The sequence below is a fragment of the Glandiceps talaboti genome, chromosome 17 (genome assembly GCF_964340395.1).
Source record: "Glandiceps talaboti chromosome 17, keGlaTala1.1, whole genome shotgun sequence".
NCBI lineage: Eukaryota > Metazoa > Hemichordata > Enteropneusta > Spengelidae > Glandiceps > Glandiceps talaboti.
In genome coordinates this window covers 3,616,682-3,688,770 of record NC_135565.1, presented here as the reverse complement: position 1 = coordinate 3,688,770, position 72,089 = coordinate 3,616,682, and the positions used below count along the sequence as shown (strand labels likewise).

The 72,089-nt window shown below is 35.8% G+C and overlaps 2 protein-coding genes across 3 annotated transcripts; one reads left to right on the top strand and one right to left on the bottom strand.

The window, feature by feature from the left end:
• Positions 1 to 1,154: 1,154 nt before the first annotated feature.
• On the bottom strand, positions 1,155 to 2,987 carry LOC144448672 (vitellogenin-like). The gene is made up of 3 exons (XM_078138951.1): positions 2,708 to 2,987; positions 1,487 to 1,554; positions 1,155 to 1,454 (listed from the first exon to the last, which is right to left on the bottom strand). The coding sequence occupies exons 1-2, from the start codon at positions 2,935 to 2,937 to the stop codon at positions 1,545 to 1,547; spliced, it is 240 nt and encodes a 79-aa protein (XP_077995077.1). The 5' UTR covers positions 2,938 to 2,987; the 3' UTR covers positions 1,155 to 1,454; positions 1,487 to 1,544.
• A 36,226-nt stretch (positions 2,988 to 39,213) lies between these two features.
• Positions 39,214 to 71,107, top strand: LOC144447971 (cleavage and polyadenylation specificity factor subunit 6-like). Of its 2 annotated transcripts, none has more exons than XM_078138095.1 (14): positions 39,214 to 39,286; positions 42,506 to 42,601; positions 46,181 to 46,282; positions 51,630 to 51,799; positions 53,250 to 53,329; positions 56,836 to 57,099; positions 58,639 to 58,907; positions 59,209 to 59,329; positions 59,681 to 59,946; positions 60,659 to 60,738; positions 61,487 to 61,593; positions 62,440 to 62,593; positions 63,414 to 63,643; positions 70,240 to 71,107. In XM_078138095.1, the coding sequence occupies exons 1-13, from the start codon at positions 39,224 to 39,226 to the stop codon at positions 63,622 to 63,624; spliced, it is 1,983 nt and encodes a 660-aa protein (XP_077994221.1). In that variant the 5' UTR covers positions 39,214 to 39,223; the 3' UTR covers positions 63,625 to 63,643; positions 70,240 to 71,107. The 2 variants fall into 2 exon arrangements, with proteins under 2 accessions (XP_077994221.1, XP_077994220.1); XM_078138094.1 differs by having other exon boundaries at positions 53,250 to 53,344.
• Positions 71,108 to 72,089: the final 982 nt, after the last annotated feature.

The following is a 72,089-nucleotide window of genomic DNA, read 5'->3' as shown; positions in this document are numbered from 1 at the left end:
TTGCATAAATCCAAAATGGCCGCCGAAAACTCTATTTATTGTATATTTATTATATATTTAACTAAATTTCAATTTCCAACAGTCTTTAAGTTGTAAATCAGATGTAATGCCACAGTTGAGAACTCCAATCAATCAATGAATCAATCCCAACGATGTAAACTATCGTCCAACTGAAATAACTTAACGTGTTTTCTCTCCTTCCCTTTTCGAAATCATAAAAACATGTTAAACCAGTGCGTAGCAAATATTAAATTTACATCTACACCAACTCTGGAAATTCCATTTGCTTTGATGAGTTGTGTTAAATTATGGTGTTTGAATGGGCATAAGTTTCCATATCTGTTGGAATATTGTCAGAAATGTTTATCTAAATGTTTCAAACTACACATCATAATACGCTTATGATAATGTACCACACCTGTTACTTGAAGAAGGGGTTATTTCTTGTAGACTTAGGGTCGTGATTTTGTTTTGTTTGTTTGTTTGTTTTGTGTGTTTTTTCGGGGGGGGGGGTGTTTATGATATCGTTCAGAAATAAAGATGGCTATCAGTCGTTGATATATTGGAAGAAAACGACAAGCCAATGCTTTAAAATATTCTGGGATATCGTTGTTGACTTTAGTCTAATCTGTTCTACCTAAAATCAACATTTTCTTGCAAACAAAACAAAACAATCGTCCGTTCTTCCGTTCATCCACCATCCCACCAGTTTAGGCTTTGTCTTTTCATTTTCAATCAGTTCGTGGGACCTTGAAATCTGATTATGGCTTTGGACTCAATAGAGGATGTTTTAGATATAACACCACAGTTACAATGTAAGACATCTGGCTTAAAACAAGTTTGTCGGGTTCAACAAAAACTCTTTAGTAAGTAATGTTTGTCACACCTGACGATGCAATGTTAGTGAGATGTTGTCGAGCAAGACGACAGTTTTGTGATAGTGAACTGACTTTCATTGTGTTTGTACTAAACGTCATTCTTCCATTAAAAAAAAACATGACTCTCAGTGATGCTTAAACTCTTTATTTCCCATGTGAAGTATTTCCAAGTGTGCAGATTGACAAGCCCAAAATAATCCAAGAATTTCAAAAACTCAAATTCTCGTTATTAGAGAAATTATAAGGATTTCAGCTTTCCCACTAGAGGTCCTCTACCGAGGCAAACTTTGGGTCAGAAGACCAACAGTCACTGTGACATACTTTCCAAATTTCCCATCCTTGGCGTTTCACTGCAAACGACAACAGAATTCCCGGATGGTTCAAGTACTTCTGCTTTATCAATTTCGATGGTGCAAATCAACAATTCTTTCTACAACAGTGCGATTGGTATCCATGACGACCATTTTAAACAGTCATTTACCTTAACCTAACCTAACCTCGCTTGAAGCTGGCTACAGAATAAATAAGTTTGGCGCATAGGCCGATGAGATGAATGTAGCGATATGAGATGTGTGTTTGTGTGTGTGTGTGTGTGTGTGTGTGTGTGTGTGTTGTCCAATTCCGATGTATAGTCAGTTTATGGTAAGATTGTATTCTTCTGCCATCTTAACATGCACTGTAAAAGAAGGACAAGAATGACGTCAGCACATACGAAGATATAATATTCAATCTAATGAACTGTATTCCTAACATGGAAAAAATGTCGTCTGAATCCCTTTCTAGCCTCCTAACACACACCGGAGCAAATATATTAATGATACATGCATATATTATAAAACAAAGCTATGTTACTTTACAGCTTTTAATACAGAAACTAGGTAAAAAAAAAGAACTTAGTATTGATTGAGAGAACCCTGTCTTCGACTGGCTATTATGAGGGTAATAGTTTAACGGTGAAACATTTCGATAGAGCTAAACCACTCTTCTTCAGTCAAACCAAATCAAATGCATTGTTTGATACCATTGGTGACCCAGTGAAGAGGTGGGTATCAGTCCTCTCGATATATTTGGGTTAGAAATGTACGATTTCGTGACAATATGTTATGCATATAAAATCGTTAAAATCTTATAAAAATTAAACTGTCAGGATAGTTTGCTTACTTGCGATCTAAATCCAACATGCTGAGGACTTTGACAATTATTAAATCGTGGTCGTGACACTAAAGGACATCACGTGGCTAGATGTATATTTTCACTAAAACGAACGTTTCTTGTATGTATTTGGTAAGGAATGACTTCAGATCATGCGGTGTTAATTTCAACACATGCTTGATTGACGTGTCATCAGTTGTCCCATCAACCCCATGTCTACCCTCCTGGTTTCAAAGAGAAATGCGCTACTTACTAATTTTAAATTGCTCACAGTAACACCAAATTTCAGGCATGCTAGCTGAAACAGTGTACATGCGTGTCACGAATGTTTTTTATCCTGTTCACACTATGCATCATTGGTGGGCAACAGCAACACTTCAGATAAGCTGATTTGTTACAGGTGAAACAAAACATAGAAAATTGCAGTGGACTACATATACAATTTTCCAAGACTTCATTTGTAGCCAGGTTTTTCAATTACTTGCATTTTATTTCGATCTGTAAAGTGTAGGCGTGTCTGATATGTTATCAAATACTACCAATGATGTATGAACCTAGATAAAAAATACGTTTGTGAACACACACTGTTTTGGCAAACTCATCATCTGAAATTACTATGCTATTGCAAATGCCAAGGAATAATTTTACATTATAGCTATCACATTTAATTACTGTACCTTCCGGGCACTTTCCAGCTGTCTCCAAACTCTACTAAATCATCAGTCAACTTCCCATCAGGCATGCTAAGATCATTACTGATGTCACCATCTGCGTCGCCAAGAAGTCCACATAGCTTGCCATGTTGTGAGTCATGGAGCTGAGATTCAATGCTTTTCAAGCCATCCCACGTGATCTCGAATTGATTAGCAACTTTGAGAACAACAGTTTTGCCCCCAGGTTTTTCCATCCAAACATCTGAGCTTAGGTAGTGTGGAAAGGTCTCCACATGGTTACCATTCACCTAAAAGCCATCATACAGTTGAATGTTAGAGATTTTGCCGAATTATTGAATTTTACTGAGATTTCTCTGGTAACCGGTATATTAAAGCAATGCTTATGAACATAACACACACCTTGCAGTATACTTAAAATATTGGTTTGGTAAAATACAACTGCATCTGACAAATAAAAGTTATAAATTTAATCAGGTTTATTGACATATTGCCTACCCTATATGGATAGTTTGTTACGCTGGGTTCAAAAAGGGAATCATTTTATAAACACCATTTGCCGTGGTAACAAAATCAACATATTGTTCATATGTTTTGCAAAATTAGATGGAAAATATTCTTTACTTTTGGCATATATACGTTAGACATATCCTTTGAAACACAAGTTGTCTAAAATAGGAAAGTTGTTTCCATGGAAACATAAAGTACGCTCACAAATGCCGTGTTTTAATAAAAAAATATGTCTCCAAGCCTGACATGCACCAACAAAGTGAAGGGTTTTGGTATGAAAATACACCCTGAATGAGAACTTTGAATGAGAGGGGGTCAATATGTTTTGGATTGTGATCATGATGCAAAGAAAACTCATTTCTACAAGGACCTTGTCTGCATTGTGGGTATGTGTTCTTGTCCCCGTTTCTAACCTATATGCTTTAATATTTCTTCATCTAGAGTGAGTGTGGTTGAAACATAAAAATACAAGTACTAACTACCACACTACTTGCACAACATGTCATGTAAATACTCCGCTTTTTCATCATCAATGCTTCACTTACTTTTCACGTGGGACAAAAACTGAATGTTCCGTAACGGTAACCTTCATTGATAGTTTATAAGCGTTAATTTAAAGTGTTCTACTCTTCAGATTAAGATAATAATATTCATGATAATGATATGCTTTGTATTTCTGACACTACATGTTATCGACACTACAACTTACAGGTCACCACATTTCATTAGAGGTTAACTCTATATATAGGGAACATAGATTCCAGTTTCTATTATACATAGTAGGTATGATCTGAGCACATGCACGTAATGTTCTCTAACATACCTAAATCACTTTACTATATCTGCCATATACCAATGTTTCGGACACAACCATTTTAGGTGATATGCGAAAGTGAAATTTTAGGACTACTTGATGCCCTAGGTCTAATATATTTAATAGCTTCAAAAGTCGTTATGTGTTTCATTACCTTAAGTTACTGTATTAATTTTTCATAAAAGTTAGCCTTAATCACTTGCTAAACCTTATCTGTGACATCACAATATCTTATGGTTATTACGAATAAATTAACGACTATCGCAGACTATAACAATACATCAATGAATTTATTGTGAAATAGCCGACATTAAATTTTTTTTAGCAACATCCTCACAACAATGAATGATTATTGGATTATATCCACTGCTGATATTAAATTCCATAATACATGGGGTAATATGTCATAGTGAAAAAGGCCAGGGTTTCAATCCCAGGTTCCCGTACGGGTGTTATTTTATCAATTAAAGGCTAGCTCTTCAATCCCACGTTCTCGAATTAGTGTTAGTTTATCTATGGATTACACATGATAATTCATTTGTTCTTGGCCAACTTTCTCTATAGCTTTGCACCTAATGTTTATTTACACCTACTGTTAAATCCTTCTCAAAGTGAGCCTTTAAAGGTATGGTGCAAGTCACACTTTTGGTGTAGGGTCATAGTAGTACAATGTACATACGAATTTGTAATTTATTCATTTATAGATGAGGAAGAGAGCTATACACAATCTCAGACTAGCAATCTAGTTGGGTTAGCTGAGCATTCAGTCAATCTAGTACATCACGAACAGTTATAAGTTTTGACAAACAAGTTGGAGTTTCTCCTCGATCTTCTCTCCATAATTCACTTAAAATAACAGCGGAGTTATTCTGACCAATAGGTCACTTGTTTTAGACAAATAAAACATACCTTAGCAACCTCCCCCCTGTGTAAATCGATAACCGTCTCATACGATGTATCCATTCCTAAACGGACAGTGACAGCTGCAACACGAGCAACATCTTCTCCCTTTTTGTTGACACCGCCCTCGGTGATTGATTCAACTCTGAATGATGGGCGTCGTCTTCCGCATCCGTCGGTGAATAGGACAAACCTACAGACACCTTGGTAGTTGTAGTGAAGTCCGTCAAATGTTGTTATGTGAGGATCACCCGTTTCAATGGCAACAACAGTAGGAATCCCCCCTAATACAAAAGATATGTAAGTCAGTTCGATTCACACACATAAGCAATATCTAAACCCTATATACACACATATATACGATATATACATGTACATGCATACTTCTATAATATACACAGACACAGACACAGACACAGACACAGACACAGACACAAACACAGACACACACAGACACACACAGACACACACACACACATATATATATATATATATATATATATATATATATATATAACTATTAAAAATAGGACAGTATCAAGTAAGATACACAGGAGCTGTTACACAGTGTTTCATGCTTACGCAATCATCGGACGACTAACGGTATATATATATATATATATATATATATATATATATATATATATATATATATATATATATATATATATATATATATATATATATATATATATATATATATATATATATATACCGTGTCTTCTTCCCAATTACATACAGCAGTGCATTACTGGATATACCAAAAGATACTCATTAACAACATGCGTACTCTACATAAATCACAAACGTGCAAGCCATTACCATAATACCTTTTATGATTAAAGGTGATAATTTGACAAGTTGAGTGTCTTGTCTTACTTGATAGATATCAGTACTTTTACTGCTTTACACAACAAGATTGTGGTCAAGGAGATAGGTTTGTTTACATTAATTCAACATTTTGAAATCCTCTCAATTATAAGTATCATGTTATATGTTCAGTTGTAACAATGTTGTTATTTATCACTTAAAACAATCTCAACTTACCAAGTGATCGGTTACATAACAAATGTATATTCTACATACAGTCTTCCGGTGAAAGGTCTTGTTCTACCTATGTCTTTCTCATACTTGAAATCTTTGTAAAACGTCGAGTTTTGCTTAAATTACTGTATAGCCAATTTTTTTAAAACAAGTTATTTATACTCACCAAATCCACCATCTGTCAACGAATAATATAAATTAGACAATTAGAAAATACATTTATATATATATATCATATCATATCAACTTAATATATAAAAAAAAACAATTACATCAATTTAATATTAACTATGATATGATAAACACTGCATTTACACATGCAACTTATTTGTTAAATGTTCAAATGGAAGTATGAAATCTGGGGTTAAAGGAGAAGTAATAACACCAATATCATGTAATATGAAGATACAAAAAATACCAAAATAATGTCAGCCCTCGAATACTCAGTAAATGTGTTTATTAGTTTTGTAAGCTATATCCGATACTAGTTATACATTGTTATCGCTTATGTTTGATTGGTCTACTAATTTAGTAATTAGTTTACTATACGTGTATTTAGTTTTTGACATTCCTAATACCAGATGTAGGAATTTGTATTCATCCAATCACGTCTCTATCTGAGAAAGGGAAAATTATATCACATGCAAATTCCCAATTAATTGTTCTTCAAAACAGAAACAAAAGAAAATATTCTAAAGCAATCCCATTGTCCCTTGCTCGTCTAACGCAATGGCGGACGTGTGAGAGGAACGTCTGTACTTCTTGGCTTAATAAAAGCCTGCTTATAATAATTAACGTTTTCCATGTCGGCAGAAAACTTGTCTAAAACTCAAACGAAAATCAAACGAAAATTTCAAGACGCGTTCCGTAGGGTAATGACAAGTTTTGATTAGGTTTTGGTAAAATCCCGTGAATATTAATGAGCAATTTACGTAATTAATGATTTTCAGTAATTAGGCTATATCTCAAGATTGGCCACAAAAAATAAAAAAATAGTTTCTCGTCAGGAAATGTCGTCTTAAGTGGTGCGACTTTATCACCATTTTCTAAAACACGACTGGTTCAAATCAAACGAAATTTATTGCATGTGTTCTGTAGGGTAGTGACAAGAACTGAATAGCTTTCGGTAAACATCCCAAGAATATTTACGAGAAATTTACATAATTAGGCTATATACTCACCAAATCCATCCCCTGTCAACGAATAATATAAATTAGACAATTAGAAAATACATGTATATATATATCATATCATACCAACTTAATATATAAAAAAAAACAATTTCATCAATTTAATATTAACTATGATATGATAAACACTGTATTTACACATGCAACTTATTTGTTAAATGTTCAAATGGAAGTATGAAATCTGGGGTAAAAGGAGAAGTAATAACACCAATATCATGTAATATGAAGATACAAAAAATACCAAAATAATGTCAGCCCTCGAATACTCAGTAAATGTGTTCATTAGTTTTGTAAGCTATATCCGATACTAGTTATACATTGTTATCGCTTATGTTTGATTGGTCTACTAATTTAGTAATTAGTTTACGTGTATTTAGTTTTTGACATTCCTAATACCAGATGTAGGAATTTGTATTCATCCAATCACGTCTCTATCTGAGAAAGGGAAAATTATATCACATGCAAATTCCCAATTAATTGTTCTTCAAAACAGAAACAAAAGAAAATATTCTAAAGCAATCCCATTGTCCCTTGCTCGTCTAACGCAATGGCGGACGTGTGAGAGGAACGCCTGTACTTCTTGGCTTAATAAAAGCCTGCTTATAATAATTAACGTTTTCCATGTCGGCAGAAAACTTGTCTAAAACTAGCCAGCATTCAATAGAAAAAAAACTATTAAACTAAGAGAAAATGTCATTCGTACAGAAAGAAAATTTAAAATAGCTGAAGTTTTAGAATTAATCCTTCAAATTCAATAAGTCCACAACATACATACATACATACATACATACATACATACATACATACATACATACATACATACATACATACATACAAAGTAACTAATCTCATTTCTTTGTTTGGGTGTGTAAGCCTTGAGTACATACAATGTATGTTTTAAAGGTCACTAATATATTGACATTCCAGGCTCTCTTTCGTGGTTCATATTGACGTTTCTTTTTTCTTCCGTAAGAAAGAGATATAATTATTGATTTTCGGTAATTAGGCTATATCTCAAGAATGCATGCTTCAAATTCATTATAACTTGGTACACACATTTGCGATACCAAAGCGCAATGTAGCTTTTAGTTTTAATAAGATTTTGGCATGTTTTCGGTACATTGTACACACGATCGTCATGGACATTAATGGATCTGTGTCATCGTTTTCTCCATAACGGCTTGCTCAATTCAAACGAAAATTTCAAGACGCGTTCCGTAGGGTAATGGCAAGTTTTGATTAGGTTTTGGTAAAATCCCGTGAATATTAATGAGCAATTTACGTAATTAATGATTTTCAGTAATTAGGCTATATCTCAAGATTGGCCACAAAAAATAAAAAAATAATTTCTCGTCAGGAAATGTCGTCTTAAGTGGTGCGACTTTATCACCATTTTCTAAAACACGACTGGCTCAAATCAAACGAAATTTATTGCATGTGTTCTGTAGGGTAGTGACAAGAACTGATTAGCTTTCGTAAACATCCCAAGAATATTTACGAGAAATTTACATAATTAGGCTATATCTCAAGAATGCACACTTCAAATTCAATATAATTTGACACATGCATTTGCGATACAAAAGCGCACTTGTCCTAAAAATATTATTGATTTAGCTTTTAGTTTTAATAAATTTTTGGCATAATTTTGTAGGCCACTAAAAAGGAAAAAATAGTTTCTCGTCAGGAAATGTTGTCTAAAGTGGTACGACAATGCACTTATTTTTTTACATTCTCAACAAATGTCACAGTACATGTTGTTGTTGGCCAGGAGATCACTAACAGCAATGAGCAAATAGCAATCAATGAGAAAAAATAACTTATTACATATGTTCTGTTGTATTCCAACAATTGTCTGTAGGAACAACAATCTCAAAACTTTGCCCTTACGGAAGACATTCAATTTACATCTGGTTAACAATGAATCCGGCACACTTATTGAAAACCTCTCAAGCAGCGGTCAGGTGTGAAACCTTTTTTGTAAACAACTTTTTTTCAGAAACATCTAGGCTGGCCGTTCGATGCAAGCATCTTTTTAATGCATAGTTACTGTACTTACTTTTTCCCCGCTTGACCTTCTCAATACCGTCAGATACCTAGTAGGACATGCAGAATAGTGAAGTAAGGGGAGAAGAGGGAAATACAGTCACTTTATTTGGTATGGTGAATTTGAAACAATGGAGATGTTTCGATTTGTCTGCAATGAACTTCATTCTTGGAACCACAAATCTAATTATATACATGTTTTTCATAAAATTTAGTTCTGCCACCAGGTTAGGAAGTATTTCAATATTTGCCATCAAGTTAGGGGTGATTATATTTTCTGCCATTAATTTAGGGGGTGTTTACTTATTCCAACATCAAGTTATTATATGGTGTTTACATACTCGGCCATCAAGTTAAGGGGGGGGGACAACAAAGTGAAACAATATCTTCATCTTAATAACATAACGATGTTATCATTTATATCATTCGATGGTTGTCAAAAACTGAGGTGGATCAGATCATGAACATTGGTGGATCACGCCTCACCGCTATCATTTGTTTCTCAATGACTAATATCCTTTGACAGAATTTTAATTATATATGATGGTGCTCCAGTCAACCCAATTGTATAAATAGGGACCACATTGGAATTGTATGCTCCAAGGAGTCATTACCTTTCCATGCCCTTGATAACAACTGTTTAGTGCTTTAAGCACAGAAAGGGAAAGATCAATGTGAAATTACAATGACACGTCTGAAGTTGAAATAACAAACTGACAAACAAATATGAAAAGCAGGAAACAATGAATGGTAAGGTGTGAGAAAATGTGTATGAGTTACAGAGATGAGATGTACAAATAGAACTACGCTGTAATGTCGAGAGGTCGGTTTTGAAATATAAAACTATTGGTTGGATTCTCACTTGAAAAAGATGAATACTATTTACATAATAGCATACCTAACTTAAAGGTAATTCCAAATACTCACATTCACTATTATATTGTTATTTTGCTAGACGACATGCTGGTGAAACGTATTCTGGTTTTAAAACTCAAAAACCGTCTGCAAACACCTTAAAAACGATAGTTTTTCAGTCTGGTTTTGTCGGATTTACTTTGAGAGTGTTCGGTTATTTCCGGTACCATCTAGATCGCGCAATGTGTGACGTCATAGAGAGAATGCTTTAGGATTCAGGCTATGACGAGTGTTGTCAATAGGTGACTAAAAGTCAAGAATGTTGAGAGAAAAAAATGAAATTTTAGTCAACTTAATTGAGAATACTGATTTAATGGTCGCTGGGGACGATTTGTGGAAACGAGTGGGGCTGACAATTATGACAAATATTGCATTATTATACCTTCTTTTTAGGCTCATCAGAGAGTAATATAACTGATTGATTTTGATTTTTGTCTTCATCTAGTTTGTGCAATAATATTTACAAGCGTACCATCAAATAGTTTAAGGTAACATTGATACATTTGTGATAGGCCTAAAAGAAAATCAGAGTCAAATAGATTGGATTATCTGTGGCCGAGTGGTTAAACCACTTGCCTCTTACTACTGCAGTCTGGGTTCGAACCCCATTCAGGGTTCGATTAAATTTACCATGAATTTACCAAGTAAGAAGAGTGTCATTCAGTTTGACTCTACCGAACAATGCAGGTTTCCTCGGGTACTCTGGTTTCCTCCTGCATTAACACTGTACCCATTAGTCTTGCTGCTAGACGTTCGGGCTTTCTTTCGATACTATAAGCGAACGAAGTTCGCAGTGAGGGCTTGACCGAACAGTCTAGCAAATGTCATTTTCAGACATGACATTCCATTGAGATTAGAGGGTTGGGCCATGTATGCATATATATACTTTAATATATTCAATCTCTGCATGCAGGTGTTGACAAACACATTTATGTCATTACTATGTCTTATCAGTTTATGGTAATTGTGTTTGATGAGTGTGTAGACGTTGTCATTCACACATTTTAGTTAACGCATTGGTGGTTATTTTTACAAGCCCCTCCTTGAGATGAATATGCATGAAAAATTAGCTATTGGTGACAATTTGACAAGTTGGGTGTCTTGTCTTACTTGATAGATATCAGTACTTTTACTGCTTAACACAATAAGATTGTGGTCAAGGAGATAGCTTTGTTTACATTAATTCAACATTTTGAAATCCTCTCAATTATAAGTATCATGTTATATGTTCAGCTGTAACAATGTTGTTATTTATCACGTACAACAATCTCAACTTCCAAGTGATCGTTTACATAACAAATGTATATTCTGCATACAGTCTTCCGGTGAAAGGTCTTGTTCTACCTATGTCTTTCTCATACTTGAAATCTTTGTACGTTTTGCTTAAATATAGCCAGTTTTTTTAAAACAAGTTATTTATACTCACCAAATCCACCCGCTGTCAACGAATAATATAAATTAGACAATTAGAAAATACATTTATATATATCATATCATATCAACTTGATATATAAAGAGAACAATTACATCAATTTGATATTAACTACGATATGATAAACACTGCATTTACACATGCAACTTATTTGTTAAATGTTCAAATGGAAGTATGAAATCTGGGGTTAAAGGAGAAGTAATAACACCAATATCATGTAATATTAAGATACAAAAAATACCAAAATAATGTCAGCCCTCGAATACTCAGTAAATGTGTTCATTAGTTTTGTAAGCTATATCCGATACTAGTTATACATTGTTATCGCTTATTTTTGATTGGTCTACTAATTTAGTAATTAGTTTACTATAAGTGTATTTAGTTTTTGACATTCCTAATACCAGATGTAGGAATTTGTGTTTATCCAATCACGTCTCTATCTGAGAAAGGGAAAATTATATCACATGCAAATTCCCAATTAATTGTTCTTCAAAACAGAAACAAAAGAAAAGATCCTAAAGCAATCCCATTGTCCCTTGCTCGTCTAACGCAATGGCAGACGTGTGAGAGGAACTTCTGTACTTCTTGGCTTAATAATAGCATGCTTAAATATAGCCAGTTTTTTTTTAAAACAAGTTATTTATACTCACAAAATCCATCCCCTGTCAACGAATAATATAAATTAGACAATTAGAAAATACATTTATATATATCATATCATATCATATCAACTTGATATATAAAGAGAACAATTACATCAATTTGATATTAACTACGATATGATAAACACTGCATTTACACATGCAACTTATTTGTTAAATGTTCAAATGGAAAGTATGAAATCTGGGGTTAAAGGAGAAGTAATAACACCAATATCATGCAATATGAAGATACAAAAAATACCAAAATAATGTCAGCCCTCGAATACTCAGTAAATGTGTTCATTAGTTTTGTAAGCTATATCCGATACTAGTTATACATTGTTATCGCTTATGTTTGATTGGTCTACTAATTTAGTAATTAGTTTACTATAAGTGTATTTAGTTTTTGACATTCCTAATACCAGATGTAGGAATTTGTGTTTATCCAATCACGTCTCTATCTGAGAAAGGGAAAAATATATCACATGCAAATTCCCAATTAATTGTTCTTCAAAACAGAAAGAAAAGAAAAGATCCTAAAGCAATCCCATTGTCCCTTGCTCGTCTAACGCAATGGCAGACGTGTGAGAGGAACTTCTGTACTTCTTGGCTTAATATTAGCATGCTTATAATAATTAACGTTTTCCATGTCGACAGAAAACTTGTCTAAAACTAGCCAGCATTCAATAGAAAAAAACTAGTAAACTAAGAGAAAATGTCATTCGTACAGAAAGAAAATTGAAAATAGCTGAAGTTTTAGAATTAATCCTTCAAATTCAATAAGTCCACAACATACATACATACATACATACATACATACATACATACATACATACATACATACATACATACAAAGTAACTAATCTCATTTCTTTGTTTGGGTGTGTAAGCCTTGAGTACATACAATGTATGTTTTAAAGGTCACTAATATATTGACATTCCAGGCTCTCTTTAGTGGTTCATATTGACGTTTCTTTTTACTTCCGTAAGGAAGAGATATAATTAATGATGTTCGGTAATTAGGCTATATCTCAAGAATGCATGCTTCAAATTCATTATAACTTGGTACACACATTTGCGATACCAAAGCGCACCTGTCATGAAAATATTACTAATGTAGCTTTTAGTTTTAATAAGATTTTGGCATATTTTCGGTACATTGTACACACGATCGTCATGGACATTAATGGATCTGTGTCATCGTTTTCTCCATAACGCCTTGCTCAATTCAAACGAAAATTTCAAGACGAGTTCCGTAGGGTAATGGCAAGTTTTGATTAGGTTTTGGTAAAATCCAGTGAATATTAATGAGCAATTTACGTAATTAATGATTTTCAGTAATTAGGCTATATCTCAAGATTGGCCACAAAAAATAAAAAAATAGTTTCTCGTCAGGAAATGTCATCTTAAGTGGTGCGACTTTATCACCATTTTCTAAAACACGACTGGCTCAATCAAACGAAATTTATTGCATTTGTTCTGTAGGGTAGTGACAAGAACTGATTAGCTTTCGGTAAACATCCCAAGAATATTAACGAGAAATTTACATAATTAGGCTATATCTCAAGAATGCACACTTCGAATTCAATATAATTTGACTCATGCATTTGCTATACAAAAGCGCACTTGTCCTGAAAATATTATTGATGTAGCTTTCAGTTTGAATACATTTTTGGCATATTTTGTAGGCCACTAAAAAGGAAAAATAGTTTCTCGTCAGGAAATGTTGTCTAAAGTGGTACGACGATGCACTTATTTTTTTTACATTCTCAACAAATGTCACAGTACATGTTGTGGTTGGCCAGGAGATCACTAACAGCAATGAGCAAATAGCAATCAATGAGAAAAAATAACTTATTACATATGTTCTCTTGTATTCCAACAATTGTCTGTAGGAACAACAATCTCAAAACTTTGCCATTACGGAAGACATTCAATTTACATCTGGTTAACAATGAATCTGGCACAGTTATTGAAAACCTCTCAAGCAGCGGTCAGGTGTGAAACCTTTTATTAAACAATTTTTTTTCAGAAACATCTAGGCTGGCCGTTCGATGCAAGCATCATTTAATGCATAGTTACTGTACTTACTTTTTTCCCGCTTGATCTTCTCAATACCGTCAAATACCTAGTAGGACATGCAGAATAGTGAAGTAAGGGGAGAAGAGGGAAATACAGTCACTTTATTTGGTATGGTGAATTTGAAACAATGGAGATGTTTCTATTTGTCTGCAATGAACTTCATTCTGGGAACCACAAATCTAATTATATACATGTTTTTCATAAAATTTAGTTCTGCCACCAGGTTAGTATTTTGATATTTGCCATCAAGTTAGGGGTGATTATATTTTCTGCCATTAATTTAGGGGGTGTTTACTTATTCCAACATCAAGTTATTATATGGAGTGTTTACATACTCGGCCATCAAGTTAAGGGGGGGTGACAACAAAGTGAAACAATATCTTCATCTTAATAACATAACGATGTTAGGGACCGGTCAGTTTCTTCGGCCTGGGGGGGGGCGGTGGATTGGTAGGGGGGTCACCCTGTTTTTGAAATTGCCAGTAGGGGGGAGTCATGCTGTTTTGAAAATTGTGGATAGGGGGGGTCATTGTGTTTTAAATTGTGATGGAAGAAAAAAATCCTTTCTACAATGGCACATAGCCTTGTCTGAAATGTGGTACATGTCCATATTTGTTCTTGTCCCTGTTTCTTACATGAATTCTTTAATATTACTTATTAGTTCAAACATAACTATACATATACATATACATGTATTACCTAGCTACCACACTAGTTACAGAACATGTCATGTAAATGCTTGGCTGTTTCACAATCAATGCTTCACTTATATTGCAGTTTGGGGCAAAAGTGAACTTGTGACTTGAAGGTTTCGTAATGGCAATTTTCATAGATAGTTTATAAATGAAGTTAATCTAAATTGTTCTACTCGTCATGTTATTGACACTACAAATCACCACATCTCATCAGATTCCATTTACTATTATACACTAGGTATGACCACCTAAAGTTCTCTAAGATACCGGTGACTTTATTATACATATATTAATGCCCCTATACTAATGTTACATGTCTATTTTATGTGATATAGGAAACTCATTTAAAACGTACATTTAGGTTAGCTTTTCGAAGCTTGGAAATATTACCTCAAAGGTTATGAATAACCTAAACATTGCCTTAGTATCTCAAGCAAAAAACTCCATATCTGCCAGGAGGAAAACCCCAAGGACTTCCTCACCCCCAGTGGTCACTCATGCATTCAACCAACAATCAGATGCACCAACAACATTTTTACTGTCATAATGGTATTAAACTTTTCTTAAATATTTTCACCCTATTCTAATTTGAGATGATATTGTCTTTTCAAGATGTGAAATGTTTGCCAAGATAGTTTAAAATTGCCTTAATCTCCAAATCTCCCCTACCAATGATACTACCATTAGATGTGCTGACCTACATGTATATAATGATGCCATTTAACTTTTTAAGAACATATTTCAACCCTTAGTGTAAGTTATAAAGAATAGTTTCTGATACTTGTTGTCTTGTAAAGCATGGATTAAGTTATTGCTTGAAGGGTCTAAATAGCGTAAATATTGGCTATAAGAGTAAAAATCCTTCAGGGCTTCTAGAGGGAGACCCCCTCAGACCCCCCGCATGAGGTGGACATATCCCAGTCTCAAGCTCTTCCCCTCTTACTGTCAAGATGCTATCAAAGTATATTTCAAAAGTATTTCATCCCTATGTAGTTGTTTTTTACACGTTTGTGTTGTCTTGTAAGGCTTGGAAATTATTGTCTGAAAGGGTCTGAATAGTCTCAAAATTGACTTTTCAGGGAAAAACCTCCAGGGCTTCTAGGGGGAGACCCCCTAGGACCCCCCCCCCTCATTGAGGTGTACACATCCCAGTCTCAAGATCTCTCCCCTACCTCTTACTGTCAAGATCCTATCAAACTATATTTCAAACATATTTCAACCTTATGTAGTTGCTTTTTACATGTTGGTGCTGTCTTGTAAAGCTTAGAAATGATTTTCTAAAAATGTCTGAATAGTCTCAAAATTGACTTTTCAGAGTTAAAAGCCTCCTGGGCTTCTAGGGGGAGACCCCCTAGGACCCCCATGACAGCTGTACATATTCCCTTCTCAAGCTTTCCCCCTACCTTTCACTGTCAAGATGCTATTAAACTCCTTTTCAAATATATTTACCCTGTGTAGTCAATAATTATAATTATGATAGTGCTAACCGGGGATCTTATAAAGTAGATGCAAGACAGTCAAGCAGTCCACACTGAGTCACGATCAAAAAATACCTGTCACTCATGCGAATATCATATATGGGGGGTCATCATGTTTTAGAATTAAGTGATGGGGGGTCAGCCTGTTTTGGGTTTTACAGATGGGGGGGTCAGTGACTTTTTGTAGGCCCGATTTAAGAATCCACCGCCCCCCCCCCCCCCCAGGCTGGAGAAACTGACCGATCCCTTATCATTTATATCATTTGATGGTTGTCAAATACTGAGGTGGATCAGATCATGAACATTGGAGGATCACGCCTCACCACTATCATTTGTTTCTCAATGACTAATATCCGTTGACAGAATTTTAATTATGATGGTGCTCCAGTCAACCCAATTGTATAAAAAGGGACCACATTGGAATTGTATGCTCCAAGGAGTCAGGCTGCTAGTTACGTCATTACCTTTCCATGCCCTTGATAACAACTGTTTAGTGCTTTAAGCACAGTAAGGGAAAGATCAATGTGAAATTACAATAACACGTCTGAAGTTGAAATAACAAACTGACAAACACATATGAAAAGCAGGAAACAATGAGTGGTAAGGTGTGAGAAAATGTGTATGAGTTACAGAGATGAGATGTACAAATAGAACTACACTGTAATGTAGAGAGGTCGGTTTTGAAATATCAAAATATTGGTTGGATTCTCACTTGAGAAAGATGAATACTATTTACATAATAGCATTCCTAACTTAAAGGTAATTCCAAATACTCACATTCACTATTATATTGTTATTTTGCTAGACGACATGCTGGTGAAACGTATTCTGGTTTTAAAACTCAAAACCCGTCTGCAAACACCTTAAAAGCGATAGTTTTTCAGTCTGGTTTTGTCGGATTTACTTTGAGAGTTTTCGGTTATTTCCGGTACCATCTAGATCACGCAATGTGTGACGTCATAGAGAGAATGCTTTAGGATTCAGGCTATGACGAGTGTTGTCAATAGGTGACTAAAAGTCAAGAATGTTGAGAAAAAAATGAAATTTTAGTCAACTTAATTAAGAATACTGATTTAATGGTCGCTGGGGACGCTTTGTGGAAACGAGTGGGGCTGACAATTATGACAAATATTGCATTATTATGCCTTCTTTTTAGGCTCATCAGAGAGTAATATAACTGATTGGTTTTGATTTTTGTCTTCGTCTAGTTTGTGCAATAATATTTACAAGCGTACCATCAAATAGTTTAAGGTAACATTGATACACTTGATGGAGGCCTATTGTAAACGAACATTATGTATGCATTTAGAATGAGGAAGAAAATCAGTAGCTGATTCAAACGATGAAAAGAGTTGAACTAATATTTCAACCAACAATTTAATTTTTTATGTAGCATGGGCCACGTTAGATTTGATAACATTTACAAGAAAATCAGAGTCAAATAGATTGGATTATCTGTGGCCGAGTGGTTAAACCACTTGCCTCTTACTACTGCAGTCAGGGTTCGAACCCCATTGATTAAATTTACCGAACAACGCAGGTTTCCTCGTGTACTCCGGTTTCATCCTGCATTAACACTGAACCCATTTGTCTTGCTGCTGCTAGACGTTCGGGCTTTCTTTCGATACTATAAGCGATCGAACAGTCTAGCAAATGTCATTTTCAGACATGACATTCCATTGAGATTAGGGGGTTGGGCCATGTATGCATATATATTCAATCTCTGCATGCAGGTGTTGATGAGTGTGTAGACGTTGTCATTCACACATTTTAGTTAACGCATTAGTGGTTATTGTTACAAGCCCCTGCTTGAGATGAATATGCATGAAAAATTAGCTATTGTCCTCTGTTTGTGTTTGTCGCTAATACAGTTCTCTGATTGGCAGTTATTTATATCCTGATGACATTTGCTAGACCTTGGATGTTCCATCCTTGATAGCGATGTTCAGTCGTGTGTCGTATTCTATCGGAAGAAAATCTGAGGTCTAGCAGATAGACTATGAACCCATGAGAGATGGCCCTCACTGGACTTCTTGGGAGACAAGTGTTTATATACTAAAAGAACTATCCAGTATAATTAAAGATTATTATTATTATTAATATTATTATTATTATTATTATTATTATTATTATTATTATTATTATTATTATTATTATAGATCAATAATCGTTTCATGGTTGGTAAGCAGAAAGATTAATAAACTTTGTAACTTTAAATATAATGGTACTGATTGTTTTACAACAATAAAATCAACAATTTCATCACAAGAAGAAAAAATATTGTAATGTCGGCGCAAAGAGAAAACATGTTTTCAATTTTTTTACAGCAAATCATTGAACATCACACTTGAAGCGAACCCCTGAACTGAACATACATCAAAGAGGCGAAATAGGAGAGTTAAGGGAAATGGATGGATGGATGGATGGATGGACGGATGAATGGATGGATGGATGGTTAGGTAGATGGATGGGTAGATGGATGGATAGATGGTTGGGTGTATGAATGGTTAAAGGAGGCAAGGATTTGTCATCAAAAGAATGGTCTGAATCTTGCATTGATAAGATGGAGATAACTGCATGTAATACATTATATCATGAACGTATTTTCAGATTAGTATGGCACATTCTCAGTATGATTTTCTGAAAGCTTTTGGGGTTTTCGGGTAATGTAATAAGCAGTGAAATGATTTATTTTCGCTGCTAAGACTGTGCTATAGCATTCGTTATCACTTGTGAATCAAAATAAAGAGAAAATTGGCGTCTACCTGTCGAATATTTACCATGAATTTAAAGTGTAATGTGTAGGCGTATGTTTCAGAACATCCAGGTTATCTGGTATTCGCAGAGATTAAACCCTAGACTTAGAAACAAATATACAACCCTAGCGTCTAGGCGTGTAATGCTTAAAGTATTGATGCCCATGCACGGTTTTATTATTTTTTACTTTTTATTTTTCGTTTTTTTTTTAATTTTCATTTAGTAAATAACTGTTGCCGTAGCTAATCAAAATACCATATCTCTATTTTAGAACGCTGTGGGATTTCATTTAGCTTACAATCATTCTCAATAGAGTTAACCGCAACTGTATCCTTTTCACAGAATGGGAAAAATGCTACTAATTATGAATGAAATTTCAAACATATTTGATGTTTAGTTGAGTATGGCATTATTAAATAGTTAGATTTATTTTTAGTTTAACACATTTTGATTTATTCCATGAGTCAAACATTCCATAACTTAATATGATATTAAAATTACAAAGAAGACGAAGTCTGCAACCAATGGAAAAGACATCGGAACAAGAAGTTTTCTCATTTCGATTTAAATGTTTAATTATAAACAATAAATTTTCGCATTTTGCTCGGTTTTTTGTTACTTTAAAATTAATATGTCTCTCCGAGAGGTAGCTGTTTCATACCTCAATACTAATTTCGACGGCAAGTATGATTACTCAATGAAGTACAGACAGGAAGTCTAAAATCATTGTCTGTTCCCTCGAGATGATGAGATCAATATCAGAAGTTGACTTTCTTAACAGTTTTGTGTACTTAAAAATCTAGACACAATTAGTTTATTTGTATGTTTAGCTTATTGTCACGCACGTTGTGATACCAGCTTGTAAAAAAGAGAGATAGATAGAGAGACAGACAGACAGACAGACAGACAGACAGACAGACAGACAGATATATAGATTGACATACGGACGTACAGATGGATACATATAGGTAGATAGGAACTGTAATGCTTACCCCTCTCTTCTCAGCTTTGAGCGTAGAAATGAATGCCACACCAACCAGCAACAAACAAATTGCAACTCCTTTCATCTTGTTTACCTGAAATCATGGACGTCAATTTAAATAGTTAAAGTATAATGTTGATGAAAACTCTATCTGTTGACAATTTCTACCAAAAATTGTTAAAGTATCTTGTCAAAGAAGAGACAATGCTAGGAAAAAGTAAACGAACTTACGTGTATCAAATGACAGAAATCAGATATTGAATCGTGCAGAGATATTCACACAGTCCCTTCGTTGATGCAACTACTCCAGGACAAGCTTCATATGGTGTTAAATAATGACAAATATGCAAATGTGCGTGGTGCTAATGTCCACGTGGGAGAAGTTACTTTATTCATCCGACACCCCACTTTGTAATTAGGAATAGTCGGTTTAGAGACTATTAGTTTTCAACTTGTCCACAATAACTTTGCTTCAATAATGAGAAAGTAATGTACTATTTATACGTCAACTTTACAATGTAAATAAAGTATAGTTAGAGAACTAATATCAAATATTAATTTGAAATATGTTGAAGGGAGGGGTGTTAAATATTCAACAACATTTACTGTGCGATATCACGACAAAAAGCGGCGCCAGGTGGCACCTCTCTGTTTTCATAATTCCCCTGTGTTCTATGATACCGGGTACATTTTCGACACAATATGATAATGTTGATGACGCAATGATTCGTATTAATATATTTCTTTCACACGTTTGAAGAGTTTTCAAATTTGAACAATAATTAAAAGTTTATCGTAATTTCGGAAATTGTATGAAGTATAATACTATGTCGTGTAGCGGCCTTGATCATTATTTGAAAATATTTATTTGTGTTGTTTAAACGAGAAAACTCAGGTCAAATGAAAAAGAACGGCTATTTTCTCGACATCTTAATTCTGGGAATACTGCGACGAACTGAAGGACAGCTTTGATAAGGTTATAATATACTGTCCACCTCTGTTATAAACTTTTCAAACTTCTTCTGTTACTTTGTTCAAGTAAACTCAAACACATTCTCAGTTCTAATTAAGGAAATATACAACATATAGTCAATCACTTTTGTAATAACCAGTTTTTTACTCACTAAAACAGTTCATCTATTTTTTTTTGTTTATCAATAATTTTATTTCCACTGAATGATAACAATATCTCGTTTGATCTTAGTCAAATTAAAAAACATATATCTTTTTCTCGTTTACATTATTGACATGAACATATTAAAATGATTACAATTTTTTTATTAAAGACTTTGACAAGCAATGCAATGGTACATTACTTTGTTAATTATATCAAACATTTACCATATTTGCTGGTCTATTTTTAAATCAAACTAGTCGTTGTGATAATGCTTCCTAAATCAGCTCAAACATGTTCAACAAAAATAGTCATTCTCTTTTAAATTTAAGCTAAATTTCCTAAAAGTGAATTATTCCACACATTCGACTAATCACGTGTCACATGAGTGTTATGCATTGTACTTTGACATCTTTGATGAGTCGTTGACGTCATATTTTTTGTAATGCCTTATTATTAGTTTGTTCAAAATGGTCTAAATTGTCGATGTACACATTTTTAAGACTTTATATAAAGTAAGACAGAAGGAACTGACTGCATGATTTGATGAAGTTTGATGAATGTTTTATATATGAGTCAAACCATTAAAAGATTCGCAATAAAATATTACAAAAATACGAAATCACAAAGTCACTAACATTTTTGAAAAGGTGATATCTTTTACAAAAATGTTTCCTGTTCATATTTGCAACCTCAATGCAGTCATGGATTGCATTAGAAACGTGGTGCTGGATAGGCGTGTTTCTTTCCAAATCTGTTTTGGACCGGTATTTCTTTCATACAGTGTGTCATAGGAATTAGATTAGCATAGGGATGTTTCCTCTCAAGATATCCATTGGCCAAGAAATTCTGGGGGGGGGGGGAGAGGGGTGAGACTGACATTTACAGTTACATATCAGAATATTAAGATACGATATATATTTGTTCAAAATAATATTTCACACTTTTAACAATCGGCATTTTTTAAAGTATAGTTGCCATTGGAGAATAAAGAACGATTACATGTTTGCAAGCACCTGTTATCCAATAGTACACATCTGTTCACTATTTAACTTCCTAAACTGATAGGTTTTACCACAGGGAGCAGCGAGCATGTAACTGATTGATCGATCGATCGATCGATCGGTTGATGTATTGATTGATTGATTTATTATTTGGTTGAATGATTGATTGATCAATTTTTGTGGTGCAATATAACTTACTTTATGTGTGATATTGATCAATTGACTCATTGAGTTTTAAAACTATTTCTTTTTCTTTCCCTGGTTACTTTGCTCTCAGCTGTTGATCTCAGACCACTAAAAGTCTGAGGCTGTATGTAATTCTCTCCTTGCTTTATTGACTAAATAAAGACGCCTTGTCCATTCTTCTAATCTTATCTTAATTAAAACACCCCTTATCTTAAAACTGGCAGGAGATCACTTACATTAACAGTTTGCTTTATCTCTCATCTGCTGGGAGATTATCACACTGGACAAACACTCGATCATGCATAAACTAGTAAGGAAGACCTTACTAGTTTATGCATGATCGAGTGTTTGTCCAGTGTGATAATCTCCCAGCAGATGAGAGATAAAGCAAACTGTTAATGTAAGTGATCTCCTGCCAGTTTTAAGATAAGGGGTGTTTTAATTAAGATAAGATTAGAAGAATGGACAAGGCGTCTTTATTTAGTCAATATAGCAAGGAGAGAATTACATACAGCCTCAGACTTTTAGTGGTCTGAGATCAACAGCTGAGAGCAAAGTAACCAGGGAAAGAAAAAGAAATAGTTTTAAAACTCAATGAGTCAATTGATCAATATCACACATAAAGTAAGTTATATTGCACCACAAAAATTGATCAATCAATCATTCAACCAAATAATCAATCAATCAATCAATCAATACATCAACCGATCGATCGATCGATCGATCAATCAGTTACATGCTCGCTGCTCCCTGTGGTTTTACTGGACGATTCTCGTTTTCCTATGTGGAATTTATCAAAAGTTTTTATAAGCATTTGCTTGTAAATTGTGTCGGTCTGACACTTTTCAATGTGTTTTCGTATGTATGTATGTATGAATGTATGTATGTATGTATGTATGTATGTATGTATGTATTTATGCATGTATGCATGCATGCATACATGCATGCATGTATGTATATGTGTATAAAAGTATGTATGTATGTATGTATGTATGTATGTATGTATGTATGTATGTGTGTGTGTGTGTGTGTGTGTGTGTGCGAGCATCAGTATGTGCGCTCGTGTATGTGACAATTTCCTTTCTTTTGGTGAGTTTTGGAGTATGAAATAGGACTTGAATTTATTCTCTCAACTTTGTACAGGGATGACGTGTTTTTTTTTTCATACAGTGTGACATAGGAATTAGATTAGTATAGAGATGTTTCCATTTAAGATAACATCAGTATGTTATTATGAACCATTGATATTTATATTGGAGTTACACATGTTTTCATTTCACAGTTCCCTGTGCATAATTTTCACTCATTATACACATTTAATATTAGGATTGAGAATGTCTGCTTCGAAATTTACCTGCCGACCCGTCTTCCAATTTTACTTTTCTTTCAAAATGTTCTCACAAATAATTCAATACATGCGAGCACGTAAGCATGCACACATGCACGCACGCACGCACGGGAATATGTACGCACATAAATGCGTACATGTACATACTATGTATGGATGGATGGATGGATGGATGGATGCATGAGCGCGAAAATAATGAGTAGAAAGGTCTCGATAAATAAATTCAAACCACACTTTTTGAATTAATATTCTTTTAACAAAAGATATCAAGGAAAGATATAAGTAGGTCTTCACTTCTTTGTGTTATGACAAGGAACGAAATATTTACCGAAAGTTCTTATAAACAGTAAAATTCGCGAAAGAGATCTAAAAATCACTTGCACCAAAAAAAACACCTGAAAGACAGAATAAGCGTAGTTACATATTAGGGAATGATGTAAATAATCTATTAATTCCATGGCGTTCCAGCAATCCGAGATGAAAAATGAATTCCTCCTCCTTCAACCTCAATCTAACTTCATCACTAGAAACCATACAAATTCATGAAATAGACATATCTGATACACTGAAAACGACGATTGAATAAAACATGTGTGTGTGTGTGTGTTTGTAACAATTTCCTTTCTTTTAGTAGATCATTGAGTTAGAAATGGTACTCAATTCATTCTCTCATCTTTGTACAGGAATGACGTGTTTTTTTTCATACAGTGTGACATAGGAATTAGATTAGCATAGGGATGTTTCCTTTTAAGATAACATCAGTATGTTATTATGAACCATTGATATTTATATTGGAGTTACACATGTTTTCATTTCACAGTTTCATATGAATAATTTTCACTCATTATACACATTTAATATTAGGATTAAGAATGTCTTGCAATTATACTTTCCTTTCAAAATGTTCTCACGAATAATTCAATGCTTGCGAGCATGCAAGCATGCACGCATGCACGGCCGGACGGACGGACGGACGGACGGACGTAGATACGTACACGTGCAAACTATGTATGAAGCAATGCATATGGAACTATAAATCAGTCCGTATAAATAGCTGTTAAATCCGATGTTTCGAATAAATATTCTTTTTCAAAGGAAAATCGGCGAGATACAAAAATGTTAGGTTAAAACCTGAACATTTCTGAATAAAATGAACAAAACCGCGCGTGATATATAAACGGTTATACGTGGGAAAAGTTCTAATATTCGCACGCACCAAATAGAACCCAATAGAATACGCCTTAAATTTAAAAAACACCTTTATTAGATTGGGAATGATGAGAATAATCTACTAATTCCAAGGGGTTCCAGCGTTCCAAGACGGAAAATGATTTCTTCTTCCTTTAACCTCAATGCTTTCTCATCACCAGTAACCTTACAAATTCCTGAAATGGACATATCTGATACACTGTGATCGTTGGTAATAAAATGCATAGATACTGGATAGTTACGATTCTTTTGTCTGGTCAGGCGGAGATGTTCCACGAAACGATCACCAAGACGACGTACAGTTGAACCTATATATAAAAAACCACGTTTTTGACATGTAATACAATACACTACATTAGTACTAATACAAGTAAATCTACTTGTAACAGGCAAACTGTTCTTAGGGCCAAAAACATGATTAGTATTAATAATGAAACGACATGTACCACATCGAGTACGATCGCATGGAAATGAACCAGCACTAACTTCCAATTCACGTTGTTCTGTACGTACCACCATATCTCTAAGACTGGTATCACGACGCCAAGCTGTTAATGGTACTTCAGGAAACAATGAATTGGTAACCCTATTAGAACGAAGATATTCATTCTCTCAACTTTGTACAGGGATGACGTGTTTTTTCATACAGTGTGACATAGGAATTAGATTAGCATAGGGATGGTTCCTCTCAAGATAACATCAGTATGTTATTATGAACCATTGACATTTATATTGCAGGTACACATGTTTTCATTTCACAGTTTCCTGTGCATAATTTTCACTTTATACACATTTAATATTAGGATTAAGAATGTCTTGCAATAATTTTACTTTCCTTTCAAAACGTTCTCACAAATAATTCAATTCATGCGAGCATGCAAACATGCACGCATGGACGGAAGGACGGACGGGCGGACGGACGGATGGAAGGACGGACGTAGATACGTACTCATGCAAACTATGTATGTATGTATGTATGTATGTATGTATGTATGTATGTATGTATTTATGTACGTACGTACGTACGTACGTACATATGTATGTACGTACGTAGTATGTACATATATGTGTGTATGTACGTATGTATCTATCTATGTATGTATGTATGTATGTATGTATGTATGTATGTATGTATGTATGTATGATGTATGTGTGTGTGATGTATGTGTGTGTGTGTGTGTGTGTGTGTGTGTGTGTGTGTGTGACAATTTCCTTTCTTTTAGTAAATTTTTGAGTAAGAAATAGGGCTCGAATTCATTCTCTCAACTTTGTACAGGGATGACGTGGTTTTTTTCATACAGTGTGATATGGGAATTAGATTAGCATAGGGATGTTTCCTTTTACGATAACATCAGTATGTTATTATGAACCATTGATATTTATATTGCACTTATACATGTTTTCTTTTGACAGTTTCCTATGCATAATTTTCAATCATTGTACACATTTAATATTAGGATTAAGAATGTCTTACAATTTTACTTTCCTTTCAAAATGTTCTCACAAATAATTCAATGCAAGCGAGCATGCAAGCATGCACGCACGCACGCATTTACACACACACATCGACTTACGTACGTAGATATGTACAAGTGCATACTGTGTATGTATGTATGTATGTATGTATGTATGTATGTATGTATATATGTATGTATGTATGTATGTAAGTATGTATGTATGTATGTACAGTGTGCCTGTTACAAGTAGATTTACTTGTATTAGTACTAATGTAGTGTAGTGCATTACATGTCAAAAATGTGGGGTTTTTTATATATAGGTTCAACTGTACGTTGTCTTGGTGATCGTTTCGTGAAACATCTCTGCCTGACCAGACAAATGAATCGTAACTATCCCGCATCAATGCATTTTATTACCAACGATCACAGTGTATTAGATATCTCCATTTCAGGAATGTGTAAGGTTTCTGGTGATGAGAAAGAATTGAGGTTAAAGGAAGAAGAAATCATTTTTCGTCTTGGAACGCTGGAACCCCTTGGAATTAATAGATTATTCTCGTCATTCCCAATCTAATAAAGGTATTTTTTAAATTTCAGGCATATTCTATTGGGTTCTATTTGGTATGTGCGAATATTAGAACTTTTCCCACGTATAATCGTTTATATATTACGCGCGGTTTTGTTCCATTATATTCAGTAATGTTCAGGTTTTAACCTAACATTTCTGTATCTCGCCGATTTTTCCTTTGAAAAAGAATATTTATTCGAAACGTCGGATTTAACAGCTATTCATATGGACTGATTTATAAGTTCCATATGCATTTTATGTATGTATGTATGTATGTATGTATGTATGCATGTATGGATGTATGTATGTATGTATGTATGTATGTAGGAGCGTGAAAATAATGAGTAGAAAGGTTTGGAGAAATAAATTCAAACCAGACTTTTGATGAATTAATATTCTTTAACAAAAGATATCAAGGAATGATTTAAGTAGGTCTTCACCTGACATCACATCTTTGTGTTATGACCAGAAAGGAAATGTTCACCGAAAGTTCTAATAAACAGTAAAATTGGTAAAAGAGATCTAAAAATCACTTGCAACAAAAAGAACCCCCAGAAAGACAGAATAAGCGTAGTTACATATTAGGGAATGATGTAAATAATCTGTTAATTCCATGGGGTTCCAGCGTTCCGAGATGGAAAATGAATTCCTCCTCCTTCAACCTCAATCTAACGTCATCACCAGAAACCTTACAAATAAATGGAATAGACATATCTGATACACTGTGATAATGTAATAATATAACTTCATTGCCATTTGCATAAAAAATGTATTGGGAATTGGCTTTCCAAGTGCACTCATAAAAAGAGGTGGATAAAATTGAAAACTAAAGATTGGAAAGAAAACGACAATTGAATAAAACGCATCAAAGGAAATGCAAGTGAAAAGTAAAAGCAAAAGATAAAATTGATGTAACACATCAAACGATACAAAACATACATGATGCTAAAAAGATACAATGCTGAGACAAACCTAACACTAAAACAAAATTTAATGGTAAACGATCCTAGGACTGGTTTAAAATGTGAATCGCAGATGGATAAAAGCTCTTCCTAAAACGTTCAGATTTCGCTTTGATACTCCTGTACCACCTACCCGAGGGTACCAACTCAGAAAATGTATGTGCCAGATGACTTGAAATCTTAATGGTGAATGTACCTATGCGAATGGATCTGCAATGATTGATTTTTTGTAAGGACGGTAATTCTGTACCGATGATTCTCTGACAACTCTCTCAAGTGCATTCAACACATCGTTTATGATGTTGTTAAACCAGATGGTGATATCATACATTATAATACTCTCTATGACAGTGCGATAAAAATTCACTAAAATACAACGACTCATTCCAAATTTCTTTAAACTTCTGAGAAAATAAAGACGCCGATGTGCTTTATTTATAAAGTGTTCAGTATTTGTGTGCCAAGACAGGCTACGTGAAAGCTGATTGTTAGGAATAAGATGTTTGTATATGTATGTATGTATGTATGTATGTATGTATGTATGTATGTATGTATGTATGTATGTATGTATGTATGTGTGTGTGTGTATGTGTGTGTGTGTGTGTGACAATTTCCTTTCTTTTAGTAGATCGTTGAGTTAGAAATGGGACTCGTATTCATTCTCTCAACTTTGTACAGGGATGACGTGTTTTTTTCATAGAGTTTGACATAGGAATGAGATTAGCATAGGGATGGTTCCTCTTAGGATAACATCAGTATGTTATTATGAACCATTGACATTTATATTGCAGGTACACATATTTTCATTTCACAGTTTCCTATGCATAATTTTCACTCATTATACACATTTAATATTAGGATTAAGAATGTCTTGCAATTTTACTTTCCTTTCAAAATGTTCTCACAAATAATTCAATGCATGCGAGCATGCAAGCATGCACGCACGCACGCACGCATGGACGTACGTATTTAGACACATACACATTCATACTTTGTATGTATGTATGTATATATGTATGTATGTATGTATGTATGTATGTATGTATGTACGTACGTATGTATTTATGTATGTTTTTATGTATTTTTCTATGTATATATGTATGTATGTATGTATGTATGTATGTATGTATGTATGTATGTATGTATGTAGAAAGAAATGCATAAGGAACTAATAAACCAGTCCGTATATATAGCTGTTAAATCCGACGTTTCGAATAAATATTCTTTTTCAAAGGAAAAATTGGCGAGACAGAGAAATGCCAGGTGAAAACCCGAACATTTCTAAATATAATGGAACAAAACCGCGCGTGATATAAATAAACGGTTATACGTGGGATAAGTTCTTAAATTCGCGCGCACCTAATAGAACCCAATAGAATACGCCTGAAATTTAAAAAAATACCCAATAATCATGATAATTAGATTGGGAAAGACAAGAATAATCTATTAATTCCAAGGGGTTCCAGCGTTCCAAGACGGAAAATGATTTCTTCTGCCTTCAACCTCAAAGCTTTCTCATCACCAGAAACCTTACAAATTCCTGAAATGGACATATCTGATACATTATGATCGTTTGTAATAAAATGCATAGATACGGGATAGTTACGATTCGTTTGTCTGGTCAAACGGTGATGTTCCACGAAACGATCACCAAGACGACGTACAGTTGAACATATATATAGAAAACCACATTTTTGACATGTAATGCAATACACTACATTGGTACTAATACAAGTAAATCTGCTTGTAACAGGCACACTGTTCTTAGGGCCAAAAACATGATTAGTATTAATAATGAAACGACATGTACCACATCGAGTACGATCGCACGGAAAAGAACCAGCATTAACTTCCAATTCACGTTGTTCTGTACGTACCACCATATCTCTAAGACTTGTATCACGACGCCAAGCTGTTAATGGTACTGCAGGAAACAATGAATTGGTAACCCTATTAGAACGCAAGATATTAAAATGCTTGTATATACTGTTTTTAACTCTAGTTGAAAAGGGATGGTATGTAAGAGCTAGTATGGGACGATCGTAATTGTTACTCCTCTGATCATGTGATTTGATACAAGCTTCCCTAGACAAAGATGATACTTTATGTAAAGCCGCGTTGGTAACAGACATAGGATAACCGCGTTGATGGAAGTACGTGCAAAATTCAGCAGACCTTTTTCTGAAATCCAAATCACTACTACAAATACGACGTAAACGAAGTAATTGTGAATAGGGAATGGAATCTTTACACTTATTAGGATGTGATGAACCATACTGCAAATATGAATGTGAATCAGTAGGTTTAGTATAAATAGATGTAGCTATATCATCACCAGCAATCCTAAGGGAGATGTCAAGGAAATTGATAGTTAGTTCTGAAATATCATAAGTATACTGAATAGCAGGATTAAAATTACATATGTAGTTAATAAACTGCATAAGGTCCTCATATGTATGTATGTATGTATGTATGTATGTATGTATGTATGTATGTAGGTACGTATATATGTGTATGTATGTATGTATGTATGTATGTATGTATGTGTGTGTGTGTGTATGTATGTATATATGTATGTATGTATGTATGTATGTATGTATGTATGTGTGTATGTATGTATATATGTATGTATGTATGTATGTACGTACGTACATACGTACGTACGTATATGTAAATTTGTATGTATGTATGTATGTATGTATGTATATGTATGTATGTATGTATGTATGTATGTATGTATGTGTGTATGTATTTATGTATGTATGTATGTATGTATGTATGTATGTATGTATGTATTTGTGTGTGTATGTATGTATGTATGTATGTATGTATGTATGTATGTATGTATGTATGTATGTATGTGTGTGTGTATGTGTGTGTGTGTATGTATGTATGTATGTATGTATGTATGTATGTATGTATGTATGTATGTATGTATGTATGTATGTATGTGTGTGTGTGTGACATTTTTCTTTGTTTTAGTAGATCTTTGAGTAAGAAATAGGACTCGAATTCATTCTCTCATCTTTGTACAGGAATGACGTGTTTTTTTCATACAGTGTGACATAGGAATTAGATTAGCATAGAGATGTTTCCTTTTAAAATAACATCAGTATGTTATTATGAACCATTGATATTTATATTGTCTCTTTTGTATTCATATAACGCAAAGGAAGAAAAAAATACTTATTTGTATTTGTTTATGTTTTGTTTTTGTTTTGTTTGTATTTTGTTTTGTTTTGTTTGAGATTTGTAATAAAATGTAGCCATTTCTACACAGTCAAGCATCTACAAGACACGGTGACTGTTGACTCGCTCTCAGTCCAATGGGTTAGCTGAATTGTCATTATTTTACATTAATACTAGTTTGGCGGAAGTATTACTACAGCTATGATATCATAATTTGTCATTACAATCCACGTGTATGGGGTATATAATACTTCCATCTGATTAAAATCCCATGTAGATGTCGGCTAATAGTTCATTGCTATTTTACCTTCGTTATTTTGCCTGAATTGACCTTCGTGGTACATGTTTACGTTTTTATCCTGATCGCATCCTCTACATCTGAACTGCCGTCCATGCCCACGCCGTTCTGCTATTAAGTGAGCCACACAGTCAATCAGGTTGCGTCTTACTTGGCATGGGCATATGCATTGAATATCAACAAACAACATGGCGTTACTTGTGCACACAGGCAACTGACAATGTACGAAGTATTTCAACTGTAACAAAAATTCAGTGATTGTATTACCATATATTTACGGTAATTAAAGAATTCTTGTTTAGATGTAACTCTATGCATTTTGTCTTATCTACATGTTAGTTACATTGGAATGCGTTTCCCGGTTAGGGACCGGTCAGTTTCTCCAGCCTGGCGGGGGGGGGGGGGCGGTGGACTCTTAAATCGGGCCGACAAAAAGTCACTGACCCCCCTCCTATCTGTAAAACACAAAACAGGCTGACCCCCCCCCCCCCCATCACTTAATTCTAAAACATGATGACCCCCCCCCCCCATATATGATATTCGCATGAGTGACAGGTATTTTTTGATCGTGACTCAGTGTGGACTGCTTGACTGTCTTGCATCTACTTTATAAGATCCCGGGTTAGCACTATCATAATTATAATTATTGACTACACAGGGTAAATATATTTGAAAAGGAGTTTAATAGCATCTTGACAGTGAAAGGTAGGGGGAAAGCTTGAGAAGGGAATATGTACAGCTGTCATGGGGGGTCCTAGGAGCCATAGAAGCCCAGGAGGTTTTTAACTCTGAAAAGTCAATTTTGAGACTATTCAGACATTTTTAGAAAATCATTTCCAAGCTTTACAAGACAGCACCAACATGTAAAAAGCAACTACACAAGGTTGAAATATTTTTGAAATATAGTTTGATAGGATCTTGACAGTAAGAGGTAGGGGGAGACCTTGAGACTGGGATGTGTACACCTCGTGGGGGGTCCTAGGGGGTCTCCCCCTAGAAGCCCTGGAGTTTTTTCCCCTGAAAAGTCAATTTTGAGACTATTCAGCCCCTTTCAGAAAATAATTTCCAAGCCTTACAAGACAACACCAACATGTAAAAAACAACTACATAGGGTTGAAATACTTTTGAAATATACTTGACAGTAAGAGGGGAAGAGCTTGAGACTGGGATATGTCCACCTCATGCGGGGGGTCTGAGGGGGTCTCCCTCTAGAAGCCCTGAAGGATTTTTACTCTTATAGCCAATATTTACGCTATTTAGACTCTTCAAGCAATAACTTAATCCATGCTTTACAAGACAGCAAGTATCAGAAACTATTCTTTATAACTTACACTAGGGGTTGAAATATGTTCTTAAAAAGTTAAATGGCATCATTATATACATGTAGTAAAGGTCAGCACATCTAATGGTAGTATCATTGGTAGGGGAGATTTGGAGATTAAGGCAATTTTAGACTATCTTGGCAAACATTTCACATCTTGAAAAGCCCCAATATCATCTCAAATTAGAATAGGGTGAAAATATTTAAGAAAAGTTTAATACCATTATGACAGTAAAAAGGTTGTTGGTGCTTCTGATTGTTGGTTGAATGTATGAGTGACCTCTGGGGGTGAGGGAGTCCTTGGGGGTTTCCCCCTGGCAGATATGGAGTTTTTTGCTTGAGATACTAAGGCAATGTTTAGGTTATTCATAACCTTTGAGTAATATTTCCAAGCTTCGAAAAGCTAACCTAAATGTACGTTTTAAATGAGTTTCCTATATCACATAAAATAGACATGTAACATTAGTATAGGGGCATTAATATATGTATAATAAAGTCACCGGTATCTTAGAGAACTTTAGGTGGTCATACCTAGCGTATAATAGAAACTGGAATCTGATGAGATGTGGTGATTTGTAGTGTCAATAACATGACGAGTAGAACAATTTAGATTAACTTCATTTATAAACTATCTATGAAAATTGCCATTACGAAACCTTCAAGTCACAAGTTCACTTTTGCCCCAAACTGCAATATAAGTGAAGCATTGATTGTGAAACAGCCAAGCATTTACATGACATGTTCTGTAACTAGTGTGGTAGCTAGGTAATACATGTATATGTATATGTATAGTTATGTTTGAACTAATAAGTAATATTAAAGAATTCATGTAAGAAACAGGGACAAGAACAAATATTGACATGTACCACATTTCAGACAAGGCCAGATGCCATTGTAGAAAGGATTTTTTTCTTCCATCACAATTTAAAACACAATGACCCCCCCCCCCCCATCCACAATTTTCAAAACAGCATGACCCCCCCTACTGCCAATTTCAAAAACAGGGTGACCCCCCCTACCAATCCACCGGACCCCCCCCCCCGGCCGAAGAAACTGGCCGGTCCCTTAGTGTTCATGTTTATCTCAGTGAACGTGTATGCGTTAACTGTAGTACGCTTCCCCTCGAATGTAAAGTATAGTAGTCATCAAATATTGTGCGATTCATAGAAATATTTGCCACAGTTGTGTTATATGAACTCAGAAAAAGGGGAATTTAAGAAATAATTTCTAAAAATCGTCCTTATCATGAAAATTTTGGTCGCTTCGCATTGCATTGCGTTGCGTACACTATTTACTGTCTTCAGTAAGACGCAACCTGATTGGCTATGTGGCTCACTTAGCAGAACAGAACATGAAGACCTTTCTGTGGTAGTGTACCTGTCAGTGTGCGCGTGGGCGTGTGTGTGTATTGTGTGTGTGTGTGTGTGTGTGTTGTGTGTGTGTGTTTTGCTGTGTCTGTCTGTACTGTGCTGTGTCTATATGTATGTATGTATGTCCATCTATGTCTCTGTATGTCTGTCTATCTGATCTGTCTGTCTTGTCTGTCTGTCTGTCTGTCTGTCTGTCTGTCAGTCTTCCTGTCTGTCTGTCTGTCTGTGTTTCTGTCTGTCTGTCTGTCTGTCTGTCCGTTTGTTTGTTTGTTTGTTTGTTTGTTTGTTTGTTTGTTTGTTTGTTTGTTTGTATATGTTTGTGTTATCATTTTCTCATCCACCATAGGTTCTAATGATGAGTAGTTATCGTTGTCTTTGAAAACTCGAAATATGCCACAGTAACATACGTCGACTGTCGTGATAACAGAGTAGAATGTCCATTGCCAGATGAATGGGCAGCACTCAGTCAACCATAAATCAGGTCCCAAAACGTTTTTACTCAACTACTGTCATGGTGTTATTAAATCTTTTTTATTAAACATTTCGTTAACATTTTTTCGGCACTGTCTTGCTGGTTGTTAATTACCTATCATGTGAATATGGGGGGGGGGGGGATTGCCATCATGCTTTAGAAACAAGTGATAGGGGGACCAGCCTGTTTTGTATTTTGGTCTTTTGTGTTTGTGGGGGGGGGGGTCATTCTGGAAAACACCTACTGAGATGGGAAAGGGGTCTTTTTGAAAAACAACAAGATCATCGGCATTATGGTAAGTATTGATAAGTATCGACATTATGGTAAGTGTTGATAAGTATCGGCATTATGGTAAGACCGTATACATACATATATAATATATATTATATGAGAGGGTGTTTGGAAAATGTGGTCTTTACGGGAAGTGGGGCCATCGGAACTGGGGTGGTTGGGGTGTTGAGAAATAAAATGAAAAATATTCAACTTGGCATAGTCTGTAAAGGAAGTTCCGTGACCGGGCGCCCTCACTTATCGGTTTGAGAGGAGACCGGTGAGGGCATATGTTACATGTGCAGTCAACACTAGGCAGAAATAGGGGTGTGTGAAGTTGGCTCCCATTTCCTGTTGCCTTATTCATTTCCTCATTCGCAATTTGGCTGTTGTGCCCATATTTCTCTACTGTAAAGTTGTTAGCTCACAAGACGTCGACAAATTCTGCAACAGCTCACACCAAACACGAGGGAGTGAAACCCTGGCACTTGATTCAGTTGTAAGGGGTGTTAACTTCGCAAAGCTAATACTTTTGTCCATTTCTCTCGATCTTTTATTTACCATTCGACGCCAGCTTATATTTATATTTTTACAAAGTGGCCTACTCGGATTTTATTTTGTTTTTTTCTTGCGCAAGTATTAATATTCAAATTAAGGCTACATGAACACTAGCTGTAACATAATTTTATTGAGCAGACAACTAACATATTCACGGATTTTGTTTTAAACACAAATAATTAGACATTGTATATGTTACTTAGGAGTTGATTGTATCCAAAAGTTGTACAGCAATAGTTTAAATCTGTGGTCACATGGTGGGGAGGGGGGGGGGGCTGATTTTTGCGTGCAGCCATAAAAATTAATATATTAAGAGTACAGCCTTACAAATTTGTTTACCTACAATTGTTTCAATACTGTTCAGGGTGTTCTATAGTGACCACATATTGCCTGGCCATGAGGGCTATAGCACCCGTTTATTACACCCGAGGAACTGTGAGTTACCAGAATCACATGCTATTTCCCTCGGCCTTTGGCCTCGGGAAATAGCATGTGATTCTGGTAACTCACAGTCACGAGGGGGTAATGAACGGGTGCTATAGCCGGAATATAGGCCAGGCAATATGTGTTTTATAATATACCTCATGCTGTGAACTCACGGTGGCAGATGACATCGTCATAAATTAAGCTGCCATTTTGACCTGCTGTGAACGCGCGGTGGTCACTTGACCATGTAAAAGTTGATGGAACTATTTCCCAAGGGAAATAGTCATTCTATTTTCCTATCACGTGACTGATTCTAGCGAATCATGGCACAGCATTATCACTAGGTATATTATAATACAAGTAAGTCATTGTATCTAACAATATACTGGGTATATTCCATTTAACGAACATAATATAATTGTCATACGCAATTTATTAATATTCAATTTAATAATACCAAGTCGACTGAGTTCCAAGAGGATTAAAACTCCACTGAATATTCACGAGTTGTCAAAATTAATTTTTATCGTAATAATGAAATGGTGATTTATCGCTATTTAGTCTTTACTCAAATGGCAAGAACCCATAAAGTGCAACTTCATCACAGAGGTCAATGGCCAATGACGTAATATAAAGTCCTATGTGGAAGACAAGGTGAATGAAGAATGACAAACACGAGTATATAAAAATCAATATGAAAATAGAGGGCGCCCTTGCCAGTTTGGAAAATGACAATAATGAAGAGCACCAGCATGCAGTATATAAATCAATATAGTGAAAAATAGAGGGCGCCCTTGCCAGTTTGGAAAATGACAATGAATCCAGTGTAAAAATGAATATGAAAAATAGAGGACGCCCTTGCAAATTTATGAAAATGAGAAAAGTAAAGGCTGAGATATGATATGGAAAGCATGTAACACAATAGACTCTCTCACAGTCATTGGAGCTTCGCATAAAAACATTCTCGTAAACCACAGCTATTATTTCTTTAGGCTTCGCCTAACACGTCAACAAAAGGTGAGCCCTATGTATTCGATGAGGCCACACAGTACAGGGATATTGGGATACAAGTATACAAGTACAATTATGCAGTAGATATCGGTACATACAAAACAACCTAAGTTTTAGCTTTTTATGCGAAGCTCCAAGGACTGTGAGAGAGTCTAGTAACACAAATAAGAATAGGCGTACTTAATTCTGTTTCTTATGAACCGACCAACCCTATTATATTTCTCCAATCTGGTGAAGTAATATATGTTAATTAATTGATTCCCTCTACGGTAAAATTAAAAGAAAATCACAGCGTCGCTGCTCGTACAATGGCGACCACATGGTTATGTACCTGACCAAAATATTACCGTTTAAGTAGCTGAAGTTTGGGAACTTGTTCAAAGTTTCCCTCTGACTTTAATTGTCACATTCTCGCAAACCAGAGCTATTATTTCTTTATAAGAAGGGTACCGTAAAACGGTCGTGGTTTGCGATGATGAATTGTCATTTCTAAGTCATTCAGGCTGTTAAAGTATGATAATGAAATGAAAGTATAACCAACATCCCTAGGACTTCGCTAAAATACGGACCGGCGTCGCAGTCACACGTCAACTAATAGTTATCCCTATTATGGTCGATGAGGGCGCACAGTACAAGGGTATTCGAGTACGGGTGGCATTGGTACATACAAAATAATTCGTTTAGCTTTAATTTTAGTAAAGCGAAGCTCCGAGACTGTGAGAGAGTCTAGGGTATGTTCATCTAGTCTTTGGGAGTTCTGGCCTTCAACAAAGGCGATTGGATCCAAGGTATTTATTAATGCAGTGCCTTCAAATGATTAATGTCCACGTGGTGGTAATAATAGAAATTAACCAATAATTCTGAAGCTATCAATGTGGTGGCAGTGGTGTGATCAAGTCCTTTATGCTCTCATGCTCTGTGGAAAATTGTCAAAATTCGCACTCTTCTTGATCAAAGTTGTACTGAAAAACTAGTTCATGCTTTTATTACACCACGTTTAGATTATTGCAACAGTTTACTATATGGTCTCCCATTTCAACAAATTCATAAGCTCCAAATTATTCAGACTTCTGCAGCAAGACTTGTCGTTAGAAGGAAAAAAGTTGAGCATATTACCCCAGTTCTACATTCATTACACTGACTACCTATTCAGAAGCGCATTGAATTCAAAGTACTCTGTATTGTTTTTAAAGTTCTTAATGGGTGTGGGCCTTCATATCTAGGCGATTTATTAATGATTAGATCCACCCGTCATTCCCTTCGGTCGCAATCCGGTGGCGTGGTGAGTTTGCATCAACCGATAGGGAACACTGCATACTATGGTGATCGGGCCTTTCTATATTTGCGGCCCACGCCTTTGGAATGCCCTGCCACCATGTCTTCGTTCTTCACACACTTTGAACAGTTTTAAATCTGCCTTGAAATGTCATCTTTTTAGATCCCATTATTATTAACTTTTAACTTTTTTTACATTTCAGTCTTTTAATTGTCATTCCGTGTCTTTGTATTTTTATCCTGTTTCATATCATGTTTATACTTGTGTATATGTACATTTTTAAATAATTTTATACTTTTGTTCAGCGCATTGAGATTGTTTTAATGCAATGCGCTCTAAGCTTATAAGAAATAAATATTATTATTTATGTCAGGTAGCATTTTAGTCTGTAAGGTACGCCGTGACGGTGCGCCCTCAAACATCGGCCAACCCCTAGTGTGGAGGAGGCCGGTGAGGGCGAAACGCCACGACGTATCTTACAGTCTAGTAGCATTTTAATTCATGTTTTAAAAATACTTGAATGGTGGGAGGAGTCATGTTTCAAGAGAAATGAGATAGAAGTAGGGCCACTGTTTAGCTAGGCTGAATCGGGGAGGGCCTCATTTTCCGCAACATGTCGCGCATGGATTATTACTCAAAGTTATCAAATGTATATTATAATAGTTTTTGACACCCATACTCCATAGAACTTTATACTATAGTAGTGGTAGTGGTATGAGCTACACCCCATAATTTTACTCTCGAGCTCTTCACATTCAGTATTTAAAAAAAAATAAAAAAATAAAAAATAAAAATAAACACACCCTCCAGATGAAAATTGTTCGTATCCATTTTTTTAATCAAAAGTGAGCCTTGTATATCATTGATATTTCATTTTTTCAAGATTTGTACCATACCACACTCGGGTAGTGTAGTGTCGTGTCGATGACATTCATTGTTCGCGCGAATGACGCAAAGCATCACGGGAGGTTACTTTGAGTTTAGGGGCGAGAGTAAATCAATGATGGCGGACGGCGTGGATATTGACCTGTACGCCGATGACTTAGAACAAGAATTTAATCAGGTAAAACGAATATTTTGATATATTTTCTAGTATGCTATGCATTCTTTGTGTTCTGTAGTATAGTATACAGTTATGTTATAGCTTGTAAATTAGGTGAAAATACTGATTATATTCTCGAAATTCATTGCGATGTCTGCACCATTTATGCACACGTACACATGCTGTGCAGCTAGCTCGCTAGCTAGTGACGCGTGGGTCCGGCCTGGCTTTGTTTAATCATAAATGAATGACCCGACAAACGCATTACTTACACTGCAGATTTTCTAGCAATTGTATAGATTCTAACGATACAATTTTCCCCGAGTTTGTAGAAGTGAAGAAAATACACTGTTTAGACCTGGATATGCCAATATTCGTTCCTGAAGTCCTTGTCGTGTGTTGCAGGGCCAGGGCGCCATCTTGTAGATCATGCGTGCACTGTTTATCAACAGAACACCAAAATATAGACTTGATCATGTTTTCGGTGATGATTCCGTGGTATTTCGAAGGAACACACTATCGGGCCTAAAATTGTACGATTTGTTCTTGCTAAGAGTAGACACCGACGACGCGATGTTCTGCCGAGTTTCATGAGTTTCCGGAGAGTATATCGATATTACAATGTGACTTTAGTGCTGTGTTTAAATGTGTGCATATTGTTCTCACATGCTTTCCAATGTGATAATGGCATAAACTAGTATGTGAACATTTCATAATCTTATTTATGAAATAAAATGATCTAGTAATTTATTTGATAACCAACTGCAGTACAAATGTACATGTATACTGCATATTAGCTCTGGATGTAGTCCTGCTTGCATACATGTATGTATGTAGCTGCTATAATTGTGACGGAATTGGGGTACCTCTAAACACTAAACACAAGGCTCCGTAATTAATGTTGGTGTTAGGAAATGTCAGAATTTTTGCCAGGTAAGACATAATTTAGCAGAAAAATCAGCCTACTTTGCAAGTCAGATCTGAATCACTTCGGTCTATTTGCATTTGCATTACAGGAATTGTATTTGATTTTGGTTAAACATTGGAAGGAAAATAGGCACAAAAAAGACAAAATCACAGCAAACGCTACAATTAATTATTGCAGCTACAAATGTAGCGAAGAGCCAGCCATGAAACTTACCAGAAATGCTGGTGACTAAAGAATTAACGCACACTGTAGTTAAATATCAGTAATAAATTGACTATTTTACCTTGCCATGGCTACAAAAGTCCCAGTTCGGAATATTGTGCCATTTGTAAAGTGGGACATTTGAAATTACAGCCGGAACTGGAAAAGTTCTGATTTCGGCACTTTTTATCTTACTAGCGACTGTTATCTTCAAAGAGATGTAAAAACGAGTGTAATTCGATCGATTACTAAAATTTGATCGTTGGGTACATAATTCAATTAATTGTTCTGTAGTTAGTGCAGGTGCATTTTGCTCTCGCACTCAAGAAAGGATTAGTACATTGCTCTTTGCAGGACAGTGTTGAGGGTCACGTCAGTAATCTAGACCCATGCACCATCTGCAAGCAGGACTACCATGTACAATAATTGAAGCTTTGTTTTTGTTTACAATGCTTTTTTTTGTATTTTTCTCTTACGGTGTTTGCAAACCAAACAAAGCTACAATTCTGTCAAGGAGCACGGCCAATCTAAAATCTCTTTGCTATTACTTCCTGAGTTTTCTCATAAAAAATACTAGTAGTCAATTCTGTAGCTTCAATACCAAAATTCACTACGTAAATACTCAAATTGGTTCTTTTTTATGTTCAAAATGGCAACAAATACTCCGAACCACTACACAGGAGTCCTACTTAGCAGTCTATTACAATATCATGCTAGAGCATGGAGCATGCGCAGTAATAGACAACCTGTCCGAAGAATTTAAAAAATTAGCTGAAACGTCAAGAATATAGTATGATTTCCATTAATCCAATCGAGAACAACTCAAGTATAGTCAGTGACGTAGGATATGCTTGACTTTCATTCAAAAAATAAAACGGTTTAAAAATATGTTCAGGATACTGAACACATTTTAGAGAGCTTACACATGGGGATCTGTATTGGTTGTAGCGTATTACCTGAGAGTTAAAGTACTGCAGTGTCCTACCCAGAGTGTTTTCACTTATCGGGCCCGATATCCTTTAATTTTTGTCGATACGTGATCAGTTGTCCCGATACGCAATCAGATTGCTTAGAGTTCGATAAATTGCATGTTGACATTGTTCATCTGTCACTCTGTCAGCTGACGCCATTGTTGTTTTCAATGTATACTCGCAACGTTTGTATTGATCCTTCACACATAAGCATAAGCGGCAAGTAAAACTAAAGAGTGTCTAATTAATTCAAACGACTATTCAACCCTCTACCACTACCAGACAGATTTCATTGAAGGTTGCCGTCAGTATTGTTTTCGATAGGAATAAAATGTGTAAACTTGCTAATGGTAGTGTGATTCACACTACGGTACAAGCTCTCGGTAAATCAAAGGCAACACCGGCCTATCCGTAATGTCAGTTCGGCCGTAGAAGCATGTCGGAACTGCCAGATTTTCACAACTATAAAATCAAACGAAGCCATGCCATTTTGCTATGAAGTATAAAGTTTGACAAACACATGAAGTTGGCATTCAGTGTTTAGTTAATTTTCTATGACTTAGTAACACCGACTATATATATGTATGTCTCAACCCAAGAGTGATTTGTGTAGTTGGTTTACTCCCATGTGCATTCTTCAATGTCATTAAAAGAGTTGAACAGACTAATGTACCTTTCGACATTTAGATTGAAATAAATTCAGCTTTCTGAAGAATAATAATCAAAAACACTGGTTTAAAAAACTTTTGAGTTTCTTATTGGTGCTAATATTTTGTTGTAAATAATAAATTGGCCTTCAACTTTCCTTTGGCCACATATTGTTTGATATTATGATGTACTTTGATTTTAAGTTACCCAGGAAATTGGAATATAACTATTTTGTCATGTAAATTTATGCTAATGAGTTGATATCCTATGGGGAGAACATTGTACTGCATCTAGTTTCCATACATCTACATGTAGTACATGTAAGTCTTACTTTCCTTCTCCGTCCTGCAAAGAGACAGAGAAATACATGCACCGTCTGCAAGCAGGACTAAGTTATAGTACATATTAAATGGACACCAATACAAGTAGTAAGTGGTAGGTACCTATATGTATGTAATAACAATATGTTTTGTATCTTGACTTTCTTTACAGGAAGGAGATTATAATGCCGGAAGTTCAGCCAATGTTGATCTCTATGATGATGTCATCACAGCACCAGCCAACAATGGACAAAACGCAGACGATGTCGTAAGTTATTTGTAAACAGACACCATAATAGATATTATATTATAGCATTACCAATTCCAGTGAATTTTGTGACATCATCGCTGTACATTACAGGGATCACCCTGGCTCCAGAGCTGCATGAGCCAATGTCCCATTTGGAGAAAATGAGTGAGACAATTTGAAAACTGTGTGGGACGGAAGTAAAAATATGGCAACTGTATGTGCGTCATGTGTATATTATACTGGTATACACTGTAACACACACACACACACACACATATATATATAATTGTGATCATAAGCCTATGGATTTCATATCAACTTTCATACTAGAATTTGCTACTGTACAAATAAACACAGTACATACACATCAACATATTAACTTCATGAAACATTTATTTCATAGGAAAATACCACGTCAACGGTCTATAACTCCTATACTTGTCTTGCATTGTACATCATTGTCCTTAAACTGTAGATTTCTGCGAAGGTAGCAGATCATTTCTCCCTTGTCCTTATCGTGACGCAAAAACGACCCATACATAGCCAGCCAATTATTTTGAAATTTCCGGTTTGTCTTGCGACCTACACCAGGACATACCCATTCTTCGTCCTCACTAGCGAATGTAGTCGAATCCAGATTAGTTCCCAGCGAAGGAGTAACTTTTGTACAATAGTCCAAGATAGAGCATTTGCGTTTCTTGGTCCCACTCGTACCAATCTGATATTTGATAGGCTGGTTTTCCTGTATTTACCTTTATTCCATCGTTATTGCGTCTTTTTCGTGAGTTTTTTTCCCCCGGGCGAATGCCAGTTTTTTTTCCCCCGGGGAAAAAAACTCACGAAAAAGACGCAATAACGATGGAATAAAGGTAAATACAGGAAAACCAGCCTATCTAATATCAGATTTTAATCAGATTGCACTCGTACTGGCACCCGACGTCTTTGAAAGCTCCATTACGTACACATGTACGTGTGACTAATCAGTAATGAACATTTACTGTATCAACTCCGTTGATTTGTCGATGAGCGCCTGCCTTCATGTCGGCAACCAATCATAGACACTGTTTGAAAGGGGCATGATGCAGATAAACCTTGCCGCCTGAGGGCAGCAAAAGACATGCGTAGTATGCGCCTTGTACGTTTGTAGTAAACAAAAGCTTAGATATGATGTCGCGTATCTATCACAGTGATGCGCTATTAGTATCGACGGTGCGATTTTGTGTCCCAATTGAGTTTTCTGGACGCGATATTTTTGTTTTTACAGCGCAAATAGCGCGTGATCGCGGCCCAGAGTGATCCCTGACATTATGACTGATAATGTACTGCGTTATTGGGCATCCTGGCCCCGGAACGAGCATAACAATACAAGCTTATTTGTTCTGTTTCTTCATACGACTGTGTATTTTTTCGAAATGTATGTTGTTACTTATGATTGTCATTTCCACTGTTTAAAAATACAACGCATTCATGAAACAAATTTGTGTTCACAACAGTTCATTGAAGTGTATATGTGTGTGTACGTGTACGTACATGTGTCGCTATGATTAGTATTTAGCTTCCGGGCCGAACATGGCAGACGATGTTCAGCACTGTGTATATTATACGTTGTTTTGCGTTTCTCGGTCTACAAATTCACTGGAATTGGCAAAACTATAAAATAAAAACAATAGTGTACGCCCTCCCAGTCCATAATGGACTCAAGCAAACTTTATACTCCATAATTTGCTCGGCTGTCGCCTCGCCCATTATGTAGTTCAAAGTTTGCTTTCATCCATTATGGGCTGGGAGGGCGTACATTATTGTTTAAATAATATAATGTTGGTTTGTGTATAACACTTTCCCACTCTGTGTTCAAAGTGTTGTACAATTATTACCCCTTACTCGGATCTATAGCGGCACAACGTCCCTTTATACATGTACTTCCTCAACTCCCTGGGGAGCATGAAGTCCATTGCAGCCTTTGTAAGTGCATAGGATTAAAGCATTCACATTGCAACCTCTACATACATGATACAGTAAAAGTGCTAATTATCTAAATGCAGGTTATTCAGATTGTTTGGTCACCTCAATGTGCTTTGTGTACCAGGGCTTGAAATTAACAGCGGCCCAGGGCAGCCAAATCTTCAGGCTAGACCAGAAGATTTTGGAAAGACCTGTCCAACTGGGCCGGTGTACATTTTGCTGCAATGTTAGCTCAGAATATTTCTATCATTTTCAAAATTATACTTAAAATTGGTACAAGGCATATTGCACTCCTCAAAAAACAAACAATGTTTTGAACAGTTTTTAGCTTTAAGTCCGTTGTATCATCAGGGAAATGACCGACTCTGTAATGGTAATGGGTCTTTCATGACCCATGACATGCATGACCTTGGAAGACATTCTTTGTTCATTGCTCATGTGCAATAAATCAAATTATCACAGCTTCATGCAGCATAGGCTCACGATGTTTGTTACAACTTACAAGCTTCAATTGTGTCAGGTTTTAGGCATGGATGTTATAAAAATTGTACAAAATGACTCAAAAAGAGCAGTGATAGCTGATCATTTAAATAGTTTCAGCATTGGAATGTTTGAATGTAAGGTTGTTAACAGGTCTATATTATCTATCTACATTGTATAGTTGACAGGTCTATATTATCTATCAACATTGTATAGTTGACAGGTCTATATTGTCTATCTAAATTGTATAGTTGACAGGTCTATATTATCTATCTACATTGTATAGTTGACAGGTCTATATTATCTATCTACGTTGTATAGTTGACAGGTCTATATTATCTATCTACATTGTATACTAGTAGTTGACAGGTCTGTATTATCTATCTACGTTGTATAGTTGACAGGTCTATATTATCTATCTACATTGTATACTAGTAGTTGACAGGTCTATATTATCTATCTACATTGTATACTAGTAGTTGACAGGTCTGTGTTATCTATCTACGTTGTATAGTTGACAGGTCTATATTATCTATCTACATTGTATAGTTGACAGGTCTATATTATCTATCTACATTGTATAGTTGACAGGTCTATATTATCTATCTACATTGTATAGTTGACAGGTCTGTATTATCTATCTACATTGTATAGTTGATAGGTCTATATTATCTATCTACATTGTATAGTTGTTAGGTCTATATTATCTATCTACATTGTATAGTTGACAGGTCTGTATTATCTATCTACATTGTATAGTTGATAGGTCTATATTATCTATCTACATTGTATAGTTGATAGGTCTATATTATCTATCTACGTTATATAAGGTCTAGTAAAACAGTCCACTTGGTAAATAATGAGGATGAACATCTTGTCTAAAATAGAGAGTTGGTTATTATCTACAGTGTCTTTGCTAAGGGCGGTAAGTAGGTAAAATCTACCAGGGTTTGCAAACAGAATTACCATGGACTCAATGGGGAAAACACTGCCATTTTAACCCATTTCTCCCTTTCTATTACCAGGGTTTCCCAACCTTAGCAAAAACCCTGATCTACATGTATCCAAGTTCAGTCCAGAAAACACAGGGAAAACAGTCCATATTTAAACTATTGTGGAGCAGACATAATTAATGTAAACTGTTTTCTATTTCAGTTTTCAAGTTCTATGTCAGAGCCAGTGAAAACATCGGTTTCAGCTGTCCCACAAGGAAGTACTGGTAAAAGGGTGTCACTATATGTTGGCAATCTGACCTGGGTAAGTCAAGTAAATTATAGATTGAAGATCTGTCGTCAGTTCATTCTTTTTTGTTTAAAAGAAAACTCCAGTCAGACTTATTTCTGCCTTCAGTACTCTTGTATCGATTAAGGTGTATTGTATTCATTTGTACATTTCATCGTAGTACATGTACTGTTACTTTTCTTTACTTGTTATTATTGTGCTCTTTCCATTTTTGTGTTTCTTTAGATTAGTTATTTCATTTGAAAGTGACAAATAAGCCCAATGAGCTGGGTTATGTATAACTTTCTGCTCTTTTTATTGTCAATTTGTAAATGTGTATTCACATGTCACTCTAATAAACAACTTTCACATGTATTAATTACTGCTATCAACTTAACGGAAAAGTCCAGTCAGACTTCTATCTGCCTTTAGCACACATGTATTGATTACTGCTATCAACTAAAAGGAAATGTCCAGTCAGACTTATTTCTACCTTTAGTACACATGTATTAATTACTGCTATCAACTTAATGGAAAAGTCCAGTCAGACTTATTTCTGTCTTTAGTACACTTGTATTGATTACTGCTATCAACTTAAAGGAAAAGTCCAGTCAGACTCTTTTCTGTTTTTGGTACACTTGTATTGATTACTGCTATCAACTTAAAGGTGATTCAAAATGCTCACATTCACTATCGCTAATTTGCTAGACGACATGTTTGTGAAATGCATTCTGGTTTTAAAACTTTTCAAAAGCGTCTGCAAACACCTTAAAATGACCCTTTTTCAGTCACTTCCCTTCGGATTTACTTCGAGAGTTTTCGGGTATTTCCGGTCCCACCTAGACCACGGGATTTTATGACGTCATAAAGAGACATGGATAGCACGTAGCCTATGGCGAGCGTAGTCACTCGGTGAACAAAACTCAACAGCATTGTGAAAAAATACATTGCTAGTGGTTGTAACAGACATCAGTAAACAAAAACTACACTCTACATGTCTTATTAACCAACATTTACCGATATTTACTCACACTTTCTGACTAATTGGCAGTGTCTGTGGGTATAAATGCTAAAATATGATCTCCCCATATTATGGCAAAATAAATCAAAAACGGCTAGACTAGATATATATAAACACTTGTAATGTCGCGTGTTTCACATTCATTGACTTTTATTTATCTGATTTTTTATTATTTGCCGACAAGAAGCATTACGATACCGTGATGACGTTTGACGGCATCCCCGGGCCAAGGACGGCATATTTTAGCCCAATCGTACTCGCGTCGCCTTTTGAACAGTGCATTTAACAACAAAGTAAGCATATTTCATCTCGAATAAATATACTAGCTATTAGAATACCAATGGGAAACTTCAAGAAGGCGTATCGGGACATGTGCCACACTATAATTGTTGGTCCCATAATACACTAATTGATTCGATTTGCTCCGAGCATATGGAAGTACGCTCCGAGTCATTGCATCATGTACATGTAAATGGAACTGTGACCGACCTAATTTTGTTGTCCATATATAAAATGAGACTGACCTGCAAATTTTTCACAGTTTTCGTTGTGGTCTTGTATTGTCACATGTTTGGCTTGTGAACACAAGTTTACATCTATTATTGTCTAGGGCGTAATACTCTAGTCCGAGTTTGAAACCCATATAAAACCTAAGAAACTCGCATTCGGATCGGACAGAACAGAAGTAGGTCTCATCGACTTGTTGGGGACTCGAATTATTGCTTGTTTTTATCACGGTATACAGGTGATTATTATATATCGGTAGAGGGGTAGTGTTGTCAAGTTTTGTGCAGTCACCGCGGCCGCGGCAGTAAGCTCATACTAGGCCGCCGATCAAAGCTGAAGCAGTGTATGTACAATGTACGTATGGAATCGGGAGAGCACAGCGCACATTCGTGTCGGGTTAAATTTATCCACGTGTTGATGTAATCCATATTTATCAATCACATATATTGTAAAATTCTTCAAGTCGTACAGAAATAACGTCTCTAACTTCAAAACAAACCCTGAGAAACGGGACCGGACGTGGCTAGCCAAGTATCTAGTTGCAGGCTTTCTTTCATAACCATGTGCTGGGGTCACGACTGTGATTGCCGACGTCAATATTGTCCAATCGTATTTGATATCATGAACACATCGCGATATTTGATTTGTTGGTTTCCTAAACTGTACACTTCGAATACCATGATTCGTTACAGAATTCTTCTAATGAATAGGCATGTTGCATTGTTGCATTAAATTAAGTGATATCGCAACAAGGGAAACCATACAAGTTTTCTTCCAGACAAGTTGCTAAAGTCATGTAAATGACAACACTAAACTCACGAAATTTCCTCAATTCTTTACAATTTTATTGCTGATGATATGGCAATCTAATAGCTAGTATATTTATTCAAGATAAATATGTTTACTTTGTTGCTAAATGCGCCGTTCAAAAGGCGACATCAGTGAGTATAGTCGAGTATAGTGGGCTATAATATGCTGTCGACGCCATGCCTGTCGAAGATATTGTAATGCTTCTCCTCGGCAAATAATAAAAAAAATCAGATAAATAAATTGAAACACGCGAGCGACATTACAAGTGTTTACGTATATCTACACTGTAGTCTAGCCGTTTTGATTTATTTTGCCATAATATGGGGAGATCATATTTTAGCATTTATACCCACAGACACTGCCAATTAGTGAGAAAGTGTGAGTAAATATCGGTAAATGTTGGTTAATAAGACATGTAGAGTGTAGTTTTTGTTTACTGATGTCTGTTACAACCATTAGCAATGTATTTTTTCACAATGCTGTTGAGTTTTGTTCACCTAGTGACTATGCTCGCCATAGGCTACGTGCTATCCATGTCTCTTTATGACGTCATAAAATCCCGTGGTCTAGGTGGGACCGGAAATACCCGAAAACTCTCGAAGTAAATCCGAAGGGAAGTGACTGAAAAAGGGTCATTTTAAGGTGTTTGCAGACGCTTTTGAAAAGTTTTAAAACCAGAATGCATTTCACAAACATGTCGTCTAGCAAATTAGCGATAGTGAATGTGAGCATTTTGAATCACCTTTAAAGGAAAAGTCCAGTCAGACTTATTTCTGTTTTTGGTACACTTCACCTTGTATTGATTACTGCTATCAACTTAACCCTTTCACCACCAATGGCCTCATGGGATTGTGTGTTGTCCACCAGCCCCCTCACTAACATAATGTGAGAGTGAGTGTGGTGTAATCAAACTGATATAAAAATACTTAGAGTTGCTTATTTTTTAAAAATAAGGTATCATTTGAATGGAAAATAAATGTTCTACATCATAGTAGCAAATACATAAATTCAAATATCACACACATAACCGAAATATGGATTAATGTAATAAAATATTAATAAAACAAGCATAGGTTGTTTATTTATTGACATATCACAAATAAACAAAATATTTATATTACAAACAAAATTCAAATTACCAACATTTATGTTCCTACAAAACTTCTGTATACTGGTTAAATGGTCAAAATCGGCGAAAATTTGTCAGAAAATGTTATTTTTAGTCGTAATAAATTTGAACGAAAATAATTAACGGCTCACTAATCCGATTACGACGCAATAGTCAGCCCCACACCGGCAATCAAAGGGACAAAAATATCTAAAGTCGTCGCCCCAATACCTTCAGAAAAATCAGTTTGTGTAATTATATATCATTATTTGACAGAACAACAAAAAATTATCACCAAATTTATCCTCAAAATCAGTAAAAAATGCCCCCAAGTTGGTAGTTTACGAGTCCGAATCGGGACGCCAACGTGACGCTTTTCGCCGACATGTTTACCCACAAGAGCAAATCTGCAGTCGGGACTTTGAAGTTACGTTGCGATAATCTGATCCTTCCATATACTGCATCGAGTTCACGCAGCCATCTCCTTGTATAAAACATCGTATTCATAGTCAAAATTGAGTGGAAATTTCTACGAACAGCACCTTTATTTACATTGCAAACGATGTTAGGGGAGACAGATTTTGCCTCAGCGATGTTGAAATTTGAATTTTACATTGAAAAACTCGCGTAAAAAATCCGATCGGAAAATCGCCCATATCACGAGTAAGTTTCCCTCCACTGACCTCTACACACTGAGCTAATACAAATACAAGTCATTATTGAGCCGTAACAAAAAGAAATAAAACCAAAATAATCCACTATATAGCCCAAAATTACCCATTAGAACGTTAGCATAGGCGTCGGCACGGTCACAAGATTGCGTAAATTTGAACGACATTCAAAAATTCAACCGTAAACTGCCGTCGGCAGCTCACACGGCCTTAGCGGGAATTTGATGCTTACATACAAGTACAATGTGTTCCCATAGCTAAACACTTGTATTCAACGATGTATTTCAAGTCAAATTCTGTCGAAATATCCAAAGATAGTGACATAATTTATATCGTAGGCCATGTTATGAGAGCCGTTAATTACTTCCGCCATGTTGAAATTCGATTTCGTGAGCGAAAAACGCACAAAAAATTACGGTCGCTCGTCATTTGGATCGTACTCGAGATACCGTTCACTGTCATGCTTTCAAAATGGCTGTGTAGATAAACAAGGCTAATACGCATGTGTGGAACTAGTTATGGCAGCAATTTTTGCAGCAATAGCTGCCGTTAAACGGCATAACGGCGAGGTAGGTGAATGAACTTTGGCGTTCCCGCAATAGCGGGAATTGGTGGGCGCCCTAGAGCGTTCCCGCAATAGCGGGAATTGGTGGTGAAAGGGTTAAAGGAAAAGTCCAGTCAGACTTATTTCTGTTTTTCTTACACATGTATTGATTACTGCTAATCAACTTAAATACATGTTGAGTAATAAAATAGTGCTTATTCAACTTTGAAATCTTGTAATGAAGCCCTACTGCACTTGACATGTGTTCAGTAATTTTGGATATTTCCTGCAAGGGATTATGGGAAAACCTCATGTGATGACATCACCTTCATCACAGTTTCTTGTCATGACAAATACAAAGATAATCTGTAAGGTACCAGTATGTCGTTTTGAGGGCTCTCACACATTGATCCACCCCTTTCTTGGAGTGCTGTGATACGACATATCTATCACAGTCCAATACAATGTATGTCATGTAATATTGCATGTCCATGAAATAGTAAATTTCGTGATAAGTACACCACAGTCTAGCACGTAAGATATAACATATCATGCCACTCCTGAGGGAGTTGGCCAGTGTGTGAGGGCGCCCTGTCATGGCATACTCTACAGACTTACCCTGTTCAAGATCATTCTACTGTACATTTAAGAGGTAACAGTGTGTTTCAAAAAGTTACAAAATATGTGTTAATTTTAAAATTTCTGAACTTTTTCTATTCCAGTGGACAACAGATCAAGATCTGGCAGATGCCATTATGAGTACAGGGGTGTTGGATTTACAAGAGATTAAATTTTACGAGAACAGAGCCAACGGACAGTCTAAAGGTTTCTGTGCTGTCCATGTAGGATCGGAGTCCTCATACAGACTTATCATGGATAAATTACCTAAAAAGTAAGTATTGGGCAAAACTGTAAAACAGTGAATTGACTGTACAATAAATACCTACCTGTTTTCAAACTAGGGAGATAGCAGAATGTACAACAGTGAACTGACAATAGATATCCAGATGTACACATTTGTATGCAAGTTAGTGGTTGAAATAGATACTATACAGTTATTGACCCTGGTACAGACCTATAACGTCCCTCCTCAACTCCAATGGCTTGTATCAATGTCCAGTGCCCTGCTTTAAATGTTTTGCCGCCTGGTGTATCATGCCCTAATCTCCCACCCCCTGTATTGTTCCATGAACATTTGCATCCTTTGAACCCTTCATTGCCATCATTATTTGTTATCACATGTTAAACCCTCTAAGAAAACAAATGCCCTAAAACAACGATCATTCACACCTTTTCCGAAGTAAAGTGGCACCAGTGTGCCATGTGATAACATGTTTCCATGCACTGTCTATGTGATGGCATGAATTACATGGCAAACGTGATGCTATAGACTTTTGACTTGTATTCTTCAACGTCATCAAAAAAGTATAATAGACTTGTATACCTTTTGATAAAGTGGGGATGCTGTGTCCGATCATTGGTTTTATGTTTAAATTTACTCTGAAAACACTTTTAGTTAATAGTTGGCCATTGTCTGTCGTGAAGTTCAACCAGGGTGACTGTATACAAAATCCCAACATGACGGGTAATGACATCACAACTCTTGCGAGTTTTTTTAAGTTCTATGTAGTAAACTATAGCAAGTAGTAAGTATCACAAGATTTCGGCCAGATGCGAACTACTCGTCTCTGAACTTTTTGTTATGCAAATTATATGACTAAGTTATTCAAATTAGTCACCCTGCTATCAGAACAATCCGTGGAGAACACTTGAATTAAAGTGTTCATATAGCAACCTCTGTCCTACTGGGTTGCAGTTAATACAGCTGGGTTGACTTTGTTGTCAAATGTCCTTGACCAACCAATGGAAGTGGTAAAACTTGTGTGGAGTCAGCTCTGGTCTTTCTAAACATTGAATAAGACTGATGTGAGAGCTGAGTACATTTAACCGTACACTGTGGACCATTGAGTAAGACTGGTGTGAGAGCTGAGTACATTTAACCGTACACTGTGGACCATTGAGTAAGACTGGTGTGAGAGCTGAGTACATTTAACCGTACACTGTGGATAGCTGTGGTAAACTGACTGGGGAAAGATAACATAATTTGACATAATTCTTGGTACTCGAAATAGAATATGACTGCCTAGGCGCTTCATAAAAATAGACATTGTCGACACTCATAACTTCTGCTCCACAGCTTCACATGCATTACTATAGGCATGCATGAGAATAAGTCAACCTTCTTGTTCTATTTTGACCCTCTAGCATGAGGTAAAATGCTATTGCAGATAAAGAGAATTGTAACCCAGAACTAAAACACTTTCATTTGTTTGTTCTTTCAGAGAGTTACATGGACAACATCCAATAGTGACTCCATGTAACAGACAGAGCCTTAACCAATTTGAGATGGCCTCCCGGAAAGGTAAGGAATTTGACTGTAAGTAAATTTTGTGTAGTTTTTTTTGGTTTGGGATTATATGTCTTACCATGGGGTCTGTTGAAATGAGTGGTTGTGTTAGCTCACAGTGTCAAATTTGTTCTGTAGGGGAGGATGGGTTAAATGCTAATTTCTAGGTATGAAACTTTACCCAGAACAAAAGAATATTCCCATGTAATCCTTATAACACTAATGCTATAACCGGGATTGAAATATAACCCTTAAAAGGGGTTCTTGATGTACCTATAGGGTACTTTGGTACCGATCCAAGCAATGTAGTGTTTGCAACTGATAAAGTCAGAAAAAAATGTTCAATCTGGTCTTGTATACAAGGAACCTGGAACTTCATGTCACAGACTTTCATTTTGTGTGGGTTCCAAAATTTTGGGTTTGTAATATAAAAATTTAAAATGAACAAATTTCAGATTTTGGGCTAGTGTGACGATATCATGACACAGGCCTCATGGTACGACAGGTGTATTTTTTCTATTTTGAATAGTTTGTGACTTGTCACAACCTATTGGTATACACTCATTGCCTGGCTATGAGGGCAGTAGTACATGTCTAGTACCTCAAGTGTTGTTTGCAGCAACTATTTACCAATGCTGACAACTGAGGGCAATAGTTGCTACGTAACAACTTATGACGTCTTCTATTGCTGAAATAAGGCCAGGCAATAAGTGTTTCATAACACATCACATCTCAGGCACACACTATTTCCACAGTCAAAACTAATCACTGATATGACTACATGAGTACTGTAGTGGTCAGGGAAAATAGAAGACGAAAAGTGCCCAATCTGAAAATTGAGAGATCACTATGGGTCACTAGTCCATACCATGTGAGATGCTGTTAGCCAATCACTGAGGGCAGTGTGAAAACAACGTGTTATAACAGAGAATAGTTTCCAGTGTGTAAATAAATCCTATGCGAAATGATCATATTCCAGCTATCATAAAGACAAAAGATTTTATAACTTGGCCACTAGGAGTGCTGTTCAGAAGCTTTGAGTGGAAATGAGGATCATCGACCAGACAGCATTATGTGTGACCAGCTAAATCATAATATAATGATTTTCAGAAAGACAAAAGATTGTATAGTTTGGCCACTTGGAGTGCTGTTCAGAAGCTGGAAGTGAGGACCTGAGTAACTGTAGTGTACTTTGTGATTTATTCTATTCTCAGCATTTCCCAATCAAAAATTCATTAGTGGTGAAGCGTTCTAAGTTCTAATGTAGTTCTTAATTTTTCCATGTTAATCATGTTTTACGGAGCTTATAAAGTAGTTTTAATTTTACAGACAATGTAAAGAATTGCTATGTAACTGGCATTCATAAAAAATGTTAGCTGTTGTTTTCCCAAATTTGATGCCCCGATGAAAAACACCAAAGTGATTGTAAAATTTGTACAACACACATAGATGGTAAAATTCTATTTCAGGTACATTGAAAATAGTCCTTTCTGAATGTTTGATGGCACAAATCAATGGAATACTTATTAAAAGCTGAACTAGCTACAACTAAATCTATATTTGTTTAAATGTTTTGTTAGATACAATAATTTACACCCTGAACATTAGTGAATCACTTATAAGTGAACATATTTTTTGTAGCTGTATACTTGATAAATCATATCAAATTTATTTTTAGGTTCGCACCCAAAAATCAGCGCCCTTAACGGTGATCACAATTAAACATATTATTACAGTACTAATGGATAAGATCGACCCCTGATTATTGCTATTTTAACACCGTTCAGTGAATTAGACTGTGGTTGTCAAATAAATAAAAAATGATACTAAAGTTACAAACTATTGCAATTTTTAAATGGCAACCACCTATGGATAATATTGACCATAAATTAACACAGATACAATGTCTTTATATAAGTAACTGAGTAATTATTGGAGAATATTTATTTGGTTATTTAATGAAAAAAATCCAAGTTACAGCTAGTGCAACTTGAACTATTTCAGATACATTGAAAAAAGTCCTTTCTCAATATGTGATGAAGAAAATCTTTAATATGTTATTTAACATAAACTGCTTCATATACTGCCATGCTGTTTGCATTGTTCTTTAGCCATCATTATCACCTGTTATTCCCTTCCTTTTTGTGTTTTCCCCTCAATCTGCCCACTTAATAGGTTGGACAAGCACGGAAAATAAAAAGACTGATGTGGGTATTTAAGTGATGTGTGAGCTGACCAGAAGCAATTATTTTTGGGGGCCTTAGATTGAATCCATACAGCTCCCGATAACAATAACATAAGAAATTTAGATTGAATGTATACAGCTCCTGATAGCAATAACGTGAGAACCTTAGATTGAATCTATACAGCTCCTGATAACAATAACTGTGAGAACCTTAGATTGAATCTATACAGCTCCTGATAACAATAACGTGAGAACCTTAGATTGAATGTATACAGCTCCTGATAACAATAACATGAGAACCTTAGATTGAATCTATACAGCTCCTGATAACAATAACGTGAGAACCTTAGATTGAATCTATACAGCTCCCAGTAACAATAACATGAGAACCTTAGATTGAATCTATACAGCCAGTAACAGTAACATGAGAACCTTAGGTTGAATCTATACAGCTCCTGATAACAATAACATGAGAACCTTAGATCGAATCTATACAGCCAGTAACAATAACATGAGAACCTTAGATTGAATGTATACAGCTCCTGATAACAATAACATGAGAACCTTAGATTGAATCTATACAGCTCCTGATAACAATAACGTGAGAACCTTAGATTGAATCTATACAGCTCCCAGTAACAATAACATGAGAACCTTAGATTGAATCTATACAGCCAGTAACAGTAACATGAGAACCTTAGGTTGAATCTATACAGCTCCTGATAACAATAACATGAGAACCTTAGATCGAATCTATACAGCCAGTAACAATAACATGAGAACCTTAGATTGAATGTATACAGCTCCTGATAACAATAACATGAGAACCTTAGATTGAATCTATACAGCTCCTGATAACAATAGTGTGAGAACCTTAGATTGAATCTATACAGCTCCTTATAACAATAACGTGAGAACCTTAGATTGAATCTATACAGCTCTGATAACAATAACGTGAGAGTCTTAGATTGAATCCTTCCCTGTGCCAGTTTGAGACACCATTCATCAAATACTTGTTTTAAAATCATTGTATAATCATGTTTTTGTTGATTTTACCATGGAAAGAGCATTTCCTAGTTGACACGTGTTTACTTACCCCCAAAACACCTCATCAAATAATGTATTTGGTTTGCTTGACTGTTATACTACAGATCTCAAAGTTCAGTAACGATGATTACACACATTTCAGTAAGTATGATATCATGTCTAAATTGTTCGCATAAAACACAAACATCAGAGATTTTATTTCCTGATCTAGCCCATGTTCCTTTAATAAAGTTTGATCTAGCATTTTAACAGTTTCTTGAAGCTTTTGTGTTTCATCTCATATCAACAGCTCAATCGGGTCAAATGTCGGGAGAAGGCAAAGCAGGACCACCTGGTGAGGGTAGAATGCAGGGTAGACCAGGTGGACCACCACCACCTAGAGGACCACCTGGTCAGTCTAATGGTCCTAGAATGGGAGGCCCAGGTGATCGAGGTCAAAGGTTTCCACCAGGACCACCTGGTCCACCAGGACATCCAAGACATATGGGACCAGGACCAGGTCCAGGACCCTCACCACCACCAGGACCAGGAGGACCAAACATGCGTAAGTTCAGTATGTATGGAATTTTAGTAACATTAATCTATATTTATAGTTCAGAAACTTGTTAAGATAAAATGTTTGTGGTCAAACAAAGTCATAAATAGCAGAAGTTTCAAGAGGCAAGTCGTTCTAAGAGATAATTCCTAACACTACTGGAAGTGTAGAAAATCTATGATGTTGGGATTGGAATGGCATGGAATAGAAAAGAAAAAAATATTGTAGCAGTTACTAAGTATAGTTCAAATCACTTCCAAACTAGAATAGAATCAACTGATACAAAATGGATGAAATTGTTTATTGATTCACTTTGGTTCCAAGATGGAATAGCATATGTTTACTTTATAATTCAATTCTCGCTACCTGCAATACAATTCTACACATCACTGTGGAGTCAAATGGAACGAAGTCGCGCGACAACGCGTTCTAATGTCGACAACTACACTTCCGGGTCGGCTATGCTAATACACAGGAATGTTTCTTTCCCATTTTCAGTTGGAGACATCTCTTGTAATTTTGCTCTGGAAAGATACTGTACATATTTAAATTTCCCACCTCCATAATTATATGAGCTTAAAATTTGCGTTTATCTTATTTGTTACAAATTAAACTGTTTGGAAGAAACATTCACGTGTATTGACATAGGCGACCAGAAGTGTAGGTGTCGACAAATGCAAGCATGGTCGCGAGACTGCGTTCCATTTGACTCCTTAGCGATGCATAGAATTGTATTGCAGATAGCGAGAATTGTTTACAAATCAGAATGGCCAGTCCTTACAAATTTCAACCCAGAATGGCCAGTCCTCACAAATTTCTAATCAGAATAACCAGTCCTCACAAATTTCTAATCAGAATGGCCAGTCCTCACAAATTTCTAATCAGAATGGCCAGTCCTCACAAATTTCTAATCAGAATGGCCAGTCCTCACAAATTTCTAATCAGAATGGCCAGTCCTCACAAATTTCTAATCAGAATGGCCAGTCCTCACAAATTTCTAATCAGAATGGCCAGTCCTCACAAATTTCTAATCAGAATGGCCAGTCCTCACAAATTTCTAATCAGAATGGCCAGCCCTTACAAATTTCTAATCAGAATGGCCAGTCCTCACAAATTTCTAATCAGAATGGCCAGTCCTCACAAATTTCTAATCAGAATGGCCAGTCCTCACAAATTTCTAATCAGAATGGCCAGTCCTCACAAATTTCTAATCAGAATGGCCAGTCCTCACAAATTTCTAATCAGAATGGCCAGTCCTCACAAATTTCAACTCAGAATGACCAGCCCTCATGTGTTCATTGTTTACATAAACCCTGGGTTATTCCTTAGCAGGTTTCAGTTTAAGGATGAATATTAACTCAAGTACTTGGCATCTGGTGAACTATATGTAATAACAAAAACCGAGAAAATTCTTTAAGATTTTGAATTGAAACTCTTCCTTATGAGTAGTATTTGTACATCATGTACCATGGTGTATCTCATTAATGTCAAATTTGGGTTAAAAAAATATACATTTTCGGTTAGTCTCAAAAAAGCTCTTAAATCTGTCAATTTCAGGACCAGGGCCACCACCTCGTGGACCTCCTCAAGGTCCCCCAGGACCACCTGGCCCACATGGACATGGTCCTGGTCATGGTCCCGGTCCCGGTCATGGTCCTGGTCATGGACACCAAGGGGGTGCAAGGCCGGGACCACCTCCTCCAGGTTATCCTCCAGGTCATGGCGGACCCCCTCCACCTCCAGGAATGCATGGTCCTCCTCCACCAGAAAGGGGACCACATCCTCCACCTCACCATCATCATCATCATCACCACCATGGTCCTCCGGTAAGTGGTCAAATGATAAAACCATCATACTAAGATCAGGTCAATTTATTTGTTTTCAAATCATCATCTACATCATTATGGCAAACTTACTAAACGTGGATCAAATGGCATATTTTCTTATATATGACACAGTGGTGTGTCATATGATTACTGATGTGTGATATCATGTAGTTCTGTGTTACATGATTTCCTATTGGTTTGTTCAACTAAATACGTGTAGTATGTTACGTGATGTCTAATTGGGTGTTATTGCCTAATAGTATGTAACAAGATTTTCTATTGGATTGTTCTTGATGTACAGCCACCAGGCGGACCTAGAGCACCTCCACCTGGTCCAAGGGGACCAGGTCCTGATCCAAGAGGTCCTCCTCCACCAAGGGGACCAGAATGGGACAGGGGACCACCACCCCCACCCCCACCAGGTAAGCCACTATGGGGTACCAAAAGCAGACATTGGGAAGGTAAATTGATTTGACAACATTGAGCAACAAAAAATAGCACAAACCATCAGGCATAATTACTGGTAAAATCCTTGTGATATCAGGGTTTATGTCACTTCAAGTAAATAAAGAAAAGTGGTGAAGAATGATATTTATGTACCCACCTGTACTGGGAAATTAAAGTTTTGTAGAGAATTCTCCAGTGAATAAAATAGTAGTGTGAGGATATTATACTGTGCACTACTTTCTACTCCAAATTCTTTTGAAATTCAACAATTGAAGGGAACTTGAGCAAAGACCTAACAAACTATCAATTTTTTGTCTGTCTTACAGGTAGCTATGGTGGTCCACCACCACCCGGGGGTCCACCAGGTCCCCCAGGTCCTCCAGGACCACCAATGGGAGGCCCACCACCACCACCAAACAGAGGTCCTCCACCTCCTGGTGTCCATGGTCCCCCACCACCTCATCATCCAGGCCCTCCTCATCATGGCGGCCCCCCAGGTGGACATCCGCCTCCTCCAGGTCACTCTGCTCCCCCAGCACCACATGTAAACCCTGCCTTCTTCCCTCCTCAAGGGCCACCACAGGAACGACTGGTAAGTGTAAGAAAAATTAGTGTTTTTTTTCTCTTTATACTGGTTACTACTGCCTATCACTCCAAAAAAAAAGACAAATTATACATCATTGTATTGTTTAGGCTATCAGTGAAGCAGTTACAAATCGTGACCTTGTCTTTACTGACCTAAAGTTTTGGAGTACTGGATATAATGTTTACTATCATAAATGATTAGAGTGATATTACAACAGCAGAAACCAAACTTTCAGCTAACTAAGATGTACACGAACTGAAAGTATTGTTGCAACCTGTAGTGTACACATTAACTATTGAGCAGACATTGGTTTAATTGTACTCATGGAGTCTAGCATTTCTAATGACTTGCTTGATCTTGCACTGTATGTGTACATTTTTGGGGGACTTCTATTGTTTGACACTATCTTAATTACAGGGTGATTATATGCACTCAACTGAGGCACAGCTATCACCCACTTGTGTAATCATCTACATAGAACAACAGTACTTTTAGTTTGTGTCAATCTTCGCAAAAGTATACTTCAGTTTCTACAGTAGTAATATTAGAAATTTATTTTTCCACTTGTCCATTCTTAGACAGGAAATGGTATTTTACTGGAGTTCTAGCCGTTAATAAAATCATCAAGATTTGCAAACACAACAACACCTGGTTGTAGTAATATATGACTAATATTTTGTTGTGAGGTGACTTAAACTTTCTGTTTTGATATTTCCAGCCTCCTCCACAACCTGATCACTTTGGCCCTCCGCCACCAAGGTATGAACCAGATCCCTTCAGACCACCACCACCAGAAAGGTAAGTCACTTATTAAAGAAAGAAATGGAATGAAATCTATGAAAGGTACCTCTGAAATAAACTATTTAAGCAATTGCTGTTACTTTGTACAAAAAAAACATTTTCAGTTAAACTAAAAAAATGTGGGTACAAAAACTTTTGAAATAGAGGTCAAAGTCTTATAAAAATTAGGTCATTTGAAAATCCAATATGGCCACACAATATTGTGATTATTCCTTCGGAAAATAAAGATTGACAATTTTCTTTTTAAAAACAAAATAGTGAACCCAAAATTATAAAATTTCAAAAAGATCCAGAACAAAGTTCTTCAATTCTGTCCAAACTTTGACATATGAAAGTTTGATTTTCAGTGAAATTTGTCCCGAGCCAAATTCAGCCAGAATAGTAAAGATTCTGTTTGTTTTGATTTTTATTTGTAATGTGTGTAAACATCCAAAAAGTATTATCATCACACAGGCGTAATGCTGACGACCTCCTTTAGATCTCACCTGTGTTCTATGAGATTGGTGATATCAATTTTAACAGGCACATATTACTTTATAGTTCTTGGTAGTTACCTTATTTTTATAATGTAATATCCTTGAATTCTAACATTAGCCAGATTTGGCATAAAATTAGTCATCAAAGTGACATGCGTGTATAATAAAAGGTTCTGAAAAAATTATTATAAAAAACCATGTGAAGTAATGAGTCAACATCATATTGCTTCAATGATATTAAAGTTTAGTTATTGAATGATGACTTTCAGGCCAGCATCACCACAACTGTCAGAAGCTGAGTTTGAAGAGATTATGAATCGTAACAGAACAGTATCAAGCAGTGCTATATCAAGAGCAGTCCAAGATGCTAGTAATGGTAACAAAATATCTCTTCTATCATTGTTGAAAAAATGATAAACTGATTTACATGGCAACATTTTTTGCTTATTGTATGAGATGAGTTCACTTGTTAGTTATCATTTACTTACAATGTCTATACGTACTACATGTAGCTGACATTTTAGGCTAAACATCCTGTCTATGTCTTGTGTCTATGTCTTGATTTGCAGACAAACTTATGCAGACACTAGTGGTAGCGCAGACAAACTTATGCAGATGCTGGTGGTAGCGCAGACAAACTTATACAGACACTAGTGGTAGTGCAGACAAACTTATGCAGATGCTAGTGGTAGCGCAGACAAACTTATGCAGATGCTAGTGGTAGCGCAGACAAACTTATGCAGATGCTGGTGGTAGCGCAGACAAACTTATGCAGACACTAGTGGTAGTGCAGACAAACTTATGCAGATGCTAGTGGTAGCGCAGACAAACTTATACAGACACTAGTGGTAGCGTAGACAAACTTATGCAGACACTAGTGGTAGTGCAGACAAACTTATGCAGATGCTAGTGGTAGCGTAGACAAACTTATACAGACACTAATGGTAGCGTAGACAAACTTATGCAGACACTAATTTTAATGCACATGTTCCTCTTTTAATGCTTCATTAAAATGCACAAGATGTGACAAATGTAAACACTGACATTCCCCATTTTAATTCCCTTTTTCTTTACACCCAAAATACCCCCTCCCCATAGCTGAGTGTGCCAGTGTTATTGAGACCCTAGCGACTGCCATCGCTCTCATCAAACAATCTAGGTATCAGATAACGGATGTACATGTAATGTACTCGCATGACAATATATATGTTTTCCCCTGTAGCTGAGTATGCCAGTGCTATTGAGACCCTTGTGACTGCCATCTCTCTCATCAAACAGTCCAAAGTAGCATCAGATGACAGATGTAAAGTACTCATCAGTTCACTTCAAGATTGTCTTCATGGGATTGAATCAAAGTCATACGGATCAGGATCAAGGTAAAGTGTGATAACATCTCTAACTCACAACGTGGGCAAATTATAACATCTGAACTAAATCATAAATAGAGATACAAAAAAAAGGAATCCGTTCAAAAATATGGACAAAAATGTTTTATGCCACAAAAAACTTTGTTGATGGTATGTGTTCATTTAATAGGCAACTCATTACTTTCAGTGAAACATAGACAGTCACCAAAAACAACAAACAAACAAACATAATTTATTATTTCAGTTATTAGAAGGGGTTTGTCACAGAAAAAAACAACTTACAATTTTACCGCTGTAGATGCTGAGAAATTGATTCTTTTCAAATGGCAAACAAGCATAAAATTTTATCATTTCACATGCCCAGAAATTTCATTTCAGACAACAAACAAACAAACATACTATTTATCATTTCATGTGCTAAGAAATTTATTCCAGACAACAACAAACAAACAAACATACAATTAATCATTTCAGGCACAAAAAAGAGGTTCATAGGTAAGTAACAACAAACAAACAAACAATTTATCATTTTCGTGTGCTTGTTCATTCCAATCAGCATATTAACATAAATAACCGAAGTAGTTCATTACATACTAACAAACAAGCATACTATGTCATACATTAGCAGTGGTTGAAACCAGTCCATCACTGACAATAAACAAGCAAGTAATCATGATTTATCATTTTATGTGTAAAAAAAGGATTTCATCAGCGGCAAACATGCTACACTATTTGCATTTAATCGAGACAGCAAAGAAAACTATCATTTTGGGTATAATGAAAAGGGTAGATCAGCGGCAACAAGCAAACATACAATTTATTATTCCAGGCGTAAAGAAAGGGGATCTTCACATGACAAAGAGGAAAGGAGCCATAGGTCGTCACGGGACAAGAGTCGCCACAAGGAAAGGAGAGAACGTTCTCGTAGCAGGGATAGAGAATATCGGGATAGAAGTCGTGAACGGGAATACAGAGACAGAGATAGGGAGCGTGACAGGGACAGAGACCGAGATAGGGATCGTGAACGTTATCGTCGTTAAACTGTGTCGTTTTAGTGCGGTAAGTAACATACTGGTATGACAATATATCATTTTTTATGATATCATAAAACCTATTATTAGCATGCACATGCACATAACCATGTACTACATACATAAATACATGTACACATACACATGTACCCCATGCATAAATACATGTAGTGATGTACACATAGACATGTGGAAGTTTGCATACCTCTTATGTGCATAAATATAGTAAATGTCAAGATTAACTCGCCAATTTGCAGACCCTTTGTCGGCATTGTATTAACAGTAGGCGTGGGAAGGCTTTCGTCCAATTCAGTCCTGATGCTAGCCCAAATGGAAGTACATTCATTCTTGAGCCATGTTGTTGATTGAACACACACACACACACACACACACACACACACACACACATGCCATTCCAAAACCACCTATAAAGTGTTAGAGAATAATTTATCTAGTCAATTTTTCCATGTGACCCACTAGTTGACAATATAGCTAGTGTATGATGATGGTACACACACTGACAATCTCTCACTATTATCCATATCCAGTATTTGTCAGTGCAGTCCATGCAATGATGTGATTTGTGTTGCAGCAATAAATCTAGTAGCTAGACTACGGGACTACAATGGTATCAGTGTGCAAGTATATAGATGTGTGTCCTTGTGCTTGTAAGCAATGATTTTGTTCACACAGACATGGATGTTAAAGTTCATAGTGACAAGCAGTAGCCGGCAGATATGAACACGACTAAGGGGTTAGAGTTCCCTCTCTTACTTTGCAAATTGGTTGATGTTGAATGAAAACTGTCTATATTCTTTTGGCTCAGACTAGTTTCATAACAAGACCTCAAATCTGTACTCGAAAAGTTGGTGAACAAAGGAGAGGTTGGCAGTGCCACTGGTATTCAGGCAAACCCTTGACGGCACTTTTCAATAGTAGTTTATTTCAAATGTTAAGGCCTCAGCCCATCGCACTAATCATTTTACATAAGAGTAGAGAAGAAAAAGAACAAAGAACTGAATATCATTCTACTAATGATTAACGGAAAAATGACGACACTTTTGTTGCTATGCGACCTGTGTCCTAGACTTTAAAGATAGCAGAATTACCCAAGGTTCTAACAGCTAGACTAGGCTGAGATATACACAAGGTTCTAACAGCTAGACTAGGCTGAGATGTACATAGGCTTTTCGTTTTAACAAAGATAGATGTATCCATAGCCCGTGCTCATACCCAGACTAAATATAGGAGGGTGAGTGCCAAATACAAGGCAGGCAGGCTAGGTGCAGGAGAGTGAATGCCAAATACAAGGCAGGCAGGCTGGGTGCAGGAGAGTGAATGCCAAATACAAGGCAGGCAGGCTAGGTGCAGGAGAGTGAATGCCAAATACAAGGCAGGCAGGCTAGGTGCAGGAGGGTGAATGCCAAATACAAGGCAGGCAGCAGGGCTCAACGTTAACGGTTGTCCGTTTGCCTGGGACGTTGCTGGGCAATTAGAATATTCTCCATATTATGATAGAGGGCGCCCTCCAGTGAATAGTAAACCTTTTCTCTTTGCAGCAAGCCATGGAAATTATCTTTCTAAATCACTTACAGCATACTGGTCATGGTAATGAAGTTAAAAATCATCATTTAAAAATTTGTTGTATATCCAAATGTTATTAATCAATCTTTCATCACCAGCTCAGTCAATCTGCGATGACTTCTCTACAAAGGGACCTGTAATTTATAACATCACATTTCACAATTAGCAGCTATTGTAATTATAAAACAGAGAAATGCTATTTTTATGATAATGTAGAGATATTGTTGTAAATAATGTGTATTGTTGTGTATGTAAGCAGGCAGGGAGAGTGCTCAAAGGAGATATTTCAACAATTAAGAGACGTAGGAAAAGTTTTGTGTGTGATTTACTGGTCATGTCACCAGTGTGCAGGAAATCTAAACTTGGCTATAAGTGTAACAACAACTATCAACCTGGAGTATTTGTTCTTTAGATGTAGACAAAATGTCTGTTGTAACTTGACCGTAAACAAATAAAACACAGCGTGGTGGGTGGGTGGGGGGGGAGGGGGGATGGGGGGGTGCATGCACTGCTCAAGGGGATGGTTGTCGTCTGACTGGCCTGGATTTATAACTTAGATCAAACTGTTTGTGTCATTGATGATGTTTGATGTTTTGTTCTTTCTATTTATTTAACAATTCAAGAGATCAGGATGTCTTTCCATCATTTCACAATGACAATGTTATTTGCAACATACTAAAGACAGCACAAACTTACACATACCAAATATGCTACGTTGTGACTCGTCTCACGCATTGCATCTTGGAACCAAAAAATCGACCATAGTACCATTTTGTCTTTGTCTACATCTAATTAGCAAACACACCAGTCTTATTACATGCACTGTTCGACTGTAAGATACACTGTGTCATTCCGCCCTCACCTGTCTCTTCCGGACGGGTTAACCGATGTGTGAGGGCGTCCTGTCATGGCGTACCTTACAGACTAAAGCACTGTAACATTATATATATATATGAATCGTCTTCCAGGAAATGTAAATTCACTAGTTAGAAAACTAGTACAATTTGTTGTATTGTAAATGTAAGTTTTGTTGCTAGGCGTTGTCCTGTAAATATCGCTATTCCACAACATGATATTGTGAACCACATTCTTCATAGTTATGGATATATGTACCGGTATATCTCTTTTAAGTTGTTTGTTTTTAAAGAAATTAAACTATGTATAGCTCATTATTGTTATAGGTGACGTCAGTTAACGCAGCATTAATGTGCAATGGAAAGTGTGATCCTTTTACCAGTGTTGCAATATTTTTTCAGATTTCTGGTCCCCCTAGTGAAGTAGAAACTCTTTGAGCAGCCTCCCTAACCTGATAATAATGTTTACACCCAGGGTTATCTCCATACTGGTCGGTACTAACCGAAATGAAACATGACTTTGACCAGTACTCATTTGGTGCTAGGAGAACCCTGCTTATAAGTACCTCAAAATGTTTTTCAATATTGTAGATATATGATTTGATGATAGGACCCAAGAAAAAATGACGACATATTATGATGAGTTTCTTAAATTCTGTCTCTTATTACATGTACAATCATTGTCTTCTTTCATGTGTGTTATGTTCTCTGTTTTCCGTGTCACTTTCTTGTTTGTATTTGTGTCAGACATGTTAAACTTTTGTTGGAAAGGGCGAGTCAGATGTCTTGAAATGAAGTGTATTGTAAGAACAGATCTTGGAGCTGACTCTGTGGTCTATGTTGTATCATCCGTGAGTCACACAGAAGTGAAGTTTTTGAGGGAGGGGGGACTGTGTCTTTTGCAAAGACTTGTTTCAAACATATATCTACTAACCAAGTACTTATTACACATAAAAAAAACTGCTGCCTGACTTGCCCTTTCAAAATACAATATTTCTTCTAATGATGTATTTATTCTACAGTTCTTGGTGCTGAGATTGGATATGTACATGTAATATACCTTTCCAGATTATAGCACCCTCTAGTGGCAAAGTGAAGCAATGACATGGAATATATGACTGAATTAAATATTGCTCACCGAGATGCCAAAATTTATACTATTTTCTGTTTTCTATCACAAAAAATGATTTATTTATTTATTTGATTTCAATATAGTTTACATTGTATTTTCACTGCGACTTTCTCCCTAGGGGTGTGCTGGATAGTTCTCTTTGTTCCTTTTCTGTAAAATGTAGACACATAAGCTTTTAATTCTCTTGTTCATCATATACCTTACACCCAGGAAACAAGTGTACATTGTACTTTAAGAATATTAATGTGTATCTGTTTATATTGTTTATAATATCATGTCTATATGTTTAACAATTGGACAACAAACTTAGACCACTTAATAATGTCAACATAACGTGTATTGCTAACCAGCGTACCTTTTAATGAAAAATTGATAACAGTTTTCATTGTAGAATAGAAATTGATACTTCACTCCATTGTATTTATGAATTAAAAAAAATAGTGACGTTACCTTTAATAGTGGAATCTAGTTGTTGAAGCGACTACGTAACTTCTGCCCAAATCATTTCGACATCATCAACGTAATGATGTTATGTCATTTGATCAGGTGACCATCCAAGTTTTCATTGTGTTAGAAAATGATAAAAGTGGGTTTTCTTGCAAATCACCACAAAATAAAGGTCTATTGGAACACTACCTTTTTATGTCACAATATTCTAGTGTTATGTTAACAATTAAACTTGTGGGTACACTTTTGTTAGTAATTTACAGGTACATGACTGGATTAGTCACTTTCCTTGTCAAAACTAGAAATATTCAAATTGTTCTGATTAAATATGGAAAGCAGTCTGCTTTCTTTTGTAAATTCTGGCTTTTTTTTTAATTTCCAAAATTGATTTTCTTCAAATGTAAAATGTTATGACAGAAACAGTTATGATGAGAATGAATTGTCATAGACGAAGGGTTTGTACTCTAGAGTCAAAAAATATTATATTTTTTTGAAAGGAATTCCCACTTTTTAGTTGACGTCTCGTTAGCAATGTACATCTGTCTCTTTTGAGACACAATAATATCCCATAATACACCCCTGGTGATGTTGATGAGACGTCAACCAAAATATGGGATTTGCTTCCAAATTTTTTTTACTCTGAGATTAGAAAATTTTCATTTCATAAACAAATATGTTTATATTGATAAATAAGGATATATTTATACAAAGTTATACAGCGTTTTGTACATTGAAATAACCAGTGTAAATGGATATATATATATAAAGGGGATGTTGTATGCATTTTAGATATGGTTAGTATTTCAATATCTAGAGAATGTGTTATGCACCATGTTGTGTACAGCAATTTGGAATGAACATATTGTGTGGCTAGACTTACAGGTCTCTTACCAGCTATCCATAATCACATGTTCCTGTCCCATTTCACCCCATTTTATAAACACTGTTGTTACGGTATTCCAGTCAATGGCTGTCAACGTACATGTATTTTACACCACTTACTGCTATAGTAAATCGGTAGCAAACAATCTAGGGTTGTTATTGAGTAATGGTTTCGTTCAACATCAATTCATTCATATATTACATCTCAAAGTACTGGTATTTGACCCATGTATCATGTAGTCCTGTGGTATCCATTTACTACTAAGTTCTAATTTAGTATTTATTGAAATGTACTCAGAGTAATGTCCACAGGACCCACGTAATCATTCTGTCTGTATAATAACATGAAACGGAGGCTATCTTATAAGAAATTAAAACAAAATGCTCTAACTATACCAAATAAGTAATATATATATATATATATATATATATATATATATATATATATATATATATATATACGGTATCTACCAGTTGTCACGTTAGCTCAGCTGGTTAGAGCACTCTGATTAGTGTTTAGGGGATATGGGTTCAATTCCTACACGTGTTACTTTTCCTTAATATAACAAATTTAATTAATGTACCATATTACAGTTATCCAAGAAATCAAAGATTTCATGGTTTGGCCACTAGAGGGTGCTGTTTGCAACCTATTTAGGGACCAGAAGTGAGGTCCAAAATATCTTGTCAGTCTAGTAGTTATACAATGTATATCTTTTGAAGGATAATAAGATACCTTACAGGGTTATCCACTTAGTTCCTAGTTATAAATACAATTTATGTGATAAATCAATTCCTTAAAACCTTGGAGGTGTATATTTCGGTGCATTTTTTGTGTGTATTTCTCTCACGGAGATGATTTATGTTATACATGTTCATGTATATTGTTTGTAACTTCATAGCAAAGATATTTTGTTGTGAAAATGATCTAAATTTGCATCAAAATTGTACAATTATGTATTCATTATAAAGGTAACTTGGGAATAATAATATGATAGTCTGGACACACACATAGTTACAGAGATAATAAGAAAGAGAATAAACAAGGGTTAAATCTACACCTGTTTCCAGGCTCTGATCGATGTTGACACAAACTATCTCAAGTGGCCATATTGATGAGGTCTGGGTATTTAAATTATAAAACAATTTTATCATGAATTCCTACTTGAAAAATCAACACAAAGCGACATATACTAAGTCCTTCTTTGTAACTCAATAGATTGCAAAAGATTAATAAATGTGTAAAATGTTAGTTATTGTATAATAACAAACCTTTCACACATTTTTTTTATAGCTTTTTTGCAATTTATTGAGTTACAAACACAGAATGAAGTCGGTGTTGTTTCATGTTCATTATTTAAGTCAGGAGCCATGATAAAGTTGTTTTATAAATTAAAAAATCCAAAATAAATACCTAGTCTTCATCCATATGGCCACTTTAAGTTACCATGATTAATACAATATTTTCAACAGTTATATATCTCGAGATCTTTTGCCAGGGTTCTCAATAACTTTGGACACGATGTATGAAATGTATGTATTCATGTATTGATAAAATGTATCCTTATTTCAATATTTGTATTATGTTACTAACTTGTTTTAAATTATTTAGATTTTGTTAAGAATCTTATATTTATGGTTGCGTGTTTGAATGAATTCTTGGTTTAAGATGGTCAGGTGTTGTCATGTTTCTTGTATTGATTCTTTTTCCCTCTCTCTTCATAGGTGTAGGGGTGAAAGGTCATATAAAGTTCAAAGGTTAATCATCTATAAACATTCCCAAGTGTCACCACTACATCACTGTAACTTTGTGAACCAAATATTGTGCTAGTGTTGATGCCAGTTGTTATAGTAACCAAAGTATTGTAAACTGTAGACATTATTGTAAACTTCCTTGATGTACTGTGAGGAGAAGAAGATGGCAAAGGAAAGTCCAGGAAAAGAGGAAAACATCTGGAATGAAGAGGAGAAGAAAAGAGGAGTAGGAAAAGGCTTTGAAAATTCCAGGATAAAGTAGTTACTGTGAGAGTACAGCAAAAACAAGGAACACCTCAAGTTTTGAAAACTAACCTAGGGAGACTTACATCAACCTGGGAAAACAGACACCAACCTAAGGGGGCAGACACCAACATGTGGAGATAAACAACAACCTAAGGAGTTGGACATGCCATATATGGAAAATGAGAGAGACAAACCAGGGTGTGGAATTATAAGAATCATGGTGATAGAAAAAGTAGAACTGAAGCATTTCTGTGACTGGTGTAGCTACAGGTTTGAACTTTTTATCCATTCAAAAGAAATTAGTACAGCTAACCTAGACTAGAATAGAATAGATGCAATGTTTCCAAACTTGAAGTTCTTGACAGATACCTAAAGTTTATTCCTATCACGTTTAGTCGTCAAACTGTAATGTCGCGTATTAACTATTAGATGTGGACTTTGAACTCTGAAAGAACGTCAGAAATTGTAACGTTGTATCTATGCGTAGTAAACTCACCGGCGTTGAAGATTTTTTTCTGTGATTTCTCGCTTTTTAATGTGATTTTATAGATGAGTGTTGAATTAAAGTTCTCTGTTCAAAACTATTGTTTGTACTGAAGTATGTATTCTATCCTTAGATAAAACATTGTTTGTTTGTGTTTTTATAGATTTTAAAGTAAAATTAACTGTTGGTATTTTTAGCAAAGCTGAAGTTAAAAAGTACATAAAACATTGGGGTTTTTTAGTAGAGTTTACGTGATACAATAATTATGTTAACTGTTGGTGTTTTAAGAAAAGCCAAAAGTTTAAGAATGTATCAAACTTCAAAGAGTTTAACTGTTCATAATGTTAACTGCTGGGTTTGTTTTTTTAGCACAGCTGAATCTGAAGAGTGCTATCATACTCCTAGCAATTGTACTAAACCTAATGATAAAGTGCGTCTGTTATATGTCATCAGGAATAATCAAGGTACTCTGACTTCAAAATCTTTTGACATACTATGAATTCTTGCTTTGGGAGTTTTATGTGTTAGCATAGCACGTCCTCAAATGGCATAAGCTGTCATTAGCTCGCAAAAAATTGGACCAAGACCAATCATAGATCCACGTCAAGTGATTTCCCAAAATGGGTGTTCTTGACACTAAAGATAATTTCCAAGTGACATGTGCTTCGACGTAAAGACATTGATACAGCTTCAAATACAAATCTGAGCCAACATCATTCAGGCAATGAAGGAGTGTCACTCAATCAACAATGTATGAACATTGTCATGTTTAAAAACTAATTAGGAACCCAATTTGGCATTGATGATTGGGTCTTTGATGGCAGTCAATCACGTGTACCAATATTCACGATATGATGACAACAGATGTTGATGTCAGAACACCATGATTATTCTAGCTGAGTATTTGTACGTTTAAACATAAGTCATAATGGCTGAACTAATTACACAGGAATTTTGAGTTGATGTTACTTCATTTGTGTTAAGTTGACAAACAATAATTGCACACATGAATATATATGATATCGTTGGGGATGGTCCTTGGGATGCCTTGTTACAGTTTAAGATTCCTAACAAAAGACAAGCTGGTCTG

Coding starts and splice junctions, on each gene's coding strand:
- LOC144448672 (XM_078138951.1), bottom strand. CDS start 2,937: ATGGAAAAACCTGGGGGCAAAACTGTTGTTCTCAAAGTTGCTAATCAA.
- LOC144447971 (XM_078138094.1), top strand. CDS start 39,224: ATGATGGCGGACGGCGTGGATATTGACCTGTACGCCGATGACTTAGAA. Junction 53,345..56,835: donor GAAAGGTAAGGAATTTGACT/GTAAGTAAATTT, acceptor TCATATCAACAG/CTCAATCGGGTCAAATGTCG. Junction 57,100..58,638: donor ACCAAACATGCGTAAGTTCA/GTATGTATGGAA, acceptor TGTCAATTTCAG/GACCAGGGCCACCACCTCGT.